We start from the raw sequence: 68132 nt of genomic DNA, 5'->3' as shown, positions 1-68132 counted from the left end.
CCTTGCCCTCCCCTAGACTCCCTGTCACAACTCGATAAAAACAGTGTCCTAGAAGACCTATCTGGATATGAGCCACAGTTGAGATGCACAGAAAACTCAGGAAATCCCTGGGCCTTTGAACCTCCATGTGTGGACCTCCAGCCAAGACTCTCTGAAAGCAGTTCTGCATATGTCCCCTCAGGACATAAGACTCCATTGAGGGGCATGCAGAGTAGAGAAGATTTGGGGGTTTCTGCAGACCCAGTTTCATCTCCCAGGCTTCCCTCAGCCTCTCTGATGGAATCTTTAGTAATGAGCTTCCAGGAAGTCCTGTTGGAGTCCAAAGCTTTGCAGGAGACCAAGGGGCAAAAAGAGAATCTCTGGGTGTCTGATACCCTAGACCCTACCCATACAACATCTCCAACCCCCTTTATAGAACTATACAAAATCAATACTGTGAATGGCCTCCCTAGGTCAGAAGCTACATGGAAGGACATGGAGCATTCCAGAAATTCCTGGGATTCTGAGCCCCCATCTCTTGCCTCTGGCCCACTCTCAACTCTTGTACTAAAGCCCCTCAGAGATAGCTCCGTGGAAATCCTATTTGGTTCTGAAGTTAGATGTGGGGACACACAAAGAGAAAATAACTCTTGGGCCTCTGAGCTTCCAGCTTGCAGCATACCCCAAGATCTGCATGGAGCCAGTCCCCTAGGAGTTCTGTCTGACTCTGAACCTATTAGGGAGAACATGGAGCAGAAAGAAAACTGTTATGTTTCTGTAGTTTGGGGCCCCAACCTACCCACAAACTCTCTTTCCAAGTCCCCCAAAAATGAGCCTTTTAGAGACCAATGCAAATATAAGCTTGTGAGGGAAGAAATAAAAGAGATAGAGAACTGTGGGGTCACTCAGCTCCCAGCCCTCAGCTCTCTCTCTGCTCCTCTACAAGAACCACATACTGACCTTGAATTTATGTGCAGAAATGTGCAACCGAGGGAGGCTCCCCAGGGTCCCAGCCCACCAGTAGTGGATCCCCTGCATCCAATATCCTGGCCTCCCAACCTAGCTGAAGCTCAAAAGATTGAGCCCATCCAGCCTAGCCTACAGAAAGGAGAGATGTTCTCAGGAGCTAAGGCAGAGGCACCATCCTCCCAAGATAAGGCTATCCCAGAAATGCTCACCGACCCTGGGATCCATGCCTGGCAATGGAGTAGAGAGTTAGAACTCAGGCTGAAGAAACTGCAGCAGAGCCCATCTTTCAGCTCCCCTGTCCCGAGTTCCGTAACTCTAGACTCCTCTTCCTGCTCACCACAGCAAACTAATTCCCCAAATCTACACACCCACTCTTTAAGTTGTAATCCCTCTAAAGTTCAGAGCACACTGTCTCAGTCTGTCCAGTCCTCCCACTGTCACCACACCCACTCCTCTTTCCTGCCTCAGCCAGGAAAGAAAACTTCTGGCAGAGTAGAAAAGTCTCAGAAAAAGGAGAGAATAAAAGATAAGCTGGTAGCCCAAGTCTCACCCCAGGGGCCACATAGTCAAATGCAGGCTGGTGAGAACTGTCTAGGTGTGGGAAAGCTATCAAACCCTGGGGTTCCAGCCTCAGGCAAAAGACAAGCCAAAGCTGCAGCCCTATCTTCAGCCAAAAAGAAAGAGAGTCTCAGAAAATTCAAATCAGGAGAATGTGAAAGAGGGAATGCAAGACTGGGTTCATCCACACTCACAGGGAAGAGCCACCCTGCCCAGGCCTGCAGACTAGCAGAGGCCCTTGTAAGCAGATTTCCCCGAAGGTCTCAGAGCAGGGGCCAGAGCTTTCAATGCACTGCTCTCCCTCACCAGCTTCTGCCCAAGGCTACAGGTCCCCAGGATCAGCGAAGTTCAGGGCGAGTAGCTGGTGACATTCAGAACCCTCATCACTGTGAACACTGTCCTTGGGTGCACATGGAGAAGAATCTTCCATCCCCCACACCCCAGGTTCCCCGAACCAGGGGTCTTCTAAGAGTCTTAGACAAATTTCTGGGTATCCATGGAACCCTGCCCACTAAATCCTGTCAATAGAGAAAAAACTGGTAGTACTGCCTCCCAGTACCTCATAACCTATAGCCAACCTATAGTTGGAGGGTGAGGAGAAAATCTAATAAACTAGCTGACCTAGACAAATCCTACTCATGTCTTCTTTGGAGTCAAGGTTACTGGAATATCAATTCCTTACTAGCTTCCGCTGCTGCCATATTCCCTCAGGATCAGTTCCCAGAAGTGAAGAACTCAGCATTCTGCAGACTCTTTTCCAGATTTCACAGATGACCACATCTGTTATACACACATCTCTACCGAGTGAGGATATAGGGCCAGGAAAATACAGCACAATGCTGCCCTTTAAGAAAAATACTTCACAACAAGTGAACATAAAATATATCCATTTACATGAGCACTAGCCTGAGTCTAGGAAGTTGTTCTTGGTCCTGGGTATGGTTCCCTTCTTCATCCACTTGACCCACAATTTATCCAATGATAAATTTATCATTTCTTCTCAGCCCTGCTCCTTTCTCCCTGTGTCAGCTCATCCATCCCCAAGGCCACCAAAAAAAAAAAAAAAAAAGCGTTTTCACATTTAATAACCATCAGGATTTTTCTTCTATAGTTACTAACTTGTTCACAGCCCTCTCCTATTTTCCTATTGCACAGTTTGAATACTGCATTGTCTTTATTCTGTTGCTCTAATAATCACCAAAAAATAAGAAATTTTGTCAGAATTCTGATGTGTCTCACAGGGCTAAAATCAAGGAGTTAGCTAGGTATGGTGGAGCATGCCTGTAATCCCAGTGGCTCAGGAAACTGAGGCAGGAGGATCACAAGTTAAAAGCCAGACTCAGCAACTTAATGACTCTATTTAGTGAGACTAAAAAAAAATTTTAAAAGAGGGGGTGGGGAGGCTAGGGATGTGGCTTATTGGTTAATCACCCTTGGGTTCAATCCCTGGTTCAAAAAAGGGGCAGGGCCCATGGGGGTGGGGGATGGGTGGTCAGCAGGGCTGCATTTCTTTCTGTAGGATGTAGCTAGGATTCATTCCTTCACTTTCCCAGGCTCTAGAGGCCTGACTACTGCCCCTCCCCCCCGCATCCTTCCTCTATCTTCAAAGGTAATAGAGGAAAGTCATTGCATTATTTTGGCCTCTTTTGTCTTCCACTTCCATTTTAAAGACCCCTGTGATTAGAGAGTCCAGGATACTCTTCCTACCTTTATATGTAAGGTAATATATTCACAGATTCTAGGGATTGGGATGTGGACATCTTGGGAAGCCATTATCTTACCTACCAGAGTTATTAACTCAACCTGTTCATGTATGATACAAATATTTTTCCCTATCTGTAGCTTCCCATCACCTAATTTTGATTATACTGACTTTTTCTATACCAAAGTTTAAAAGTCTTATGTAGCCAGGCATGGTGGCTCATCCCAGCAGCTCGGGAGGCTGAGGCAGAAGTATCACAAATTCAAAGGCAGACTCAGCAACCTAGCGAGGCTCTAAGCAACTTACACAGTCTCAAAAAAGAAAAAGGGCTAGGGATGTAGCTCAATGTTGAGTGCCCCTGGGTTCAATCCCTGATACCAAAAATAATTTCTATGTAGTTAAATCTACCAACACTGTCCTTTACAGCCTTTCTAAAACACTTTCTTCTGAAACTTTCATAGTTTAATTTCAATTGTTGATGGACTTTATTGTCTTTATTTTTATGTGGTGCTGAGGATGGAACACGGTGCCTCACACATGCTAGGTGAGCACACTACCACTGAGCCCCAGCCCCACTTTCAGAATAGTTTTGTAATATTTATGTTAGATTGTTAATCATAATTTTTAGTGTGGTATAAAGTGAAAACCTAACTTTCCCCATAATGATGTCCAATTTTACCAATAACAATTTTTAATTTTTATTTTTGGTAACAGAGACTGAACCCAGAGACACTCAACCACTGAGCCACATCCAAACTCTTTTTATTTTTTAATTCTAAAACAAGGTCTCAAAAAGTTGCTGAGGATGGGTTTGAACTTGTGATCCTCCTGCCTTAGCACCCTAAGCCTCTGGGATTACAGGTGTGCACCACTGTGCCCAGCCTCCAATAACATTTTTTTAAAGCACAATGACTTGAGCCCATTCCACTAAGTGTGCCATATTATAAAATAATGATGATTTTTAAGTATCTGAGCTTCAGATACAGAGTCAATGGCTTACTAATATGATCATATTCAACTTGTCTAATTTTTTCTCCTCCAATGTACACAGTTCTATTGAAAGAACCAGAGCCAGAAACTTGTCATTCTTAACTCCTCTGTTGCCCTTCTCCCTGATCCATCAACAAATTATATCATAAAATGCATTTCAAATCCATCTTCACCTCATTTCCACCACTCTTAGTCCAGTTGTCATTTCTCACCAAATTAGTTGTCATATTACTTTTACTCCATCCTCCACATGGGCTATAGTTCAACTGACTCCATTTTTTTCAAGTAGATGCCGTAAGCTTGACCAAAGTAACATACAGATGCAACTTTTAGACTGGGTATATTGGTCAAACTAGTTGTCACATTTGGTTACTTGGGAAAATCTCAATATAGTATGGGTTTTAGACTGATTCCCAACCACCGCCAGAAAATTTATGAGGGAAAGGTGGTACTTACTGACTTAAAAAAGTTACCAAGTAGTATGATCTCACTTTAGCTTTAAAAATGCATAGACACATATTTACACACACATACAAAAAGATTTAAGAGTTAAGATCGTAATACCTCTGGCTATTAGAAATAGTGATTTTTTTTTTTTTTTTTTTTTGGCCAGGCATGGAGGCACATGCCTGAAATTCCAGCAGCTGAGGCAGCAGAATCACAAATTCAAAGCCAGCCTCAGCAATTTAGCAAGGCCCTTAAGCGGCTTCACAAAACTATATTTCAAAATAAAAAATTAAAAGAACTGAGGACATGACTCAATGGTTAAGCATCCCCAGGATCAATCTCTGGTACCCCCCAAAACAAAATTATCATCTGGGTACAATGGCACATGCCTGTAATCCCAGCTACTCAGGAGACTGAGGCAGAAAAATTGCAAGTTCAAGGCCAGCCTTAGCAATACAGCAAGACCCTGTCTCAAAATTTAAAAACAAAACAAAACAAAACAAAAGGGCTGGGGTATAACACTGGTAGAACAACCCCTGTGTACTTCAATCAGTTCCACCCCTGCCAATACAAAGTGGAACTGTCTATACAAAACAATGAGCATGCAGATATTGTACTGTATATCTGGAAACAGGTTTTTTACAATAAAAGGAGAAGGGCAAATTAATATCACAATCTGATAATCACTTCCCTGCCTAGATTTATCATACCTTTAGGTTCCTGATCTCTTCAAATTCATTCCAGTATTCCCTTGCTATTCTATCCTGCTACTTAAGCATGTCCTGCTTTCTACCCTATGCCTTTTGCTCTAAATACTCTCCCTTTCTCTTCTCCTTACCACTAGTTTACCACCATCAAGGACTAGCTCATACTACCTCCAGAGCCTGCTTATTATTTTGTCATGGTATAGTTTCCCTTGCTTACAACCTTATTAACGGCACACTTTTCTGAGAGTATAGCTTTATTTATTTTGTTTTAAAGATAATTTGTTTTAAAGATTATTTTTTTTTTTAGTTGATGATAGACCTTTATTTATTTATATGCAGTGCTGAGAATCGAACCCAGTGCCTCACACATGCCAGGCAAATACACTACCACTGAGCCCCAGCCCAAGCCCCAAGAGTATGGCTTTAAAGAAACTGAAGCTATGTAAGATAAAAAGTCCAAACTCCCAAACCAGTGCTCTTTACATTCTACAATATTCACTCCAATTTGTATATTTTATTTGAATATTTAACAGCACTCAGAAGCTACATGATGTTGCTCTGCTTCCTCATTAAAATCCCTGTTCTATTTCATATTGTCCAAACCTATCTATAGTCTGAGTCTTGCTGGCAAAGGGCAGAGTTGAAGAACATTCCCCTCCACTACTATGGTCTCAAAACAATGTAATTTTGAATTTCCACTTGACATGGCAACAGTTAATGTCAATGCTTCTCTAAAGAGGCTTATGAAAAGTTCAAATTCTATATTCTTAAGTTTTTTAAAGGTTTCAGAAGGGGTAGGAAAGGCTTACAAACCACTTAACATTTGTCACAGTTCAGCTGAACTAATGTTTGGCAGGTCTGTGTTCTTTATGGGCACTGAGTATATAGGGGATCATCAGAGCAATTTATATCTTAGACCCAAATACATCGTAAAATGTTAGTTTTATAGTTCCACCTTTGCCTCTATAGTATATTGTTGGTTCTGTGATCTACTTGATGCCATAATCTTGGTCAAAACAATCCTCTACTCATAGCACTTATCCTATGGAAAGAAGTGCTTAGGGGCTGGGGTTGTGGCTCAAGTGATATCGAGTGCTTGCCTAGCACACGTGAGGCACTGGGTTCGATCCTCAGCACCACACTAAGATAAAGATATTGTATCCACCTAAAATTAAAAAATAAATATTTTTTTAAAAAAGTGCTTAGCTAATTAAGATCAAATTCCAGTTTTCTTGCCAGGCATGGTAGTACTGCCTCTAATCTCAGCTACTCAGAAGGTTGAGGCAGAAGGATCACCAAGTTCAAGGCCAGCCTAGGAAACTCATCTTTTGTCCCAAAGGGCTGGGGATATAGCTAAGTGGTAGAATGCTTGACTAACATTCATAAATGTTAAATCAATCCCCAGTACCAGTAATTATAATTTCTTTCTTTTTTTTGGGGGGGGGGTCATGCTGGGGATTGAACCCAGGATGCTCCTCGTGCATTCAAGGCAAGCATTCTACCAAATGAGCTATATCCCCAGCCCTCCAATTTTTTTGAGAACACAGAGGTAAGAAGTGGGGCTGGAATGGACTGCCTACACAATTTGCTTCTTGAAATTTCAAGTATGCAGGCTTCTGTAGGTGCAAGTTGACCAAACAGCCATTCATATTACTTTCTACAGTTTTGGAAGCATTTTCAATTCCTGTACCAGCTTGAGACCCCAAAATAAGCACTTCAATCTACAACTACACTGCTTCAAACATGAGTGCTAGAATTAGCAGCAGGTCTCCTGAGTACAAGTCTTCTCTTGTTTTTTTCTAAAGAATCTACAGAGGGGGCTAAGGTTATAGAACTTAGTAGTAGAGTTCAATCCCCAGCACCACCACCACAAAAAAAAAAAAAAAAAAAAAAAAGGAAAAGGAAAAGCAGAGGGTGCACAGAGAATATTCACTGATGTTGTTCAGTGATAGAGTACTGGTCTAATCCCAGTACCACAAACAAAAAAAACCTTTCCCAAAATAGCCTTGTCTTTGGCCCTCATTGAGGTCAGGCTGCCAACTCTCAGAGATGACAGTGTCAAAAGTCAGAGCAGAAAAAAAGACTGTTGAGAGGACCAGTAAGCTAAGGAGGACTAGTAACATTTAGTGAAGAAATCATCAAAGAAAATAAGGAATAGTCAATTCAAATTCCACCAGTGCAAAAATATCTACTCACAGCAAAAGTTCCAGAGATGTCCCAATTTAAAAATGATTTGTATGTAAAACCAGATAGAGGCTGGGTGCACACCTGTTAATCCCAGCAACTCCAAAGGCTGAGACAGGAGGATTCAAAGATTGCTTCAGCAACTGAGTGAGGCCCTAAGCAACTTAGTGAGACCTTGTCTCAAAATAAATAATATATATATATATAAATAAATAATTTATATATAAATAAAATATATTTATAAATAAAAGGCTGGGGGTATAGCTCAGTAGTAGAGAGTGAGTTCAATCCCCAGTACCACCAAAAAAAAAAAAAAAAAGTGGGGGAAAAGCAGAGGGGGCACAGAGAATATTCAAAAGCAGACATAAGATTACTATACTTGGGGCTGGGGATGTGGCTTAAGCGGTAGCGCGCTCACCTAGCATGCGTGCGGCCCAGGTTCGATCCTCAGCACCACATACAAAGATGTTGTGTCCGCCAAAAACTAAAAAATAAATATTAAAATTCTCTCTCTCCTCTCTCACTCTCTTTAAAAAAAAAAAAAAATTACTATACTTTTGCAACCCTAAGATTTTTAGAGAGTACTTTCAAATCTAGTTCTTGGTCAAGATAAGGTGGCTCTGGGCTGGGGTTGTAGCACAGTGGTGGAGTGCTTGCCTAGCATGTATGAAGCAGTAGATTCAATTCTCAGTGCCACATAAAAAATATTGGGTCCATCTACAACTAAAACTATTTAAAAAAAAAATAATAAGATAAGGGGGCTCTACAGGCCTAGCCTTACCATCCACACCAAATATTTAGGTAGAAAGATGCCACATTCTCCACAGATGCAGCTCCATCAGGCTGCTCCTGTTCCACGGCAAATCTATCCAGTGATAACTGCAGATACACAGTGAGCCAGCAGGAGATATCATACCAATGTTCATCAGTCAGAAAAGGGTGTGATCTTACCTCCAGGACTTCATTGGAATTGTGCCTTGTCAATGAGGGGTAGCCCAAGGCCCTTCCCAGAAAAAGAAGCAGGCACAAGGGCCAGGACTCAAGCTCCATTTTGACCCAACGTTTATTGTCCTTTTACAACATGTCAATTTTTGGTTTAAAAACTGCTTGTGATTAGTTTTCCAACAATAACTCAAAAGCATGTAAAATAAAATCAACCTACTCTCTATATAAACACCCAGCAACTGTGGCCCCTCACCCACCTACCCAGGTTGGCTACGGGAAGGGAGGGCTCCGGCAGCATTGAGTGACGTGCAGATGCTTTACTGTAGGAGTCAGTGGTAACACCTTGGTTCACACCCCACACAGATCCCCTGCACTGCCCCAAACTACAAGAGAAATGGTGTAGGCCCAAAGGCCCTTCTCCGTTGGTAATTCACTCTCCACCTCCCAAAAGAAAATCACTTTTATTTTATCACTTTTGTTTTGTATTTTTTGCAACAAAAAACCCCCTGTCCAGAGTCTGACTGGTAGCTCAACTGTTCAGACTGAGAAATGGAGCAGGCCCTGGGCGCACCCCTGGTCCCTCCTGGGCAAGCGCCCCCACCCCCAGGGAACAAGGTCCAACCAGGCCAGCTCGCAGCACGCTGGCCACCATCACTTAGCCGTACAGGTCATCATCATTATCTTCCGTGTACACACTGCCACCTGCGCCACCTCCACTGCCCTGACTAGGGCCAGCTCCACCCTGGTTCCCTGAAGGGAATCTGTATATTAAGAGAAAAGATAAAAAAAGAGGGTAAGGATAGGACCTGTGTAGGCTTTTCACTCTACATTCTTTAGGATTCTCGCCATCTTCTTTATACAGGTCCCCAAAGCAACTTAAGAACTGCCCACGGCCCCCAACCATTACCTGAAACTGCCAAAACCTCGACTCTGCTGAAGGGTTTGAGCAAACATTTCATACTTCCGAATGTCATTATCACTGACAGAACGACGGGCAAAGCGCATGGCTTCCTCAAAGTGATCTCTGCGGATCTCTGGCACTGGATCATCTTCTTCTACTTCCTATAAAAAAAATTGGTAAATACAGACCACCCTGGCTAGTTAAGACCCAGATTTGACTCTGTCCCTGGTCTCCCCACCCTTCTATTACTGCAGTAGCTTATTTGTCTCCTGGTCCTCAATCTAATCTGCCTAAGATACCAGACCAAACTTTCTAAAATTGAGTCACTGCTCTGCTCTAGAGAAGCCATTAGTCACATTAGTTTTAAAACTCGTCAATGGATTCTGGAAAAGGGAAAAGTGCAAGGATAGAAATCACATCAGTGTTTGTCAGGGTCTAATAAAGGGAGAAGATGCTGACTAAATGGTCTGAGGAAACTTTAACAGTGATAGTAGTTATAGAACTTAAATACACATCTGTCAAAAAGCATGGAAATTGTATCTAAAAAGGATGCAGTGCATATTACTGCATAAATATTATACCTCAATAAATCTAAAGTTCAAAAAGAAAATATCAAATGCTCTCAGGATTTACCACATTATTACTCCCTATGTAATGGCCTTACTTCCAGTAACACATGTGCTTAATTAAATAAACCTGGTTTTCCCAATTCCTGCAACCCTACTACTAGAGCGAGTTAATTGGGTTGTTTATCCCTTTATCCAAACTCTCTCAAACCCTATCTCTTCCACTGAGAGGCCACCCCCCATTGCTCTGGCTTACAAGTCTGCTTCCAATCATTAATACATCATTACTTTATAAGATTTCATTGAAGAAAGGAGAGATGTCACAGATCTCTTCCCAAAAGGTAAAAAAAAAAGCCACTTACTCATTTCTTTATTAAGTTACAAACATGGAACCATGATAAAGTGAGAAATAAGTCATCTTTATAGAGCTTACATTCAAAAATATTTTGGTAGGTTCCATGTCCTCTTTCCCCACTACCAGGGATAGAGCTATAGTTAAGTTTGAAATCTTGTTCCATTTGTTTGCTGCACAGTTATACTTTGATTTTCTTCGAGGAGGAAGGAAATACTGTGGTTTACCCCAGCATTCTCTCTTTAATGCCCTGACTCAATATTTTTTTCAGGCGGATAACCTTTCAAATATCTCGTATTCTCAACTCCAGGGCCCAGGGCACAGCAAAGACTGTTCCCTGGCTTCCCACACTGGCACCACTGATACAGACTCACCATGGCAGATGGGTTTGTCTGCCTCTCCCGTTCTCGCCTAATCTCACTCTCAATGGATTCACGAATGGCCAGCTTACAAGCACGTTGGCAAATCTCCGTCAGGTCTGCTCCAGAGAAGCCATTAGTCATCTTTGCCAGGAACTCCAAATCCACATCCTGAAAGCAGCAGCACAGCTACTTTAGAATTTAGCCTTTCATCTCCTGGGACATACTGATCTTCAGGCTCCCTAAGCACTTCCAACTTCAGTGTGCCCCATCTTCTGCCTCACCCATTTTTTAAAAATTATTTGGTACTGGGGATTGAACCATAGACACTTTACCACTGAGCTTCATCACCAGTCCTTTACTTAAAACAAAAACAAAACAAAAAAGGGGGGGCGTGCCAGGGATTGAACACAGGAACACTTAGGAATACTTAATCACTGAGCCACATCCCCAGCCCTTTTTTATTTTTTTCTTTTGAGAAAGGGTATCACTAAGTTGCAGGAGCTGGCCTCAAATTTGAAATTCCTCCTCCCTCAGCCTCCAGAGTTCCTGGGATTAAAGGAGTAAGCCACTACTATATCCAGCTCCTATTAGACCAGTCCTAACCCCAGAAATCCCCAATGGAACCCTGTCCAGAAACCAAAAAGCACTCCACACCAGCCTCACAAGGCCCTATGGCCCACAACCTTGCCTTGGCAACTGGGGACTTGCGCAGATTGGCCTTGAGGATGGCAACACGGGACTTCTCATCAGGCAGTGGGATGTAAATAAGCTGATCAAGGCGGCCAGGTCTTAGGATGGCAGGATCAATAATGTCAGGCCGATTGGTAGCGCCAATGATGAAAACATTCTTTTTTGTGGACATGCCATCCATTTCTGTCAGGATCTGGTTAATTACTCGGTCAGCAGCCCCACCACCATCTCCAATGTTACCACCACGAGCTTTGGCAATTGAATCCAGCTCATCAAAAAACAGCACACAAGGAGCAGCTTGGCGTGCCTGTGGAAGGAACAAAAACTTAGCATTAACACAACTGAGTCTCTCAGACCTAAGAAGGAAAAAAGTAATTTCCAATGTCCCAGACGAGGTGACAATAGTAAGATGATTTTTAAAAAATATTTATTTTTTAGTTATAGCTGGACACAATACCTTTCTATCCATCTATTTATTTATTTATATGTGGTTCTGAGAATCGAACCCAGGGCCTCACACGCACTAGGCGTACGCCACAACCCCAGCCCAGTAAGACTATTTTGACTCTCCCAAAGAATCAGTTTCTATTCTACCTTGCCCCCAAGCAAGTGAACAGATAGCCCAGCCTCTTATACCTTACCTTGTCAAAGATTTCCCTGACATTGGCCTCAGATTCTCCAAACCACATGGTGAGCAGTTCAGGACCCTTGATGGAGATGAAGTTGGCTTGGCATTCATTAGCAATAGCTTTAGCCAGCAAGGTTTTCCCACAGCCTGGAGGTCCATAGAATAGAACTCCCTTGGATGGTGTCATACCAAACTTAAGAAATTTGTCTGGGTGTTCTACAGGATACTAGAAGACAAAGGAAAGAAGATTCAAGGCTACCTCCATTTTTCCCCCCAGGGCCAAGGACCGAATTCAGGGCATTGTGCATGCCAGGCAAGCAATCCCCAATCCCATACCTTCATATTTTGAAAGAAACATAACCAAACAGAATCAATCCCTCTACCACTTTATGGTGCATTCTATGGGCTAAGAACCTGGCTACCTAGGAGCAGGTTTCTGAGTTGTGGTGTCACAACTCTAGCAGAGAATGTGCTGACACCCTGAGACCACTCAGGTCAATTACAACATACTGTGTCAGGGACTCTCCTAGACCAAGTTACCCTACCTGGACTAGCTCCTGAAGCTCACGTTTGACATCCTCCAGGCCCCCAATGTCTTCCCAGGTTACCTGTGGCACTTCTACCACAGTTTCCCGCAGTGCTGATGGGTTGCTCTGACTCAAGGCCCACTAAAAAGAAAAAAATAAATAAAAAGGGGGATGAGACTTCCCACGGGAGGGAAAGTGTATGTGTGTGTGTGTGTATCTCAGGTGGGGGTATAGTCCTTACCCGGAAATCATCCATAGTCACTGCCAGGGAGTTCATGACTTCAGCATCAATGGTCTCATCCTCTAAGTCAATTAGATCCATCTTCTTGCGGATGGCCTGCAGGGCAGCCTCTGAGCACAGAGCTGCTAAGTCAGCACCCACATGTCCATGAGTCTCATTGGCTACCTGCAGAAAGATATCTACTGATATCTACTGGGTCTCTAAGACCCAGCTGCCTTAGGAAACTTGAGGGATAAAGGAATCATGATCTCTTCCATATGCTTGAACACATACACTAGCAGACCCTCCACCAGTTGAGGTTTCAGTACTCAAGCCTGAATTTGGGCAGTGGAAATAAAGTTACCCCAACAATTCTAATTTACTCTATTGCATTATCACTAAAACACATCACTGTTTTCCTGGATTCAGTTTCAGATCATTTTCTTTCCCCTCCCTAGGAATCAAAACCAATCTCCTCCCATCTTAAGCTCATCTCTAATAATCAGTTCCTTGCAACTTCTTAGAAACAAAGATATCCTAATTCCTGGTCAGCCCTCATCAAGACTCCACCTGTTCCAGGTCTACGTCATCTGCCAGCTTCATGTTCTTGGTATGGATCTGAAGAATTTCCAAACGTCCTGTAGCATCAGGGATTCCAATATCTACTTCCCTGTCAAAGCGACCTGTGGGACAGTGCAGGGATCATTTCTGGGTCCAGAGGGAAGAAGGAACAGGCCTAAGGCAATCATCCACCTCACCCTCAGGCTTTCCTAGAATTAGCACTGAAGGTTTCATGACCTGGGAAACCTGGTTTGTCAGTCAAGACAAACAGGATGGTTGGTCATTTCAGATAAAAATAGGGAAAGGAAAAGAATCCCTGGGGCTCTATCATTGCAAAGAGCTTTAAGAAATCCTCAGGATTTGTTAACTTAGATAAGGACAGAGGTGGGATCATGGAGATTACATTCAGTAGAACTATAATCTCCCTATGAGCAAGGGTAGGGTTGAAAGAAATCTGGGGTCCTTACCAAATCGCCGTAGGGCTGGATCAATGCTATTGGGTCTGTTGGTTGCTGCCATAACTATTACATGTGCTCTCTGCTTTAGCCCATCCATAAGGGTCAATAACTGTGATACGATACGCCGCTCCACCTCCCCATGAGTCTGTCAAGACAAGATTATCTGGTAAGAAGCGAAATCAGGACCTTCCAGCCACCCACTATCCTTCAGGTAAGCTCCTACTTTCTCTCGTTTGGGAGCAATGGCATCTAGCTCATCGATGAATATGATAGCAGGAGCATTCTTTTCAGCCTCCTCAAAGGCTTTACGAAGGTTGCTCTCAGACTCACCAGCCAACTTGCTCATAATCTCAGGACCTGAAAGGATTTAGAAAGAAAATTTTAACAAAACTATACTAAATGAGAAATCAGTTCTCATTTTCCCAGCCTATAGAAACATCACGGGTAAGAAAGTGGTAACCTCTACAGCCAATATCCCAAGACAATCAGGGGCAGGCTGGAGAGAAGCCGAAGGACTCAGTACACTTTCCTCACAGAAGAGCCAAAAGTGTGAAGATGACAGCAGATGCTCTGGGACCACTGGTCAAAAGGAGGCAGTATACCAGTTGGACCTCTACCAGCTAAATACCATTCTCAGAGAGCCAAGTGATGTCAGCTCATCTTCCCCAAACCCTCTCAAATAATTGTGTGCCTTTTGATTTCTCATTTCAGTTTGCTCCTCCTAAATGTCTTTAGTCTGTTCACAATCTTTCTCAAGGGGGAAAAGGATAAGGAGCAACAGTATCTTTCACTTGTAGCTTATCTATCCAGTAATATACCCTACCAGAAGATGCCAAAGTATGTACAACTGCATGGATGCAAATGGACACTCGTCCATGAGCTCTTCAGCTCAAAGTTGGGTCTAGCCAGAGTCAAGATGAACCAAGACTTTTACCATTGATCAGGAAGAAAAAAGCTCCAGTCTCATTTGCCACAGCTCGGGCAATCAAGGTCTTCCCAGTCCCAGGAGGTCCATAGAGGAGAATTCCCCGAGGAGGCTAAGAACCAATACAGAGTGTGATTAGGTTCAGACTTTCATCTTCTCCCAACGCTACCCATCTTAAAATGGCTCAACTAGGACTCTAGAGAGGGTGAGAATCAGGGTTTAACCCTAACACCAATAAGAATAAGCCCTTGAGGAGGCTGGGTGTGGTGGTGCATGCCTGTAATAACAGTGGCTTAGGAGGCTGAGGTATGAGGATTGCCAAGTTCAAATCCAGCCTCAGCTACTTAGTGAGTCCCTAAGCAACAAACCAAGACCCTGTCTCAAAATAAAAAACAAGGGCTGGAGATGTGGCTCAAGCGGTAGTGCGCTCGCCTGGCATGAGTGCAGCCGGGGTTCGAACCTCAGCACCACATACAAACAAAGATGTTGTATCCGCCGAAAACTAAAACAAAAATAGATACTAAAAGTTCTCTCTCTTTAAAAATAAATAAATAACAAAAAAGGGGCTGGGGATATAGGGAAGCTGGCAGAGTGCTTGTCTTGCATGCACAAGGCTATGGTTCAATTTCCAGCACCACAAAAAAAAAGGGCTGGGGATGTGGCTCAGCGGTTAAGTGTCATTCCCCCGCCCTCCCCCGAGTTCAATCTCTGGCACCTCCCAAAAATAAACCTTTCATGGATATGGATGCAGCTCAGTAGTAGAATGCTTGCTTAGCACATGTAAGACCCTGGGTTCAATCCCTAGTATTACCAAAAAAAAAAGAAAGTAAATGACAGTAAATGCTGCTTAGGCAATTTACTTCAGGCCATACTCAGTCCTGCCAACACCAGAGAAAATATTGCTAAAAAGATGGCAACATTTATGAATGCAATTTCCACAGGAGACTAATAGCACAAAAACCACCCTAAGAGACTCTATTATAAGGGAGTTTAAAGATCCTGGGACTAGAATAAATTCAATCTTAAAGACAAAATGCCAAGGACCAGCTAAACCATTTAAAAAAAAACATATTTTTATTTCTTTTATTATTTCTATATTCTTCATTGTCAAAAGTTCATTCACTCTATAATCACAGTTTTCCAGAATTTATTATGATATCGGAATGCTTTTCCTTAGGGTCAACAACGGATATTCCTCTTTGAAACTATCTTTTCTGTGGCTCCACATACAGGCAGGATATTGAAACTACTCACATAGAAGATGAAATTACTTGTATAATGCTTACACGGCAAAGTACTAATTTCATCTTCAGTGTGTCCCACGATACAGAAAAGGTCAGAAAGCTACACTCTTAGATGAGTAGTACTGGACCACTAGCACTCTGCAAATTTCCTTAAAGTCTGCTTCTATTAAATGACAAAGTTCTTGAAATAAGGGCAAATTATGGTGAGAATTGTTTTTGGAGGCTCCATGAGGTTAAGAACTGCTTTTATATTTTTAAAGGTACACATACATGCTCAGTATAAAAGATTTGTGAGCCACGCACGGTGGCACACGCCTGTAATCCCAGTGACTCAGGGGGCTGAGGCAGGAGATTGAGAGTTCAAAGCCAGCCTCAGCAACAGCGAGATGCTGAGAACCCAGTAAGACCCTATCTGTAAATAAAATACAAAAAAGGGCTGGGGATATGCCTCAGTGGTTGAGTGTCCCCGAGTTCAATCCCCAGTACCAAAAGAAAAAAAAAAAATACATGTGAGCCAGACCCAGTGGTACACACCTGTAATCCCAATAGCTGGGGAAGCTGAGGGCAGAATTTTAAGTTCAAAGCCAGCCCCAGCAACTTAGTTGAGACCCTTTCTCTAAATAAAATATAAAAAGGGGCTGGAGTTGTAACTCAGTGGTGGAGCGCTTGGCTAGCATGTGTGAAGCACTAGGTTCAATTCTCAGTTCTGCATATAAATAAATGAATAAAATAAAGGTGCATTAACATCTAAAAAAATATTTTAAAGAGGGGGGCCTAGGGCTGTGGTTCAGTGGTTAAATGCCCTGGGTTCAATTCCCAGTTTAAAAAAAAACATAATTAGTTTGTCTTTTCTTTTTTTGGTACTGGGGATTGAACCCAGGGGCGCTCTACCACTGAACAACATCCTAGCACTTTTATTATTTCCTTTTTTTCCCCAACATTTTTTATACCTTTATAAAATCCAGTGACTCGCACATACTAGGCAAGCGCCTGACCACTGAGCCACAACCAGAGGCCCCTTTTAGACAGTCTCACTGAATTACTTAGGGCCTCACTAATTTGCTGAGGCTAGCCTCAAACTTGCAATCCTCCTACCTTAGCCTCCCAAATTGCTGGGATTACAGATGTGTGCCACCACATCCAGCTAGCCTGCTATTCTTGACCATCAGTAGCTTTAATAAATTTAGAGCTTTCTACAAAACCAACTAAGATAACAATGCCCCTCTAATCCAAGCCATAAGTGAAAACAGTCCGAGGATTAGACATTGGGTAGACATTAATTACCATCCTAGACTAGAACCCACAAAGCCCAGGAAGCTCACCTTCACGCCAATTGCCTTAAAGAGTGCAGGGTGTCTCAGAGGAAGCTCCACCATCTCCTTTATCTGAGCTAGTTGCTTCCTACAGCCACCAATGTCATCATAGCCTACTTCATTCAAGGACTCTTCCTCATCCTGAACATGGGAGAGACAAAGAAAGGAGAAGGCAGGAATATTTTATCAGCTAAAATTAAGAGTTTCTCCAAATAATTCCATTAACTGGTGTGGAAAAATCTGCTGTATGAATATGACAAGATTCTTGTCTAAAGGGATCTTGCATTAAAGAACTACTTCAAAAATTCCAAGGCACAGTCCTTTCCTCTCCCACAGCCCTTACTCTTTCTGGAAAGGACTCTCTAAAACCTAAAACTAGAAACTCTGGGAATGGGGCACAAGCCTGGATGCCATCCATTAGCTTCATTTCAAAAATTATTCCAGGGCTGCTGACAGTTCAGTTGCAGAGCACTTGACTAGAGTACACAAAGCCCTGGGTTTGATCCTCAGTGCCACAAGAAAAAAAGAAAAAAATATTCCAATCTGTTATAACTTTTAGGTTCAATCTAAAATTCCTGGTATTGGGTTCTCCAAAAAACACATGGGCCCAGAAATGTACATCGGGGAGGTTTCCTCACTTCCAGAAGCAGCTAAGACCACAAAGCACCCAGTCTCAACAGTTGCAACATGACTCCCACACTATATACAACGAAACTGGGTACTAGGGCCAGGGAGCAAACTCACCTCTCGTTTGATAGGCTCTCCTTCACAGTGGATCACTGTGTCTGGAGCAACAATGCAATAAGGGCTGGGATCTGTCTCCACTACTTTGAACTCCACAGCACGCATCCCACCACGGACAAGGAAAATGTCCCCTAAAAGAGCAAGCAGTAAAAGTGCAGTTAGAGGTCAACTACCAGACCAAATGAGAATTCCTTAAGGTCTAAAATGGCAAATCACTACATATTGCCCTATTCTGCCCCACTCCACCTCTCCTTGTCTCAGTAAAGCCCATGAAATATAATTTCCAGGGTAGAGACAGACCAAGCTTTCACTACTATTACCATCAATGGTAGAGTTGTGCACTTTTTAACTATAACACAGCTAAAATGAACCACCTTCTCACTTCAGAGACACGAGAGGACAAGAGGACAGCTTACTCTTTGGGAACACAGAGGCAGAGAAGACACACGGTAAGATATATGTTACACACATATATGTGAAAATGAGAAAAAGATATTCCAATACTCTAAAGTATTCCCACAAACATTCTTAAAACTCAGTTCCTAGAATTATCTCTCACCTTTCCGGATGGGCCGATAAGCTTCCAGGAAGTACGGCTTAAGGTATACCTCAAAGAGATTGCCAGTGATGCCTTCCACTGTGTCATCGATGGGTAGCACATGGATACGTTTGCCGTACTTCACATCAGGGCATGGCTGGATGCTGAGGATGACAAGCAGACTCCACATTACCAACCACACTGCAGCCCCAAGCACTGGGCGTCCGAAAGGGCCTGGCACAGACAGCTGATGGCAAGCGAAAAAGAAAAGGCAGGGATGGCTTTAGGTGAAGAGAGGAAGGAGAGCAGGATTGGAGTGAAGGCAAAGGAACAGCAAAGCAGAACTAAGACAGGTCACACTCAGGGTAGGGTAGCAAAAGCTACTAAAAGAGGCTACTAGGGCAGCCCACTCCTAATCAGTGAGCCAAAATTAAGAACATTTGGAAGTCCCACCAAAAAAGACACATATAACCCTACTACTGGAGTCTTCAGTGAATGACATCCAAGGATGATTCCTTCTAGCTAATACTAGTGACTTAATAATACAAGAGAGGCCTTAGTCAGACAAGTGTCATGGTCAGGGAAATAGAAGTGAAAAAATAATCTCAGCCACATGGTCAGAAAATCTTCAGAAAGTGATAAGCATCCTCAGGAAGAAGAGTCCATGAAAAATAATCAGAAGCCTTAGATGATCTTAGCCAAGTGACTGGTAGTTGGGGAAGCCTCTCATTTACATTTATATAGGAACAAGCAAAATCACTCACACTGAAGCTATCCTGGGTCTGGCTCCAACCATACCACTCTCCTAGATTAACTTACATCCTTAAAAGAACCATTAGAAGCCCACCTTCCATACGCTTCCCACCTCATTCTAGCCCCATCACAAACCATTCATTGAACACAGTAGTAAATAAGGAGGCTATTTGGCAGCTATATACCCTCATCCTAAGATATGATGGCTTATACCTCTAATAAGAAAAAACAAAGGCATCAAGAGTCATAGAAACATCAACTTGTCTCATGGGCTATGCAGAGGTAGATTTTGAAGTCCAGGAAGACAGAACTAAAACCCAAAGAGAACCCTGAAGCATAGGTCCTCCGGTGGCCAGGTGGCTTCCTGTATCAGCAGCTGCCAAGGAAATCATACTGACTGTAACATAGGGGAATACTGCCTTTAATGCAGGATGTCTCTGACCTCCCATCCCTGAGGGGCCAAGAACCCCACACACACACCTGATGACATCCCCTAGGCGAACACGAAGGTTATTCCGAACAACTCTATTCATTCGAATCTTCTCATCAGAACATGTGTCATCAGAAAGCACAATGCACACAGCTTCCCGCCTCTTCTTTCCTTTCAGCAACACTGTGTCACCTCGGAACAACTGCAGTTCATCCATCTTGGGCTAAGGAAAGAAGGTTAAGGCCTTTGGGTCACTGGGCAAAATGGGGTAAGCAGCAGCCCTGGAGACTGGGATTCCCAGTAAACCCCACTCTATCTGCTGCCACTGTAAGAAAAATGAGAAAAGAAACCTGGGGAAATCCCTCCAGTGGAATAAAGAAAGACTGGAGTGTCTACCCAACTTACCTGGGACAAGGATACCACACTGTTGTCCTCATTGATGGCTTCATCAACAATCAACCGATTGGGACGGTTCTTCTGTTTGAGAATGGCTGTTGATAAGTCATCACCCTTTGAACTAGAAGGAGGAAACAAAGTCAGTTCCAATAGATACCCCATATCTAGAGGCCCCAACAATCTCCAAAAAACATACACTTAGGAAACAAAGTGGATAGGTGAAGGTATTCCTATAGAGAGCTCAGATGAAAGAAATTCAATCAAGAAAACAAGGAGCAGTATCCAGTTATATTACATTCCTCATTCTATTAACTCTAATAATTAAGAGAAATGAAAATAAGTCTTAAAACTGTATAAAGCATCAGTTCAGAGCAGGAGCGATGCAGTCAGACCTATCTGAATCCCAACACTGCCAATGTTTAATTGCAACACTGGGCAAGTTAGTTAATCTCTCTGGACTTTGATGTCCTCATCTGTAAAATGGGGACTGCAGTAGTACCTATTTCAAGAGATTTACCTTTTTAAAAGAATTTTTAAATAAATAAATAAATAATAAAAAGATTTACCATTTTAAGTGAGATAATGAGTGTAAATACTCAACACAATGCCTGTAACAAGGTTCTAATGGTCATCATGATTAGCACTCCAAAGCAAAACACAAGCTCTTTTTTATGCTAACCTTCCCCAAGGAATAAAATGAGCTAGACAACTTCCCTTAGGGGCCTGGGGACACCAAGTCTCACCAAGCAAGCTGGGGAACAATGAAGCAGAATTATTAGCACTACTCTCCTCACAAGATAGACCTGTTCAATGCCAGAGCTTTCCCAAGTACCACAAGAATACCAAGCACAGGCAGGTGTAGTGGCTGCACGCCTATAATCCCAAAGACTTGGAAGGCGGAGGCAAGAGGATCCTTGGTCTGTTCTAAGTCAGCCCAGCCTACTTAGCAAGGCCCTCTCAAAATAAATAAATAAATATTTTTTTAAAAAGCAGATAGAGATGTAGCTGCGTGACAAAGTGCCCCTAGGTTCAATCATAGTATCAACACACACACACACACACACACACACACACACACACGGAAGAAAAAGAAAACCAAGCACACAAAAACTATCATATTCAGAAAAAACATTTAACAGTCTAGAACCTTCAGAAAGAGGTTCAAAATTGGGCAGGGGTTCTACATGTCTCAGCTACTTGAGAGACTGAGGAATAGGATCTCAAGTTGGGAGATCAGCCTGGTCAAAATAAAAAGTATTTTAAAAGGTCTAGGAATGTACTCAGAGAAGAGTGCTTGCCTGGCATATGTGAGGCCCTGGTTCAATCCCCAGGAAAGAGGCAGGCAGGCAATTAGTCAGAATCAAGTCTAAAGGAACTTCACAGTAATTTCTGCAAAGGCACACAACTTCATAGAGTTTGTTCATCAAGTCAAAACCAAGAAATGCTAAAACATGGGACAAATTCAAATTAAGGTTGCCAGAGTCTAAACTCAATTTCTTTCACTTCCTAGAAGCTAGGACCATTCACCAAATAGTGAATGAAAACAATTTTTTAGCTAGCTCTCTCCATCACATACTAGATTCAATGGGCTCTCCCTTTGAAGAGTTACCTCTTCTCACTAAGGTTGGGCAAATGTGTTAACCAAAGAAAAAATAGAACTATTTCTTCATTCAACAATTGACTACTGTAATCCAGGTACTGTTCTAGGAGCTAGGAATATTGCTAACAAAATAGTATTGCCATTAGATATACTTTCACAATTTGGAAAATAGATAAGATGCATGGGCTCTAGAATATCAAATAAATCCATTCATTTTACAAAGTGGTAAGCTCTCTGCTAATCTTCACTCTGGTTTGTTGTTTTTGTTTTGGGTTTTTTGTTGTTGTTGTTGTTTGGTACCTGGGATTGAACCCAGGAACATTCGGCCACTGAGCCACATCCCCAGCCCTTTTTAATATTTTATTTAGAAACAGGGACTCACTGAAATTTTAGGGCCTAAGTTGCTGAGGCTGGTTCTGAATTCACGATCCTCCTGCCTCAGCCTCTGGAGTCACTAGGATTACAAGCATGCATCATCACATCTGGCTGGTTCTATCTTTACTACTGCTTTTAAACTAATTTCCAATAGTAGTTTCCTCATCTGTAACTTTACTCCCCCGTCCTAAAAGTGTGCCATTCTGTGCACAGTGCTGCAGAGCAGGTAGACTCTTTCAAAAATTATCAACACTCTAGCATGGGCAATGTGACTGCCCAGGGCAACCTATGTAAACTTACCAGTTCTCCTGCCTACCCCCAACCCATCAAAATACCATCCTATACTCCCCCCCAAGGACTGCCCATCTTCCTGTTTGATTTACAAGACTGGGGCTGGAAAAAAATAAAATGCCAGTTGCTTCAAGTCATCACAGTTTGTATATTAACCTCAAAACTGCATTCTAGAAAAACCTCCCATATGCCTACCATTACTGACCCTACCTCTAAAGAGTGATATGCCCTTCACTTAAGGTAAAAACCTCTAAGACAGGCACAGTGGCACACACCTGTAATCCCAGCAACTCAGGAGGCTGAGGCAGGAGGATCAAAAGTTCGAAATCAGCCTCAGCAACTCGGCAAGACCTTGTCTCAAAATAAAAAGGACTGGAGAGCCGGGTGTGGTGGCACACACCTGTAATTCCAGCAAAGGAGAAGGCTGAGGCAGAAGGGTCACAAGTTGGAGGCCAGCCTCAGAACCTTAGCGAAGCCCTAAGCAACTTAGCAAGACCCTGTCTCAAGGAGAGAAAAAAGTGGGAGGGCAGGGGAGACAGGGATGTGCTCAGTGGTTAAACCACCTCTTGGTCCAATCCCTGGTACCAAAACCAAACAAAAGACCTCTAATTCCTTGTCTGTGGAGATCAGTAAAAGAGTGAATTCAGCCTGAACATAGGCTAACAGCAATTCTGGAGGTTCTTTGGGAACATTCCCCATTGTCCTATGCATGACTCAGGTCCTTTCCAGAACCAACAGACCACAGGAGACTTGGAGGAGATTCAGTAAATCATTAAGATGACCTAGAGGTGAGAAACTGCTAGTGATTCCAGGTTACAAGAATTTTAGATTTTTAGTTTTGAAAAGCAGAGGCTAGCTGGATATAACCTGAGAGCCAATTTTAGGTATCAACAATCACCTTTTTAATTAAGCAACTGAGTAATACTTCATCCCAATTCAGAAACTTGAGAAAAAGGAACACACCTCAAAACACTAACAGGAAGGTGATTTACATACAAGTTTTCAGTAGAACGTGGTTTTTTTGTTTTGTTTTGTTTTTTTGTAACTAAACCTCTAGATTCTAGGCAGAATAGGCTGAGGTGGCCAGGTTTTATCTGATGCTTTCCTGAGAGATGAAGGTAGGGCCAGAAACCCCCAAGGCCCAGAGAATTTCTCTAGGTGGCTGTTTCAGAAAAGGGGCGTGTGTCTTTTCCCTGAAGGGTTTGGGCAACTCCAACCTGCAAGTCACGAAAGCTTAAGTGTAGGGAAGCCCACAAAACATAAACTGAGCTTCAAACTTTAGCAAGAACCTCTCTAGAGCCTCCTCGTAGGCCTAAAGTAGGAAGATGGCCAGAGGCGAAAGGCAGGGGCTGCCCTTTCCTGAACAGGCCCTCACAACTCAGGTGGCTGAGGATGCCAACCTCGGGCCAAGTAGTCCCAGCTCCAAAAGGGCCAGTGTGAGCTTTCCTGAGCTCGCTGGGACTTCCCCCGCCCGGAACCGCAGCCTGAGTCTCAAGGCTCCAGAGGCCTTCACGTGGCCCAAAGTCCACGCCCACCGGGCCCAGTTGGGGCTGCGGGCTCGTGGGGCCTGCTCTCTTCGTGGGCCCAGGGTCGTCCAAGGGTGGTACACGGATTCGCAGACCGGTGCCTCAAGGCCCTGGGGCTCCGCGCAAGCAGCGTGAGACATAAGACCTCACTACGCCGGGGCCGCAGTTCCGAGACGGTCAATCAGGCCGGCCGGGGCCTGCATGACACAGCACGATCTCGCCCAGGCTCCGACCCGGGCCCAACACAAGCACAGTCAAGGTGGCGCGCTGGGACGCGGGCCCACGGGCCCTCGTTTGCCCGCTTCCTCTCCTTTCCTCTCCCACCTTCCCGGTCTCCACCTCTCAGACGCGCCCCCGGCCAGGCCCGACCGGGGCCTACCCAGCGCGGCGGATCCCGCGGTGCGCGCCCCCGCAGCTAGCTGGCGGGCGCGCGCACACACTCACTCGGCTCCAGAGGCCATGGCGCGCGCCTCTCCCGGTCGGCAGCTGTGGCGGCCCGCGGGTAACGGCTACAAGAGTGGCAGGCGACCGACTGGGCCGGGGCTAGGCTCTCCCAGGCTGGGGGAGGGATGGCGAGCAGCAGCTACAAACCCACAGGGGGCCTCCCTCTCGCTTCCTCCCAGCGGCACTCGGGCTGCGGGCGGGCGGGAGACGCTGGCTGATTCGCGAGGAGGCAGCGGCAGCGAAGACTCCAACGACGGCTGCAAACGCTTAGCTGAGACTGAGTCGAGAAAAGCCGAATCATCGGAAGGAAAGCCGCTCTCACTTCAGCCAATCAGCGCCTGCCCTGGGAACTCGCGCCCGCCTCTCCGCGCCTCTCCCCAGCAACCCAGAGACCACAGCCAATCAGAAAATTCGCTTATGGCCTGGGTCCCGCCTCAGGGATACAACACGCCTAGTAACGCCACGTCAATTGGTCGCAACGCTACGCTTCCTCGACGGATTGTGAGTCTAAACCAATCAGCGGAAGAAACTAGGCCAGATCGACTAGTAAAAGGAGAGCCTTTAAGCCTTTGGAGGCGGACTCTCCCACTTGGCTCCAGTTCATTGGCTTCCGAGTTTATCCCCCTGGAAGAACCTGGCACAATGGATTTAACTCTTCTATTTAGTCTAGTTCTGTTGTAGTGATAATCCACAGTTTCTCCACAAACCTAGGGATCCTTTTATTTAATCACCACACAAACACTTCTTGATTCTTTAAAACACTGGCACCAAGCCAGGTGCCATGGCGCATGCCCAGCAATTTGGAAAACTGAGGCACGAGGATAGCAAATTCAAGACCAGCCTCAGCAACTTAGTGAGATCCTAAGCCATGTGGACAGTCTCAAAGTAAAAATATAAAAATAAATAAATAAAAAAGAATGGGGATGTGATTCAGTCGTTAAGTGCAACTGAATTCAATTGCGAGCACCAAAAAACAAAATCAAAATACTGGCACCAGCAACCCCTACTCTGGCTCTTTTGACTAGCACCCCAGCTTTTCATCCGGGCTACCTCATTGTCATTGCACCCTCCCCAACAGTTAATCCCACGAGTTAAGGGAGGAGTGCTTCCCTTACCATAGAGTATTAATATTGATGCCTGGAGGAGAGCACATTCAGAGTCCAAAGAAGTCAAAAGGCAGCCACAGAACACAAAGCAGAGCCAATATCATCCAAGGCAGCAAGAAAATTACATACTGAAATTAGAAGTCCCTCGGTTACAATGACAGTTGGCCCTGACTGGCGTCAATAGGGTTCTTTGGGGCTTGCTGACTCAAATCACACTTCACCCCCATCCACACAGACAAGTTTGACTGAAATGAGTTCAATTTCTAGAATTTAGAATTAGGAAGTAGGTGAGGAGTCATTGATAGACTCAGAGATCTGGTTGTCCCTCCTCAGTATTAAGAACCTGCCCTTAACTTGAAAAGCCTGTCTAGGTCACCCTCCATACCTAACTCCTATCACCTAGCACAGGATTTGGGCTTTGGGTCTGGAAAGAACTAAGGCACTGAATGAGGATTAGTGTAGTCTTTCCATCATAGCTAGGCCTCCAGCTCATAAGACAGATGATGTTGAGAGGATGGGAGTTCATATACAAGGCCTGGATTTAATCGCTAGCACCCCCCGACACACACACACACACACACACACACACACACACACACGAACAAATAAAAGGGGGGGAGCACAGGCAGTCAATATTGGGAGAGGGTTCTTTTGACAACCAGCACTCAACTAAGCACCCAAAAGCTTTCCCATCCAAGTATATGTACTAGGCAGACAAGATATATATACATATATATATATATATGCATTTTTACTCAACACAAGAAAAGGGGAAACAGGAAAAACAGATGCTATAAGCAAAGTCAATGACTTGTTGGTAGCAGGGAATACTTCCTCCAGAAGGAAGGAGTATCCCAAACCACACAGGACTGTCACCAACTTCACCAGTACAAGAGTTACATAGGATCAGCTCCAGTCACATCACCCAAGGAGGGTAAAGCAAGGGGAGGCGGGGAGGCCCTCCTCACAGAGATGATTCACTGGGCCCTCAGCTCAGGCTCTTGGAAACATAGCAGCTACAGGTCGTGAGGCTCCTGCAGAGATGTCTGAAACTCTTCAAGGAAGGTTTCACAGTCAGGGGAATGGATCCAGCTCAAATAGATTTCTAAGTACAGGGGGAGAGACCTGGAGAGCAAGAAGAGTGATGCATAAGAATGAAAGATCAAAGGTTAGGCAACTTTCCCTCCCTTTCAGTCCTTCATCACCCCCAATACTCCCAAGGACTCCACAACTCCAACTGTCCTTCAGTCCCAAGTCAGCAACCCTCACCAGATAGCTTCCTTCTGTGGCAGTTGAGTTTGGGCCTGCAGCCTCCAACAGAAAGCAGCGGCCTCATCCTTCCTATCCAGCCTCCTTAGAGTCTGAAGCAGATGAAAGGAAGCATCTCTATTACCTGTAGCCCACCCCAGAGTAGAAAGATTTAGAATTTGATATAGGCTTAGGCATCATTTTATAAAAGAAGAAACTGAGAACTAGAGAGACTGTCTTGTTTACACTCACGTATGAAACCAAGAGTAGATCACTCACAACCATTCCTCTTCCAGGATTTGTCACCTGCCCAGTAAAAAGGGCTCAGCTGGCCGCATTCCCACATAGCCCACACCAATAGTCTTGGTCTTTGTGTCTTAAGGACACAGGAAACCAGGGAACTCTTGGGAGCCTTGTATATATACTATGTTTATATGTGCACACTTAGATATATCCTAGTTTTAAACAGCATAATCTCACTCAGCCCTCCTGTCGCAGAAAACCACTCTTACACAAATGCCCAAGTACCTCCTCTGTGGACCTCTCTGTCCCTGAACATCCATGCATAACTGATGTTATGTATAGCATACATACCTGGGCACATCTGCACACTGAGGAGGAAGTCCTGTAGGGCTTTGGTATCTTGGCCATTGGCTGCCCATTCCAGTCCACGACTGATCAGGGCAGCTGCCCGAAGCTGTTGCAGTGCCATATCTGACCTACACCCCTGCTCACAGTTGGAAGCTGCCCCTGAGGACCATACCCAAAATCAATAAGTGTCTTCCCAACCACATATCACCAAAACCCCAAGTTCCCCTCTCTCTCTTCTTTTGTTTGGAGCCCCTTTCTTAAGTCTTCTAGTCTGGTGGGCTGGGATACACGGAAAGGAAACCCATTTTCACCTCCACCCCTTCCAGGAGATAAGGAAAACTGAAATTCTAAATCACCTTGTTCTTTGTCCTCAGGTATGGCCCGGAAGAGCAACTCAAGGCACCTGATATGGAACATGGAGCAGGAGCGAAGAAGAATCAAACTCAGAAATTCAGGTGAGTGGGTAAGAACAGAATTCACCAACCCAGATCCCAATCAGAAAATCTTTCTCCCACACTTCCCCAGGACCCTAGGTGGCTTACTGGGCTCACCGGCTAAATTCACTAATTGCCTCTTTTGGGGCCCTCAGTTGTACCCAGGCCCGGCCCTGAAGCAGGTAAACAGCAGAGACCCAGAGTGGGCAGAATGGCAGTTCCTTGGTTCCTTTTCTTGCATCTTCCCATGGCTGGAGCATCTTGGGAAGCAGAGAAGATGTGCGGGTAAGCAGCTCCTCACATACAGTCAAAGCATCTTGGGCTCGACCTGCCTGGATCAGTGCTGCTGCCGCCTCCAAGAACACCTCAGGCATACAAGGTCCTGGGGGGCTGGTTGGTGGGCCGAACTAGAGTGGGAGAAGGATGCGTGTCTTGAAGAGATCTCTTCACCAGGGTCTGGTACTATAAAGACCATATAGAGCCTGGTCTTCCATAATGGACAGACAGAATAGTAGAGGGAAAAGCAGAACAATCATTCTGCTCTACTCCAAAGGAACTCTCAACCCTCCCATTTCATTATGGAGAACCTACCCGTGGATCTGAGCCATCCAGCAACAGGGCCAGCAGGTCCAAGTAATGCTCTGCAGCATCTTCTGCCCTGGAAAGTCATAACACATGAACACTACCTTATGCCCTGGCAGGGTCCTCCAAGGGCTTCAGGGAAAACGTTCTCTCCTTGCTAATGAAGGGATGCTTGTAGGCCTTGAGGAATAAGAGAGAAGGTGAGGTCTAGGCCTACAACCCTGGCTCTGCATGGATCTACCTCAGTTACAGAATAGATTGGGGAGATTTCAGTGTTTCAAAGATAGAAGTTATTGTCTGGATGAAAAGCCCTCAGTTCAGGTCCAGCAGTAAGGCAGGACACTGAAGAGTAGAGACCTATGTCCTACCATTGCCTCATTCATCACCCAACTCACAGGAACAAAAAACAGAGTAATGGCTGGGCACAGTCGTGCACAACCTATAATCCTAGTGGCTCAGGAAGCTGAGGCAGGAGGACCACAAGTTCAAAGCCAGCCTCAGCAACTTAGCGAGGTCCTAAGCAACTCAGTGAGACCCTGTCTCTAAATAAAAATACCAAAAAGAGGTAGGGATGTGGAGCAGTAGTTAAGTGCACCTGGGTTCAATGCTCAGTACCAAAACAAAACAAAAAACCCTAGAGTCATACCCTGGGGAAGGCATGAAGTGGGAAGAGGAGCTCAGCTGAGCAAAAGGGAACCTCACCTCCCCATCTGTAGGCATCGGCTTGCTAACAGGTGCTTGGCTTGGCTCTGTGTGCCACAGTAAAGGGGAGAGGCTGGGTCAGGTCGTGGGAGTAGCAATTCTACCTCAATGAGAAGCTGTGGAACTTCAGAGCTATGGGTGGCACTCAAGGCCTAAATAGGAAAGAAGAAAGTATATCTATAATCTTTGGGAGTCATACTTCCTTATACTTGTATCTTGTCTAGTTACTCCAACACCAGCACCTCAGCCATTCTCCACCCCATATATTCATCTGACAGTTACTTACCTCAACCAGCAGCTCCAGACTCTCCAGCTCTGCAGCTGTATCCCCCAATTGCCGATATAATCTGGAAGCCTCCAGAAGTGGAAGACCCCAGGCTGATCCCCCTTTCAGGGCTGCAATCAAGTACAGCAAAGCTCTCTGTGGATTTCCCTAGAGGGGTAAAAGGACATAGGCCTCAGCTATCATCAAAAAGAAAATGCTGTTTATAATGCCCAAGGTTTCCCCCATTTCTCCCACCCCTCAGGGCTATCTTTACCATCTTACGAAGACAGGATCCTAATGCTGTATACACCTGAACCAAGAGAGGTCGTGGACACAGACCTGAGGCTGCTTCATGCAGGCTGCTCAATGCCCTTGGTAGGCTCCCTGAAATCAGCTCCTGGAGGCCTGAGGGCAATTAGGGTGTGAGATTAGAGAGGCCCATAAAGTAGAAAATGTGATGGGAAAGTGAGCCCAGAAAAACTCCATGGAACTGAATGGGATATGACAGGGAGAGTATAAGCCCAGAGGATACCTTAAGGGAAAGGATGAGTCAGGTTGCTAGCTGACCTTGACGGTAGGCAAATGCTGTCAAAAGGATATCCCTTAAACCCCGGGCATTCTGCAGGGTCAATGGGGCATCTGATTCCTCAGCTGGAGGGTTCCAAGTTTTTAGAAGTAGCAGCAGATCCTTAGAGGCCCCATTCTGGAGAGAAAAGGACCAAGTCTCTAAGTCTAAAACCACTCTCACTTCTCCAGTCTTGGGCTCCTTGAGTTAAAGACTCCTCCTGATTCCTGCTCCCCCAATTCTAAGAGAAAAATATCTGAGAAAGAAGGATAAAGGAAAGAATAATAATTTAGGGCAGTAGTGATCTTTTCTAGTATGCCTTCTCATTCAGGATATGCCAATGAGGTCACAGGGCCAGTTTAGTAACCATGTTTGGGTTACTACTGAGAAGACTGAGATTATGAGTTAGTTTCAGCAAGATCATGCACAAAAGCCCTAACCGTAACCAAATTCATTAAGCTGTTTTTTAAAAATGCCCCAAAGATAATCCCCCACAATGGGACAACCAGAGCAAGGTTACCCAAAGTCCCTCAGAAAACTCAGGTTTTCAGACTACAAATGTAGAAGGCTTTCCAGTAATCATGGACCTGCAGCAGTGGAGAAGGAAGGAGGGATGACACCCTCATCTTCAGATCACTTCCCCCATTACCTGGTTGCCATTCAGAGTCTGCAACAGCAAGGCCAGGTCTTCAAGATGGTCAATGCTCAGCCAAAGGGCAGCCTGCAGGCCAGCCAGGTGGTGCAGGGCACACAGTAACTCGGGCAGAAGGGAGGAAGCACGGAGGACAGACTCCCACAACTTCCTGATCCCTTGTTCTGGCCTGGGCCCCAACTGCTCCTGGGTCTCTAGCACTATAGAGTACACATACACAAAGCAAAGGTGAGACCACATACTCCATCTCCCCACACTCTCTGTCTTTCCTCTTCTGCAAAAGCCCAAGGATTAAAATAATAACACCCCAACCTGGTCTGAGGAGCCCATAGAGAATTACAGAAGGGCACCTCTCTCCATGAAGATGATGTCTTTTGTTGTTTCTCCCAACCTCTTAGACAGACTTAAATCCAGACTAAAGCTGGCAGGGGAATAGAAGGCAAACTGACCCTCACCTCTTTCTAGGCCCCGTTGTATATCCTGGGCCTGGTCTTCAGTGAAACCCTGGGCTAGGCTCACCTTCAGGATAATGAAGTTACAGGTGACAGTCAGCTCCAAGGGGAGAACAGGGACAGCTGCAGGAAGTCCTGAAGCAATAGATGGTGATCTTAGGCTCTCTCACTCACACACTCTCGTTCTCTCACATGAAAATTTTCCCAAATAAGATCCCAATCCAGAGATCATCCCACTCCAAATAAAACAGCTTCAATGAAGAACATGTCCTCTGGTCAGACAGTCCGGAAAGAGCAAATCATCTGGGAAACCACTTCTTTCCATGCTACCATTGTGTATGCATGCTTCCGAGCCCATACACAGGCAGGCACAGAAGAGAAACTCCATGTACAAAGACAATTCCACTCCAGCCCATTCTGTATATTCCCTGTCCCCTAAGTAATCACCTCAATCCCAGAAATACAGAAGATTCTTGGCTGTGGAGAAGGCAAACTGACCATCCTGGAAAAGACTCTGCTTACCATGAAGAATGTGGAGGAGCTCCCTGAGTCCCTCCAGTGTGTCTTGAGCCAACTTGTGTCGCCTCAGAGACACACCAGAGTCCTGAGCCACCTGCCAAAAGTGGGAGGGAACATTACTGAGAATGAGTCTTTTTTTCGCTCCCCTTTCAACAGTAAAGAGGGGTGCATTCTCCAGGTATTTTTTGCTCTTCGAGGGAAGTCAAGCTGTGCTCCTTCCCAAAGGCTGGGGTAAATTCACTGCAAACGCGCTTTCTGGGATCCTGGTGCAGCAAAGCGAGGGTCCCAGTAACCACGTTACCTTGGCCTGTCGAACGAGCCGGTCGTTCTTTTCCTTCCACAGGTCCAGGCAGCTGGCGCGAGCCTCTGGGGAACCCAGGAAAGACTGGTGGGCCATGGTCGAGGAGGGTGAACCCCTACACCTGCGGAGGGTTTCTGATGGGTGAGGGTAACCCCGCCGTAGCCCCCACATAGTCGAGAGGGGCTTGCTCACTTCCGCACCCTTTCGTGCTCCCTTCGAGATCCCTACAAAGGCTGTCCACCCTTTCCAGCACAAATCCGGAGCTCACGCGTCGCGCGGCTCCCACCCTCGCCTCTGTTGGCCCGCCCAGCAAAACTCTCTGCTGTGATTGGTCCTCTTCAAGAGTTGTTTCCGCGGGAAACTTGGGTAAGAAAAGTGTCCCGACCGACCAGAACAGTCAGAAACGGTGTGGCATGTCTGAGCTGGGAAGTCGCGTGGCAGGCCCTTCCGCCTGCTAGGCCCTCGCGGGGCCCACTGCCTTCACAAACGGTGGCAGGAAGCGTTCTCAGAACTAGTCTGTAACTCAGCCTTTCCACGCAGCCACACCCCCAGGCCTGCCCGGATTTCCCCTCTCCGGCGTGTTGGCCCGCGCAGTGTATGCTGGGGTACGTAGTACGAGGAGGAAAGCCCCGCCCTCCGTAATAGTCCCATAACTGGGCAAAAAAGAATGAAATTCAACCCTCCATGTGTAAAATCAACTCAAAATGGGTCACAAATACAAGAACCAAAAATCCAAAACCTTATGAAAGAAAACAAGATAATCCGTTTGTGGTCTTGAATTTGACAACTCAAATATATATTTTTAAATATTTATTTTTTAAGGGCTGGGGATATGGCTCAAGCGGTAGCGCGCTCGCCTGGCATGCGTGCGGCCCGGTTGGATCCTCAGCACCACATACAAAGATGTTGTGTCCGCCGAAAATTAAAAAATAAAATATCAAAATTCTCCCTCAAAAAAAAATATTTAACTTTTAGTTGTAGTTGGACACAATACTTTCATTTTATTTACTTATTTTTATGAGGTGCTGAGGACAGAACCCAGGGCTAGACGAGCACTCTACCGCTGAGCCACAACCCCAACCCCCCAAATATATTCTTAAATACCATATACGTATTCTTAAGTACATTACAAGCATGAACATTCTTAAGTACACTTAAGTACTTAAGTATATTCTTAAGAACAAAAGCATGACCAACCACAACAAAAAAAATGACTTCACTAAAATAAAAACCTTAGTCAGTGCAGCAGCACAGGCCTCAAATCCCAGCTCTTCTGGAGGCTGAGACAGGAGAACCCAAGTTCAAGGCCAGTGAGGCCCTGCCTCAAAAAATAAAAAGGGATGGGGATGGAGCTCAGAGGTAGAGTGGCCCTGGGTTCAATCCGCAGTACGAGAAAGAAAGGGAGCCAGGGAAGGCAAGGGAATTTGGGTAGATAATGGAAATATTCTAAAACTAAATTGTTGCACATGGTAATAATTTTTTATATATGACATCAAAATCTCAAGCAAAAAAAGAATAGGATTTGGATTTCTTTCAAATTTAAAAATGTTTGTGCCTCAAAGGATATTAAGAAAATGAAGGCAGGTGCAGTCACACACACTTGTAGTCCCAGCTGATCCAGAGGCTGAGGTGGAAGGATTTACTTTAGCCCAGGAATCAAGACTAGTCTGGGAATACAGTCAGACCCCATCTCAATCGACAACAATGGGCTGGAAATGTAGCTTAGTGATAGAGTGCTTGCCTGGCATATGTGAAGCTCTGGGTTCAATACTCAGCACCAAAAAAAAAAAAAGAGAAAGAAAATGAAGAGAAAACTGTTGGGTCTTCCTCCAGTTTCCAGGTTTTCCTCTCCCTAAGGCAAGTCATAAAAACCAATCTTTCTCTGCCTTTTACCAAGAAATTCTCTGACTTACCTCTTCTGAAAATAAGTCATAAGACCCATCTTATTCCAGAGGGGTCTTTTCCCATACTCTGGAGGAAGAAATACTGCACCTTGCTGGGCTTCCCCATCCAGTCTATTAGCAATAAGGCCTATGCAATAAACACCAAAAAGGTCAGGCTGGAAAGCTTCCTTATATCTGAACACATGGTGGTTCCTGGAGGTAGTATATCTAGATAGGAGGTTGGAGCTTTGCACCCTTTCCCACCGTATGTATATCTTCTTCTATATCCTTAATAGTAAACTGGTGTTATGGTTTGGATCCACAATAGCTTTTAAAGGTTCATGTGTTGAAGGTTTGGTCCCTAGTACAGCAATGTTGGGGGGAGGGGGTGGCAGACGCACACTTTGGGAAGTGATTGGATCAGGAGGGCCATAAACTCATCAATAGATTAATCTGGGCTGGGGTTGTGGCTTAGTGGTAGAATGCTTGCCTAGCATGTGTGAGGTTGATCCAATTCTCAGCACCACATATAAATAAATAAAATAAAGGCATTGTGTCCAACTACACCTAAAAATATATTTTTTTTTAAAAAAAAAAGGGTATTGTGTCCACCTACAACTAAAAAAATATTTTTAAAAAATTGGTTTTAAGGGGCTGGAAATGGAACTCAGTGGTAGACCGCTTGCCTCGCACATGTGAGGCCCTGGGTTCAATCCCCAGCACCACTTAAAAACAAATAAATAAAAATAAAGATATTGTATCCATCTACAGCTAAAAATAAATAAATAAATAAGTTAATCTACTGATATTCACAAGTGAATGGATTAATGGTAGGTAGTGAAAACTATAGGAGGGAGGACCTAATTGAAAGGAGTAGGTCACTTTGGGGACATGCCCTTGGTGGCTATCTTTTGTCCCTGCTCCTTACCCCCCTCTCTCTCTCCACTCTACTCTCTCCCCACACTCTGCTTTCAGGCCCCCATGAGGTGGGCATTGCTTCTCCACCACAATCTCTCTACATACTCAGGCCCATTAGAATGAAACAAGTTGACCATGAACTGAAACCATGACCCAAAATAAATCTTTCCTTTTTTTTCCCTCAGGTACAAAATAGGACAAAAAGTTGACACCACTGATAAACATAAGTAAATGTTTCCTTGAGTTTTGTGAGCCTCTCAAGCAAATTAATCAACCCAGGAGGGGGTTGTGGAAACCCAACCTATACTGAAAAAAATCCCAATTTTTTTCGATCAGAAGCACAGGTGAAACAGCCTGGGTCTTGCAATTTACTTTTGAAGTGGTGAGGGAAGTGGAAGAAGTATTGGGAACTGAATCTTCATTCTGAGGGAACTAATCTTATTTCCTTATAGATAGTGTCAGAACTGAATTGAAGTAGAGGCTTCTCATCTGGTGTCCACTGCAGAAGTGCTTGCTTGTTGGAAGGAAGAAATACCCATGCCTTGTGAAGTTACAAAAGTCTTCTGTGTTGGTTGTGGTTAGAAAAAAGGGGAAGTCAATATTTTGTTTTTTCCTCACTTTTACAACAACCCATAGAATGGAGAAAATATTTGCAAATCACAGAGATCTGGCAAAGAACTGGTATCTAAAATATATACAGAATGCTTACAATCCAATAGTTAAAAAAACACAAATAACCCGATTTAAAAATAGGCAAAGGATCTGAATGGATAATTCTCCAATGAGTACAAGGAAAGATGTTCAACATCACAGACCTTCAAAGAAATGCAAACCCAAAGCACAATATTATTTCACATACAGTAAAATGATTGGATCAAAAATAGATAATAACAAGTGTTGACATCACTGTGGAGAAATCACAACTCATACACATTGCTGGAAAGAATATAAAATGGTATAGCAACTTTGGAAAACAGAATGGCAGTTCTTTAAAAGATCAGAATTACCAAATGGCCCAGTATTTCTACAATATACCATTGGATATATACTCAAGAGAAATTAAAACATATGCCCAAACAAAAACATACATGAAGCCAGGGGTGGTAGCACACGCCTTTAATCTCAGAGGCTGAGGCAGGAGGATCAAGAGATCAAAACCAGCCTAGCAAAAGTAAGGCACTAAGCAACTCAATGAGACCTTGTATCTAAATAAAATATAAAATATGGCTGGGGATGTGGCTCAGTGGTTGAGTGCCCCTGAGTTCAATCCCCAGTACCAAAAAAAAAAAAAAAATACAAGGGAGCCTGGCATGTTTACAGGCACACGCCTGTAATCCCATCAGTTTAGGAGGCCAAGGCAGGAGGATCACTAGTTCAAAGTCAGCCTCAGCAATTTAGTGAAGCCCTAAGTAACTCAGTGAGACTTTTATCTCAAAATAAAAATAAAAAAGGATAGGGATGTGGCTCAGTGGTTGAGTGACCCAGGTACATAAAACAGAAAACAAAAACCTTATACATGAATGTTCATAGCAGCATTATTTACAATAACTAAAGGTAAAAATCCAAATGTTAATCAACATATGAAGAAGTAAAATGTGGTCTATCCGTGCAATGGAATTACTTGGCTATGAAAAGGAATGAAGTACCAATATATAATGCCATGTGGATGAACTTTGAAAATATTAAGCCAAATGAAAGACAGACCTCAAATGTGGTGGTGCAGGCCTATAATCCCAGCAACTCAGGAGGCTGAGGGAGAAGAGTCACAAGTTCAGTTCGAGGCCAGCCTCAGCAACTTAGCCAGCCCTAAGCAACTAAGTGAGAAGCTGTCTCAAAATAAAAAATAAAAAGAATTTAAAAAGGGTAATGGTAAAGTGTCCTCAGGTTCAATCTCCAGTACAATAACAAAAAAAAAAAAGGAGAAAGAAGCAGGAGGAGGAGCAAAGAAGCAAAGAAGTCAGACAGAAAAGGGCACATACTGAATGATCCCATTTATACAAAATATCCATAATAGGTAAATATGAAACATAAAGCAGATTCCTGAGGCCAGGGATTTGGGGAGAAGAAGGAAAGTGATTGTTTAATGGGTACAGGGTTTCTTTTTAGGGTAATGAAAATTCTAGAATTGATAGTGCTGATGATTGCACATTATGAATGTACTTTTTAAAATGGCTAAAATATGGTAGGCTTGGTAACACCGCTTGTAATCCCAGGAACTCTGGAGGCTGAGGCAGGAAGATCGGAAGTTCCAGGCCAGCCTCAGCAATTCAGCAAGGACTTAAGCAACTTAGTGAGACCCTGACTCAAAAAAATTAAAATGGCAGGGGATGTAACTCAGTGGTAAGGTGCACCTGGGTTCAATCCCCAGAAACCCCCCGCCAAACAAAAGATTAAAATGTTGGATTTTATCTGAACTTAAAAAGAAAAAGAATCGAGAAGCTGAGGCCAAGTTCAAAGCCAGCCTTAGCAACTTAGTAAGGCCCTAAGCAACTTAGTGAGACCCTGTCTCAAAATAAAAAATAAGGGTTGGGGTTGTAGCTTAGTGATAAAATGTCTGTCTAGCATGTATGAGGCACTGGGTTCGATCCTCAGCACCACATAAAAATAATATAAAGGCATTGCGTTCATCTATAACTGAAAAAGAATATTTTAAAAATAATAATAATAAAAAAGGCTAGGGATGTGCCTCCGATTCAATCCATGGTACCAAAAAAGAAGAGAAAAAAAACAACACATACTGATATATAAACCTTGGAAACATGATGAAGAGGTCAATCACAAAAGACCACAGATTATATGATCTCATTTCTTTCTTCTTCTTCTCATTTTCTTTTTGCTATACTGGAGATTGAACCCAAGGGTGCTCTACCATTGAACTACACCCCTATCCCTTTTTATTTTTTATTTTGAGACAGGGTCTTGCTCAGTCTCCCAGATTGTCCTCAAATGTGGGTTCCTCTAGCCTCAGCTTCCCAAATAGCTGGCATTAAAGGCATGTGCCATCATGTTTGGCAAGAAAGAACTTCTAGTAGTATATTTAATGGTAATCAATTTTCTAACACATCTTTCTCTGAAAGAATCTTAAAGATTTATCAGGAGAAAGTGATTAGACAGTGGTTGATAGATTAGATTATCCTTAGGCTGTAGGTAAGGAAGGCTCTGCAAAATAAATAAATAATAAAATAAAATTTGCGGGGAGGTGAAGGTACAGACAAAGGTACTAGAGTACTAAAGAACTAAAGTACTAAAGGTGCTTCCCTAGGTACTACAGATGGAAAGGGTATTTTCCTTTCTCACAAAGGAATTGTTCCACCAAACTACCTCAGAAGTTGCCACCAGGTTGGGGGAGGGTTTTCTTTTCTTTTTCCCCTCATTTCTTTTATAGGCTAGCTGGGGCCATAACCTCCATCTTGCATTATTTGTTTTTAATATTTTTTAGTTGTCAATGGACCTTTATTTTATTTATTTATATGCAGTGCTGAGAATCGAACCCAGTGCCTCACATATACTAGCGCTCTACCACTGAGCCACAACTCCAGCCCCTCTCCATCCTACATTATTAAACTTGTTTATAACCAGTGTAACCAAGGATATATCCTTTAATTGCCTCACAGAATACATACTTTTCATCTTTGCATTTGACCTCTGTACCCTAGTCTGTTAGCCATTAATACTTTGAACTCTTCCCTTAGCTACCTACCACAGCAGTGTATTTCTTCCTCACAACCAATGTTCCTTACCTTTTCTTCCTCATGCCAACTAAAGGTAAGTACTCTCCCATTTTTTAAAGATCATTTCTTCTTTTCCTTTTAAACAATAGCTTTATTTTATTTATTTACTTTTACGTGATGCTGAGGATCAAACTCAGCGCCTTGCATGTGCAAGGCAAGCACTCTACCACTGAGCCACAACCCCAGCCCCAAGATCGTCTCTTCTTTCAGCAATCCCACTTCTCATGACTTGGACATGTTCAAACCTCCAACCTTGGTCCTAACCCTTCTCTCTAGAGGTTCTTTTCAACTTTTTTAAAAAGATAAATAATCCACTTTATTTATTTTATATTTACTTTTGTGGTACTGAGGAGTGAACCCAGGGGGTATAACCACTTAGCTACATTCCCAGCCCTTTTTGAGACAGGGTCTCACTAAATTGCTGAGGCTGGCCTTGAACTTACAATCCTCATTTCCAGCATCCTCAATCACTAGGATTAAAGGCATATGTCACCACACCTACCTGGCTTCCAAACTTTTTTTTTCCCCCCAGTACTTGGGATTGAACTCAGGGGCTCTTGGCCACTGAGCCACATTCCCAGCCCTATTTTGTATTTTATTTAGGGACAGGGTCTCACTGAGTTGCTTAGTGCCTTGCTTTTGCTGGGGCTGGCTCTGAACTCACAATCCTCCTACCTCAGCCTCTTGAGCCGCTGGAATTACAGGTATTTGTGCCTGGCCAAACTCTTTTGATGGATCTCTCCAGAGGATCTCATGCCAGCACTTCAAACGTGACACCTGAGAATGAGGGTGAAATGGACAGAGGATACAGGAGACATACAAGAGAAGCACTAGGATTCCTATGGTTCTGAGGGTGTAAAAATGAATAAATTAATAAATACAATTTGGCTTCAAGTCCAGGAATAATCAATGAGACAAGGTGAAGTGTTCTATAAGATGGGCAAGAAGGCCTGTACTCTGGAGGAAGCAAGAGAATCACAAGTTTGAGGCCAGCCTCAGCAACATAGTAAGACACTGTCTAAAAATAAAAAAAGGGTTAGAGATGTAGAAAGTGGTTGAGTGCTTGTCTAGCACATGCCAGGTCCTAGGTTCAATTTCCATTATCATCTCCCAACACCCCCCAAAGTAAAAAGATGGGCAAGTGGATCTGATAAAAGAACCAAGAACAGTGGCACATGCATGTAATCTTAGCAACTGGGGAGGTTAACAAGGAGGATTGCAAATTCAAGGCCAGTCATAGCAACTCAGAGAGGGTGTCTCAAAATAAAAAATAAAAAAGGCTAGGGATGTGGCACAGTGGTAAAGCACCCCTGGGTTCAATCCCCAGTATCATAAGTAAATAAATAGGTAGCACAGGTTGGGAAACTAGGGAGGCTTCCACAAAATTGAAGAGCAAAGTGTGTTAGAGTGAAAGGACACATCAGGGAAGATGATTTGGGGCTTCAGTGAAATTCTGTGTACTCTATGATACCTGGGTTTATCTTCTCAGTCTTCTCTGCAATCAGCCAAAGTGTAAGAACTCAAAAAATGTGTTGACTGTATAGCAAAAGAAAATCATAGGTGGGATAATAGGACTGATTTAGGAAAAAATGGGGGCAGTAAATTCAGACAACTCCAACCTCTTGCAAAAGGTTCTCTGGTATAGCCAAGCATGTCTAAGATGACTGATCCAATCTGCCTGAGAGAGGAGACTGACCCTCCCTTCAACAGATGTATGACAGTAGGGACTCCCCTACATCTCAGACAAACATATTTACATTTTTTTATTCCACTTTGGAGACCCACCATAGCTAACACCCTTATCCATCAGATGCAACCAAATCAGGAGTTAGGGATCAGACTCCACTGTGATTTTGAATTCTAAAATAATGAAGTCCCAGAGCCAGCAGTGCCTGGCTGTATGGTGGAAAGAGATGTGGCTGAGCCTGTCTTGTAGTTTAGCTAGCACCTGTACAGGCCAAGTTATATTATTCTCCAGTTCTCTCTGTAGTCAGATATAAGCATTCATAGCCTAGGCTACCTCTGCTGAGCCAGAACTAGTTTTCTGAACCAGGAGCTCACAGCACCATCCACTCGCATCACCAATGCTATGCCCAGGAGAAGTCCCACGCTGCTCACGATGAAGCCTATGGCCTCAAAAATGAACCTGCAAAGAAAGGTGGAGTGCCTCAGGAGCAAAGAATAGGTTTAGTGCTTTTTCCCTACAGAGGCAAAACCTTGTTCATCCTGGATGTTCTTAATTTGCTCTAAATTTCTCCCACCCACCATCTTCCCTTTTAAGTAAATCCACTCACTTGGGGGCAAACACCTTCCAGACCATGAGATGCCTGCGGAGGATGGAGGCAGCCAAGGTACAAGCCAGAATCTAAGGAGAGAGAGGAGAGTCCCAGTTACTTGGGAAAGGGAGGAAGAAGCAAGGCAAAAGGAAAACTGCTATAGGCCACTGTGAAAAAATGAAAGAAAAAGGAAAGCAGCATGTGTTTCTAGGGGGGAAAAAAAAAACCTTGGGACATGAGCTAAGAAACCTAATTCTTGCCCTGGCCCAACTACTAACTCAGTGACTTTGGGAAAGTCACCATCCATCTTTGATGCTAACAATTAGGTTTTGATTCCCAGGGTAGAGAAAGATGTCAGTACATCTTCTGCATCCAGAGAGAAGGAGGAGGCTCCATGATCATAGTTTAAGAATCCTAGCCATTACTTAAGTCTTTCCAGTATGTCCATAATTCCCAAATGCAACTAGCAAGGTGCAGATCTAGGTTGTAGAGCATATGATCCAGGACTAGATAAAGAAACACAGGTTTAAGTCTCAAAATTGTCATTTGAGGTCACCAGGCTTAGGCAACCTCTTCATTTATCTATACTTCAGTTGAGACATTCCCAAGGTTTTTCTGTTTGTTTTTGAGACAGAGTCTCATTATGTTGTCCAAGCTAGACTCAAAGTTGGGATCCTTCTGCCTCTCCCTCCTGAGTAGCTGGGATTATATGCATGAACCACTGTACCCTGCTTTTCCAGGATTTTTTAAAGTATGAAAGAATGTGAAACACACACATGAGAAAAGATTACTAGCTCCCTGATTTCTCTATACGTACCTGAACACCAAGGACAAAGAGGTACTTGAGGCCCAGCTGCAGAAGTGCTGCATTGAAGTGGTGAGGTGCATCCCGGAGCCTCATCTCCATCAGTGGCTCCTCCACCTCCTCCTCAGGCCTGACTCTGGCCTCAGCTTCACTCCCTGGGAGTTGCCGCCTCTTCCTTGGCCCTTGACTCTCACATAGGAAAGGCCACAACAGAAGTAGTGGGCAACCTACTGCCTCAAGGAAAGGGCAGGGCTGACATCAATGGAAGACATTGAGATTGGTCCACCCTAGTCCCCAACCACCCTAGTTGGCTCAGACCCCAATTAGCCTAGGCCAAGGGATGCCAAGGATCTAACAAAACCACATCTTCTTTCTAAATTCAGGATTTTCCTTTTTTTCCACAAAGCCAGAGAAAACAATGAAAGTAAGGGAGAGGAAGCAAGCAGGTACCTGAAAAGAGGAGGTGGGAGGCAAAGGTGTTGGCTCCTACTAGCAAAGCAGGCAGCCAAGTAGAGGAGCCATGACCTTCTGGGAATCCCACAAAAGCTGCATGCCAATGGATGGCTGGAAAGACAGGCTGGTGGCCTGTAGAGTAGAAGGTCTGTGTGGCCATGAGGGCCCATGCTGACACTGCCTGCCATGGCACAGTAAAAGGACCTGGAGGAAAAAGTATACCTCTTTATGATTACATCTCATCCCCTAATCCATAGCCTACCACCCCACCATCATATACAGCAGCTAATTCAGTGGTAATTTTCATACACATATGCCCACCACCCCAACCTCTCTATAAGACAACACTCTCATTATTCTTTTCTTTGGCACTGGAGATTGAACCCAGAGGTACTCCATCACTGAGCTATATCCCCATTTATTTTTTTTTTTTTTTTTAATTTTGAGATAGGATCTCACTAAGTTGCCAAGGCTTGCCTCAAACTTGCAATCTTCCTGCTTCAGCATTTTGAGTCACTGGGATTACAGGAGTGAGTCACCATGCCTGGACACTCTCATTATTCTAATTCCCTCTGTTGCACAAACTCCAGGCATCCTAATCTGAATCCCACTGTGCTCAATCTATTTCTTTGTCTCACATATACACAGCTCACTATCATAATGTATTCATAATTTGCCACTTCTATCACTGGAGAATAAGGAAATGTGTTCATAAGGATGCAGCATTTCCATGAGTCCTGGAGGACTCCTTACCTATCACTCCTCCTACCCCCACCTCCAGGAACTCATTAAAGCCAATAGGAGGAATCAGCTTGGCTACAGCAGGTAAGAGAAAGGACATTAGTAAGACTTTCCCGATTGTGTGAGGCATGAGACCCTATGTCAAGGTGAGGAATATAAGGAACAACACCTCCTTGAAAACAAGAGGGGCTGGACTCGTATCATTACTATCCTTAGATGAATCAGGGCTGAGATATATATTTACCAGGGGTGGTGATGGGTATCCCAGCAGCAAGCAGATGCAGGAGAAGGAAGCTCTGCAGAAACAGAAGCAGGAACACAAGGCTGATGCGCTCTGCATGCAATAGCAGAAGTGGAAAGGCCAAAAAGGTGAGAGCCGTGACCATAGCAGCTGAGTAGATGCTCCCCAACTGATAGGCAGCCACAGTCAAGGGACCCTGAGATTTGGTCCTCTCTAGCCGGCCCCGGAACTCCTCCTGCATGTGTCGGTAAATTTGAGGGACCACATAATCCAAGTCAGCTTGAGAAGTAGGGGGCCCCGAGAAGGGAGTGAGGACAATCCTGGTCCTTGGGGCACTTGCCCCAGCCTTTACCAGCACTGTCACAGGCCTCCAGAGAAGCAGCATGAGTCCTGAAGCAGCCAGCGCCACCACTGCCCGAGGAAGCACAACTGATGCCCCAGCAACCAGGGCTCGGAGACGCGGGGGTGCTTCATCGGCCCCCGATGCCAATGCCCAGTAGGCAGCAGTGCCCAGTGCCATTACAGGCAGCCCCCAGCGCACAAAGAGCACAGGGGGCTCAGGGCTCTTGAGATTACCATAGCGGCCAAGCCATAGTCGCACAGCAACTAATAGGGTCACCAGTGCCCCAACACAAGCTCCGTACCACAAATTTTTGGCTCGACCTCCCACCATGGATGCCAGAGGACTCAGCCAGGGAGAGGAGTGGCAAGCAGGTGTCTCTTCAGGGCAGCGATGAAAAAGCCCAGCTAGCCTTGTACATAAAAGCAACCCAACTCCAAGCTTCAGGGCATATGCACCACTGTGCCGTGGGGGGCCTGTTGGGGAAGAAGAGCCAAGGCGGGGTATTGTGAGCAGTTTAGGTGGCAGCAGCTGACCCTCCCAGTGAAGCTGGGCAACCAGGAGCAAAATGAGTGAGCCCAAAAGGAAGGGGGTAGCCCTGGCCTCAGCTACAACAAAACTATCAGAGAAGAAGGCAGCCAAGCGAATGAGCAGGAGTAAAAAGACAGGCCCAGGGATGGGAAGCAGAGTTGTTATGGGCCTCTTAGACCCCCAGCCAGCCCAAGCTTTCCAGAGAAAAGGGAGAAGTGAGCTTGTTGCAGCCATGGTCCCTAGAACCACTGGATCCAGCTTCAGCCCAGTAGTTGACAGGAGTCCTGCATATAGTATGGCTCCACCCAGGCCCCAGGCCCCAGGTATAAGCAGCAGAGGGCGAAAGTGGAAGCTTGGGGATGTTGCCCACTGGGATGCGAGCAGACAGAGAAAGCAGGCAGCAGCCAAGAGAGCAGCACCCCCTGCCATGCGGACCAGAGAGAAACGGGCCCAAGACTCAATGCATATAGCCCGAGCTCCCCGCAGGAACTGCTGCAGCTCAGCAATCACAGTCTGCAATGCAGCCTCAGCCCCTTGGGAGTTCTGAAGAAGCCACTGGTAGTCAGCAGAGGCCTTGGAGAAGAGATTCTGTAGCTGATGAAGCTCCTTAACTTGGAGGTCCTGAGTAGCAGCTGAGTAGGTGTGAAGAAATCGGGATACCTAACAGAAAAGGTCAGAGACCAAGGGGAACAGGTCAGAAATATAATTTGGGGCAGAGGCAAGGATAAGTATTACAAAAGGGGGCATTTGGAATCAGGGACCCAAACTCTGTTTAGCATAGAAGGAAGGAATAATGGGAAGAGGACATGGCTATAAAGGTGGGAAGACTAAACAAAGGACAATGTAGTAGTCATTATGCTTCTCTTATGCCCACCCTAATTTTATCACTCAGAAGCCCAGCCCTCTTACCCACCTGCTGGGCATTAAGATGGAGAGCTGAGGCTTGGGCTAGAGCAGAGAGGTGGGGCTGGGAGTCCTTGCCCGCTGAGAACAGCTCAGCTATCACCTCCCCAATGTTTCCAAATGGTATGGGCAGGCCTAGTAGCAGGGCCAGTGTGGGCACAAGGCTGACTTGAGGAATCACTTCTGGCTCCTAGAGGAAATGGACAGGGGTTAATGAGTTCATCAGAAAGCTGAGGTAAGGGGCTGGGCTGGGGCTCAGCAGTAAAGTGCTTGCCTTGCACGTGTGAAGCACTGGGTTTGATCCTCAGCACCACATAAAAATAAATAAACAAAATAAAGGTATGTGTCCATCTACAACTCCCCCCCCACAACATATATATGTGTGTGTGTGTGTGTGTGTGTGTGTGTGTGTGTATATATATATATATATATATATATATATATATATATATATATTTAAAGAAAGCTGAGTGTTTGGGATGAAGGAAATAAGTGGAGCCATGGGTTGGTGATCCCAGGATCATGGATTTGGGAGCCTAAAATAAAGTGACCTGTAAGAGTACTAAGATCAGAGCTGGGGTTGTGGCTCAGCGGTAGCGAGCTCGCCTAACATATGTGAGGCCCTGGGTTTCATTCTCAGCACCACATAAAAATAAGCAAACAAAATAAAGGTATTGTGTCCAACTACAACTAAAAAATAAATGTAAAAAAATTAGTTAAAAAAAAATACTGTGATCATAGGGCTGGGCACGGTGGCACACGCCTATAATCCCAGCAGCTCAGGAGCATGAGGCAGGAGGATAGTGAGTTAAAAGCCAGCCAGCCTCAACAAAAAAGAAGCGAGGTGCTGCAACTCAGTGAGAACCTGTCTCTAAAAAAAATACAAAATAGGGCTGGGGGTGTGGTTCATTGGTCAAGTGCTGCAGAGTTCAATCCCCAGTATTAAATAAAAAATAAATAAAAAGAATACTGTGATCATGCCGGGCATGGTGGCGCATACCTGTAATCCCCATGGCTCAGAAGGCTGAGGCAGGAGGATCACGAGTTCAACACCAGCCTCAGCAACTTAGCAAGGCCTTAAGCAACTCAGTGAGACCCTGTTTCTAAATAAAATACAAAAAGGGCTGAGGAATATGGCTCAGTGGTTGAGTACCCCTGGGTTCAATTCTCAGTACCAAAATAAATAAATAAATAAAAATACTGTGATTATGGTAAGGAATGAATACTGGTAAACTAGAAAAGGCACAGTCCAAGCCTCACCTCTGGTGGGGTGCTGGGAAACAGGGCTGTGGGGCTGTATAGAAAGAGTGCAGCTGAGACTTCCAGCTCACTGTCCCCTCCATGGTCTCCATTCATGGTCATCCCGTGGTCCCCAGCCACCACCAGCAGTGTGTCATTCTCCAAACGGTCCACAAGTCCCCTGTGAACCAAGAAATGTGTCAGGGGATAGAGATGGATCAAGATCTTTCTCAAGGACCCATTCACCCCAAGCTATGACTTTCATAAGTAGGATCTAAACCTTTGGCAAAGAGACACCTCTTCAATCTATTATCCAAATCCACCCATTGAGTTATTCAAGATGAATGAGATCCCTAACTTTAGAAAAAGACCTGGAAAATACAGAGATCAGCCAGGAAAGAGGCTCCCAATAAGGACTTTTTCTCCTGGAACCGTACATTCTAAGCTTCTCAGGCACAAACCCACTCCCCCAGTCATTACCCCACACTCACTGGATCACCTGGTCCATCTGGCTAAGTTTCTTGGCCATTTCAGGGTGGTGAGGGCCATGCTTGTGGCCACAATGATCCACACCCAGGAAGTGAGCAATCAGCACGTCCCATTCACCACTGTCCACTGTGAAGGGGAGAACACTGAGCACAGGGTACCAAGGCCCACTCCTCAACCCCAGCAAGGCTTTAACACTCCTCTATGTCTGGGAACAAACACCCAGGCCATTTTACCCATGGGAGGTTCAGAATCTGTAGACTAAAACAGCTGTCCCCAGTACCCAGTCTTAGGGACTAAGTGTTCTGGCCCATTGCTCACTGGTGGGATACAGGTGTTCCAGGATGCCATTGTCCACTGTGTGTAGGTCTCTGACATTGAAGGAAGAGAAGAAGAAAGCTTTTGAAAAAGCTCCAGGGAAAAGATCTTTCCAGGTATCATCTCCCATGAAGACTACACGCCTTCCTGCAGGGACATGTGGAGGGGAGGGTGGTCAGAAGCTGAGTAGGAGTCAGGGCAGGGGAGAAACAGAAGAGGAGACCTTTTAAGACCCATTAGAAATCCCAACCATGTATCTTAAGGCACAGCTATTCTATCCAGCAACCCTTATGTTTCAGGGCCCAAAATTCCCATCAGGAAATTTTCCCTGATGACCATACTTCACCTAGACTTCTCACTCCCATTCCTCCAAAATGATTTGCTAATTGTCAGCACCTGAGTATCTCTGCTGACCTGTTTTTCCTGGGTGTATTCTGCTTTTTCCAAGTCAGTGAGTGAACAGGGACTGGATCTGCCTATACTCTTCTTCACACTTGTGAGTCAAGATTCATCTTCTCTTCATTTCTCCCTTGCCCCTTTACTGAGAGTTCCCCAAGATCAAAATCAACATTCCACATAGATTTAAACTTTCACCAAAGACAAAGTCCTTTGTCCCCCAAACTGAGCTTTCTACACACAAGGTCCCAATGTCATTCTCCCCCTTCCTAGACCCCTATGCCACAATCAAGTGGGCAGCTGGGCACCCAAAATTCTGGCTCCAGAACTTCTAAATAAGATATCTGCCCAAGTATTCTTGGTTTCCAAAGGAGCCCATACTGACCTGCATTGGTGAATTGTTTAATAAGATTGTCTTCCATTATGGCATGACTGGCAAAGTTATTGCCAGCATCAATAAAAGTAGGTAATGAGCCGGTGGTGAGGGCCTTGAGGCGCTGCATGGTGGTCGTAGGAGGATCAACCTGAGATCGGTAGAGCCGGGCATGGTGGGGCTGAATCTCCAGGATCCTTTGCAAGGAGCGTAGTTTGCCCAGGAAGGGCAGTGAGACAGGAGGCTCCCCAGGCACTTGTGAGTACTGGGGCTGGGCAAAGTCAAATCGCAGGGCATCTATCAGCACCAACACAACCCGGGAGAACCGGGAAGCCATCCAGCAGGCCCCAGGCTTCCCTTGGTTTCCCCACGGCAGGAACCCAGGACCTGGGGGCTCTTGGCAGCTGCTATGGTTAGTGAGCTCCAAACGGGTGAGAAGGAAGCCACTGGTGAAGAGGGCAATGCCAGCATAGAAGAGGAAGCAGACCCAGGCCAGGAAGAACAACACGGAGATCTTCTGCATCCTGCTAGAGACAGGAAAGGGAATTCATTATTGTGGGGTGAGGTAGGGATATACTGGTCTCTCGATACAATGCCCAGCTAGAACCCCTTACTCTTAGAAGCAGTCCTGGACACAAACAGCCACATAAACAACCTATTACAATGTTCCCCTCCACGAGTTATGCCAGTATTTCTGAGGAGAGGTCCCTAAGCTATGAGCAGCAACCTGGAGCCTCTGTTAAAAATACTATTTCCAGAGTCCACCCTATATCTACTCAGGATCTTTGCTGGTACCTCATAAGAATTTGCATACAACCAGGAAATCCTAATGTTGAAATATCAGAGTCCACGAGTAGAACTTACTCCCAGTGGCGGTCCACACTTGACCCAGGGGAACCGGGGCTCACGCGATGGCGCCGCCTGGCGGGGACGGAGGGAACGAGGAGAAGTCACACTCCGCTTCCCGGCAGTCTAGATAGCCAAGAGGACCCAAAGCAAGACCTCTTCTGCGTAGCAGGGCAGAGGCACCGGTCTAAATCCCATTGGGCCTCGCCGGGACCCAGACGTCCACGCGGCTCTGCCTCCTCTGATCGCTACCCGGCCTCCCCCTGGGCACTCTGGCCCTGGTATTGGACAGCCGTGACAGCGAGCTGGGACAGAAGTGGGGGCTCCCTTACTTTGGGTTGACGGCATTGAGGTTTTGGGGAGACCCTGACTCACCTGCATCAGCGCCCGGAAGTACAGCTGCAGCGTCTGTAGCCCGCACAGAGGTGCACGCGTCAGACAGAGCGGCCCACGGAGAGCCTCATCGCCACCTGCCGGCGCCTGGGTGAAAGTTCGGCAAGAATGGTAGGGCTTTCAAGAGTTTGTCAGACTTAGTAATTGAGAATGGGGCAAGCAAGGGACTAAGCTAGAAGAGTTCAGGGAGCCACTGTCCATTCTTCGTTATGACTAAGAGCTTGGCTACTGGAATAAAACTTATCTAACTCTAATTCTACAACTCATTGTGATTACTGTGCATTAGCTATGTAAAATACGAATAAATTTTACATTTTTCCCTTTTTTTTAGTTGACTCCAACTGATAGGTTTCATCATTCCTGCTCTCAAAGTCTCTTACTGAATCTTACAATAAATTAATAAAAAAGCAAATAATCCAGTTTAAAAACGAGCAAAAGATCTGAATAGATATTCCTCTAAAAGATAACACATGGAAAGATAGTTGCTTAACATCATTAACCTTGGGCTGGGGATGTAATTCAATGTTAGAGCACTTGCCTAGAATGCAGGAGGCCCTGGGTTCAATCCCTAGTTTAAAAAAAAAAAAAAAAAAAAAAAAAAAAAAAAAAAAACATTGACTATCAAGAAAATACTGGAGGGCTGGGGTTGTAGCTCAGTAGTAGAGCACTTGCCATGGACACATGCGGACCTGGGTTTAATCCTCAGCACCAAATAAAAATAAACAAAAATAAAGCTATTGTGTCCATCAACAACTAAAAAATATTTTCAAAAAATACTGGAGATATCACTTCAAATCCACCAGGATGGATATAGTCAAAAGGCCAAGGCTAAGGGTGTAGCTAAAGGATAGAGCACTTGGGGCTGGAGATGTGGCTCAAGCGGTAGCGCTCTCGCCTGGCATGCGTGCGGCCCGGGTTCGATCCTCAGCATCACATACAAACAAAGATGTTGTGTCCGCCAAATACTAAAAAATAAATATTAAAATTCTCTCTTCCTTTCTCTCTTTAAAAAAAAAAAAAAAGGATAGAGCACTTGCTTAGCACACAATACCCAAGCTTCAATACCCAGCCCACATGCCCCCACACACAACTGTAAGTATTGGCAAAGATGTGGAGAAATTCATATTCATACTTGGCTGGTGGGATTGTAAAATGGTGCAGCACCTTTGGAAAACAGATCATCAGTTCCTCAAAAGGCTAAACAGTTATCATATGACCCAGCGATTTCATTCCTGGGTGTATATATATATCCAAGAGAAATGAAACATGTCTAAACAAAAAACTTGTACATATATGTTCATAATAGCATTATCCATAATTGCTAAAAGGTAGAAACCCAAATGTCCATTACTGATAAATAAACAAAACATGGTGTACTCACACAATAGAATACTGTGTGTGCGTGTGGAAGGTGAAGAAAATGTTCTAAAATTGTTGCACAAGTATGAATATACTAACATTTTTTTTAAAAAAAATGTACATTTTAAGTGGGAAATGATATTTGAATTAAATCTTAATGAAACTAATAAAACAAAACAAACACCAGGTATGGAGGTGCAGGCCTGCAATCCCAGGTAGACAGGGTGAATACTCAGGAGGATCACAAGTTCAAGGCCATAAACAACTTAGACCCTGTCTCAAAATAAAAAATAAAAAAAGGACTGGGATGTTACTCAGTAGTTAAGCGCCCCTAGGTTCAATCCCTTGTACTAAAAAACAAAACAAAACCTTTCTTTTTTTTTTTTTTTAATGTTTAACTCTTGATATGCAACTCAGCAATTCTTTTTTTTTTTTTTTTTTTTTTTGAGAGAGAGAGAGAGCAAGCACGAGAGATTTTTTTTAATATTTATTTTTTAGTTTTCGGCGGACACAACATCTTTGTTTTTGTATGTGGTGCTGAGGATCGAACCCGGGCTGCACGCATGCCAGGCGAGCGCACTACTGCTTGAGCCACATCCCCAGCCCATTCTTTTTTTTTTTTTTTTAATTTAACCTTTATTTATTTTTTATGTGGTGCTGAGGATCAAACCCAGGGCCTCACCCATGCTAGGCAAGTCTCTATCACTGAGGCACAACCCCAGTCCATGGTTTCTCATGTGCATAATAAAGCCCTACATGACCTTACAAGTCTACACACTAACCTCCTTGCCACTTTGCTTTTTTTTTTTCCTTTGGCAGTGCTGGAAATCAAACCCAAGGATCAAATATCTTGCACATGCTAGGCAAGTGCTCTACCATACCATATCCTCAGCCTTCCTTTGCTCTCATGGTTGTAAGCCAGGCATGCTCTTAGAATCTTTGCATTTGCAATCGCCTTTGTCAGCTTCACTCCAGATGCCCAGATGGCTGTTTCCCTTCCCTCCTTTATATCTAAGTTCAAATATAGCATTAGATGAGGTTTCCTGGAATCCTTTACTTAATATTACAGCCCCTCCGACACAGCACTTACGGCTTTCTATCAATGTCTGTTTGTCTTCCCTATCTGACCTCACATTCTGTGAAATCAAAGGCAGTTGTTTTTATAACTCACATCTAACACTGAGCTTGGCACATGTAGACTTCATTAAATGTTTTTGAATAAATGAATCACAACTGCCCTCAGTCCTTGAAGACCTTTGAAGCACTTAGCAGTACTACCCTGCCAGAGTAATTTTCCTGTGTAAAATCCCTAAACACCTGCCTCAAAATACATAACCCTACATGTAGCAGAAGGGAGATTAACTCCTCAGCTGGCAGTAGGCATGTGATTTAATCCTTCCATACTATCCTAGTTTCTTTTTCTATTTTTTGCAGTACTGGGGATTGAATCCAAGGGCACTTTGCCACTGAGCTAAATCCCTAGTCCTTTTTATTCTTAATTTTGAGATAATGTCTAAATTGCCTAGTCTGGCCTTGAACTTGGGATCCTTCTGCCTCAGCTCCCAAGTTCCTGGGATCACAGGAGTGTGCCATTGCACCTGGCCCAGTTTCTCTTGAAGACAGAAAGGCAGATTTCACTTTACATGAAGTTCATTCTTGCTCATGGAAGCATGAGTTCCCAAGAGCTGACAGGACTAGAGGGTGAAAAACAACAGTGGGTTTCCCAACTTCATTACCAATCAAAGATGACAGTTTCTGGTGTACCACTAGTGAGTTTATTACATGATTAATAAGTTCAAATTAAAAAAATAAAACCCAAAATCTTGGCAGGAAGACTAAAGCCAGAAACTAATAGTGCTGCTTCCGTCCCCAGACTCCCTGGCCAAGGCCAATTCCACTAACTCAGTTTGACTCGATCAAGTTCTTCATCAAGATTTGCATCTGTACCCTGGACATCTCTGCCACTCCTGGTGGAAACCGAATTCTGGGCCCCTGGCACCGGGGCTTTGGTGAGGGCTCCATATACACCCATGGCCTGAGAAGAAGGATAGAGAAAAAGCCGTAAAGACAAATGGCAGAAGGTATAGCCAAACCTACCAATGGCTAAAAGGAAAAAGGTGTGGCTGGGACTAGTGAGCTTGGATTTCCTTTCTCCCCTCCCCTCAACCCTTAGACTTTAAGGATTTAAAGTCAGCTCTAGGAATCTCACTATCAGAGCAGGGTGACCCTCAGAACACTAGCATAGGTATCTACAGAAAGGTATCTTGAGAGTTTCCTTATCTGCAGGGGTGAGTGAAAGTGTCTCATTCTTAGAGATTCCTTCTCTATAAGGAATGAAGAGAAATCAAGGGCCAAGGCAACCTGAAGATCTCCACGATGTGTTAAGTGGTGCTGATGATAGTGAGGGTTTCAGCCCCCAGGACTGGGGTTCTGTGCCCCTGGAGTCTTCAGAGAGCTCTAACCTGAGCCACCATACTGGTAACATCGCCAGGATTGGAAGGCAGTAGGATAGTGTTGGAGTCCTTGGCCAGTTTGGAGAACGCACTGACATATTGCTCTGCCACAGTCAATGAAGCTGCTGCATCTCCATTCTGTAGCCACAGGAGAATAAAATCAGGGATCACAGATTTAGAGAAGGGGATATTGGAAGAGAAAGGAGGTGAGGTTTCAAGAAAGAGGGTATGCAAGTCATAATACAAGCGCTTATGTAATCTGGCTCAGTAGGACCCCGAATGGCAGGAACTTCTCTCAACAGTGGATGGGAGAACCCCCTCCATTGTCAATTCCTGTTCCCCACTCCTAACTGAGGATTTCTCACATGTTGTGTCAAAGCTGCAGCCAGGATGCGAATAGCTTCAGCCTTAGCCTTGGCCTTGGCCAGAACTGCACTAGCTTCTCCTGGAAGAAAAGATAGAGAGCTTAACCCGTAAAATCAGAGTACCCCAAAGTTTCTGTCCCAGTATCAACTCTCAAAGACCCATGCCCTCCTCCTTCCTCAGCCTCTACCCTCTGCTCACCTGCTGCCTGATTTATTTGTTCAGCCTTTTCTGCTTCAGAGGCCAGGATCTGAGCCTGTTTCTTTCCCTCTGCCACATTGATGGCCGACTCTCGGGTTCCTTCAGACTCTAGAACTGTGGCCCGTTTCCTCCGCTCTGCCTCCACCTGGAAGCCCCCAGCAACCCTTATCAACAAACCAGGGGAAACCCTTACTAAGACCTCCAACTATACTCATGTCAGTAGGGAAGATACTCTAAGTCCCTCTGGGACTGGATTACCAAAGTTCTCTTCCCTACCTGCATCTGCATGGACTCTTTCACCCGGGGTGGCACATGGATATCCTTGATCTCATAACGGAGGCAACGGATGCCCCAGCAGTCAGCAGCCTGGTTGATGGCATCCACAATGTTGGCATTTAGGGACTCCCGCTCCTAGAGGGAAAAAGATGTACGCTCCACAGCTTTAACCTACCTACCAGGGAGCTAAGATAATAAGGGCCTGGTTCTGATCTTGTTTCCCAGAAAGGACTGACAGTGCCAAGCACATGCTTCAAACCCCAACTTTGCTTCAGATCCACGTACCCGGAAGACTTTGTCCAGAGAAAGTTTGCCAAGCTCTGATCTCATGGTCGTCTGAGCTAGCTGGGTGACAGCATACTCAGGGTCCTCCACACCATAACTTGCCTAAAGGAAAATGAAAAGTGTAAAAAGCTTTGGTACAGGATTTTAGTGAGGAGGGCAATTCAGAAGGCTGGATAAAGCAGGAGGCAAATACCTTGTAAGGGTCCATGATGCGTAGGTAAAGGACTCCATCAATCTGCAGAGTTACATTGTCTGCAGGAATAGAAGCAGGAGAGAAAATGAAGGTCATAGCCCTAGGTCCCAATCAGCTGTTTCTCCTAAGCTCTGGATCTATGTAGCAACCACATCCTAATGATATCAGTGCACCCGTGTCACCCTGTACCCTCACCAAGAGTCACAGCCGACTGCTCAGGCACGTTGATGACAATTTCCTTGAGACTCTGCACATATCGGATCCGGTCTAACACAGGGATGAGGATGTTCAAGCCCTGGGAAGAGGAGTCATGGATCCTCAGAAGGATGGGGGTAATGCAGTTGGAATTTAAGCTAGGACTGGAGTAAGTAGGGAGTAAACATGTGCAGTAGCCCCTGCCAAGAGGTGCTCAGAAGCCTGGGATGTCACTGGTAAAGTAACCTAATAGCACCCGAATGCACGATTAGGCCTCTGAATGAAGAGAAAGGTAGGGAATGGGAGCCAGGAGAATAGCTATCTCTAGTCTGGACAGGTGGGGCTGAGAGGGTAGGTAGTAGCAAGAATGGACCTGAAGGATGCTAGGGTAATAGGAAAAGGTGGTAACATGGGATGCACGTCAGTAGCCTGGGCCCTGCTATGATTGGTCCCAAGAGTTCAGAGCCAAAGGTGCAGACAGGCCCCAAGGAGGTATCACTCCCACATTCAAGGGATTCGGGCATCAGGCTGCCCCGAGGTGCACAAAAGGTTCTCACTGGCTCCAAGATCCGGTGGAATCGGCCCATTCGCTCCACCACCCAGGCCTCCTGCTGCGGCACAAACAGTACTACAGTGTTTCGGGGCAATCCTGAGGAGGCGCGGCGCGGAGGACCGGCAGAAGCCTGCACAACGCTCTGAAGGAAAGACAAGAATAAACTGAGACCCCCGCCGGCCCAGCACCATGCCCCTCTGTCCCGAAGGCATCGCCCTAAACCTCGACTCACAAGGGTCCTCGGAGAATGACTCACGTGGGACCCATGACCTCTGACCCCAGTCCTCTCCCAAAATTGGAATCCCTCTCCTTTCTAGCTGAGGACCCAGGTGATCTCTGTCCCGACCCCCTAGAGAAGGTTGTCTCATTCTCACCCTCAGCAAAAGGGCTCCACTGCCCCGCGCCGCGCGCGCCAGCATTTCCCACAGCCGCGGCGACCTCCGGAACCAACGAGACGCGGAGCAGAGAGGCCGCGCCAGAAGCCCTCACCCGAGGCTTTCCTTCAGCAGTTCCACTCCCCCGGATGTACTTCCGCCGTCTCTTCCCCGACTCCACACTCACTCAATCGGAGTTCCTTGGAAGAGCGTGTTTAAGTTGTTCCCGGGAAACGCAGAGGGCCAGAGGTTGGTTTGTTCTGGTTCTGGTAGTTGGCGTCCAAAATCCGAGGCATCGTGGCCAAAATGGAGTCTATTTTCCTCTCGCAGGTGACCCAGAAACACCTACTACCGAGTTCTTTAGCCCTACCTGATACCCAATTTACCCTCTAAAGTGTATAATCACGCCCGTGTGTTACCATAGCGACTGCTGGATTGGAACTGACTCGTTGCCATGGTTGCCACAGTGACATTCTGTGGTAGGCCTGCTGTGTTGTGCCCAGCTCTCCCACTGGGGACTGACCCCATTCCCGTTGCCATGGTAATAGGGCCTAACTTTGCCGAGATTTACCCTCCCCTCTTTCCCGAGGTACCACAGCTCTTTCCACTTCTTCCCAGTAGAAGTCTGTCGGGCCTGGTCCTCCCATAGAGTCCAGCAAACAGCATCAAGCTTCAACTTCTAAAGCATGTCACCGTGCACAAATCCCTGATGCTATGGCACTCTCTTTAAGAAACCTGTATAATTGTCATCCTCATAGGGCACTGAAGTTCTGAGGAGCTAAAATCATTAACAAAACCAGTATAGAGTTCAGCTCTCCCCCAGCACCTTCATTACCTGAATAAAAAAAGCAAAATCATGCCCCAAGAATTCAGCAGGACTTAGCCCAAGACTTCATGGGCTCAGGCTTCCTCCACTTCAGAAGAAAGGGCAGGGTCACAGCATCAGTTAGGCCCTCCATCACCCTTTACATCCTCTCTCCAACAGGAAAAAAAAAAAAATAGAGCTTAGTTCAAGTTTCCAAACAAGAATTTATTATTTTTAAAATTTATTTTCCTAAAAAAAAAAAAAGTACCAGGTACAATTTTTCCTGTTTTTTTGTTTGTTTCATTTTGTTTTTGTTTTTGTTTTTTTCAAGTTTCAGCAAATGCTTGTTCCCCTCAGTCATGTCCCAGGAGTCAAGGGCTGAGGCTGGGTCTGAGTCTGGAGTGGGGAACAGGGTAGTTGGGAGCCACATAACTGAGTTTGAGGGATGCCCCTTATCCCAGCTGAGGTAGGTGGGTCAGAATCTGGCCAGGCGAGAGGAGACATCCCAGTCCTTGGCCCTGACTCTGTCCCCAGACACCTTCCTCAGTCAGGACCCAAAGTAAGGAGATACAGGCAAGAGGAAAGGGACAACTGAGTCTGGAGCCCTAGGTGAGGGGTGGTTAACCCCTGTGTGTGTGCATGCATGCACACTCTTTTTCTCACAAATATCACAAACACAAGCTTGTGCTTGCTCACACACACACACACACACACACACACTCACATAAGTTGGCTTTCAAAGATGGATTGAAGGGTAGGGGAAGGGAAGGTAACAGGGAAGGACAGGGGAAGCTGAGTCTTTGGCTAGTGACTCAGTCCCTCTGGGATAATCCCTCTGTCCTCAGCTGAGGAAGAGCAGTTTTCTCCCTGCCCCCACACTTCAGCCTCTTCAACTCCTGAGTTTGGAGCAATATTTGAGAGTGAGAAAGGAGGAAGGGTGATGCCAATTATCAGGTTTGGGAGGTTACCAAGGCAATCCAATTTGAATAAATTATAAATTAAAAATAAATAAAATAAGAAGTGGCCCCTGCCCAGGACAGGGAGGCAACACTGGCATGACTTGCCTGGGGACTTGGGACAATCTCAGGGTAGCTCTGGTTCCTCTGTACTACCTAAGCTGGCCTGGGAAACCCAAGGGAGGGAACAGGCACATGGAGTACCCGGAGTAGGGCAGGGTGTGGAAGGATCAGAAGCTTTAAATACCCAAATAATCAATTTGGGCATGAGCGTGGTGAGGACTTTAATTCAATCCTAAGGGGTTTTCGCCATTTTTCCATGTGTTTACTCTGTCCAGGATGGAACAGGATGGGCAGGCTTTTGGCCCACCTAGGTTCAGAGCACTGGCAATCAGGGAAAAGGAGAATAACGTGGATTGTGGGGGGCCTCAGTTACGGCCTGCAGTTCATAGGGGAGCCCTGTGTCCAGCTCCAGGCTCCGTCGGGAAAAAAGCAGGCGGATATCTCCATGTAGGCTTAATCGGCCTGAGCGGGAGCTCCGGAACCTAGGGAAAGACAGTGTGATCAAGGTAAGAATCCAGAACTAGAGAAGCCAGGAAAGATTCTTTTATTCATGGAAGGGATACCTGGATCCTGTCCTTACCTGAGGTGCAGCAAGTAGCAGAGGAGGCGGTGGGTGGGACTAGCATTTCCCTCCTCACCCACAGGCACCAAAAAGAGACGATGGCGCAAGAAGGTCATGTGGGCAGCAGGCATGTCCGAGAAGTCAAAGGTCACAAGGAACATCTTCACCACAGTCTGATTGGGGTTAAATAAGGTCTGGGGGCAGGATATTCAAAGTTGATATAGCCTAAGAGCTGTTTTCTTCTTCCCCCATGCCCAATCCCTCAGAGGACACTCACCACTTGAATGGTGCCCACCTTGGGCACGCTGTAACCCTTCCTCCCCAGGGGATTCAGGTCCACGACACCCTAGGAAAACCAAAGATCCATCAACCAAATTGGGGACCAGTAAAGCCCTGAATACCAGTCTCTCCAAAATCTCATTCTGGACTTGCTGCCACACTAGCCTTGACTTACTTTTAGGTGAAGAACATCTAAGGAATACCTTTCGGCCCCTGCCCCAGTCCCCAATCCCTCCTCCTTCTGAAGTGCTAACTTTGGTGTGAGGTCAAGTCATACCAGGAAGGGGGCCGGGGCATTTTGCTCAGAAACATCAAAGAAGGTGACAGTGACAGGCAGCGTGACATGCTGGGGACAGTAGGATCCACTAGCTCCAATCTCTGCTGTGAAGCCCTCAATGTGGCCAGATGGTGCAAAGCGTCCTCGCAACAATGATTCCTGGTGTTAGAGTGGGGAAAACACATTATGAGACAGATGCCATTATTTTCCTTATCCATCCAAGCCACATTCCACTATCCCACTCCTCCCAGGACCCCCCAGTCACAAAGCCCAGGGGGAGCTACCTCAAAGTTGCCCAGCAGGGTACGGCTGACAGCAGGGGTAGGAACAGGGGAGGCACTGAGGGGGCTCAGCAGGCCTGGTCCCTTCCGGAGGCTTCGAAGGGAGCTCCTGGTAGGGGAGGGGACACAATGGGTTGGCTTGAGGAATTCTGGGATTCCTGCTCATATCCTTTGGCTCCACCCTTTGCCACTATCAAGTTGTTCCTGCTCTGGGGTCCCCTACTCTAGTGTTAGAAAGAAGATTACAGACTTTTGTGCCAACTCTCACAGATAGGGTAGAGGGAGAAGCTGGTCACTTACAGCTTCAGGCGACGGGCACCTTTCAGCCTCCGCCCCACGGGACTGCAGTCTCTTGAGTCCTATTGAGAGAAAACATTGAGAAAAGTGGTGGAGAGGAGCTCATCACAAGCTCTCAGAGGAACATCTCCACAGGCCTCCACCATTAATCACACAAATATCCTCTTAGGAGTAGATGAGCTCCTCTACGGGCTTACCAAAACAGGCTCCTTGGGCCCGGGCAGCAGGTGGCTCCAGAAGGGTGTGGCTTTGGCATCAGAACAGTTGGCAGCAGGAGGGTGGCCCAGGGTTCCCCGGCGCCTCCGAGGGGCTGGCCCCTCATCCTCAGAGCTGACATCCAGGGCTTCTCCAGCAGGAAGCAGCCTTCGCTTGGTAGGGCAGGGGCCTGGAGGTCCAGGGCCAGGGGGTGTGTGCTCGGGACTGTGCCCATTGGCAGTGCCAGGGGACTCCCTAGGCCAGGGGCTTCCCCCATTGCCCACCCCAGCCACTGGGCTCTTACCCCCTATTTGTGCAAGACTGTGCAAATCAGTGTCAAGTGTGTGCAGCTGGCCTGAAGGGGCTGGCCCTGGAGACTCCCCCAGGGACCCCTGTCCCCCTGGATCTGGGGAAGCCCAGTCTCTGGTGTGCAAAGTATTGCAGGAAGCATTTGATGGGAGCCAGGGGGGTCTTCGGGCCCCTGAAGTCCAAGGTGAGGTGGCATTACCTCCCTGTTCCACAACACAGAGGCCATGATGGGAGAAATGCTGGCTGGCCACACCCAGTCCCAGACCCAGTCCCTCTGGGGCCAATAGCCCCACAGTAGATGGTTCTTCAGGGGGTAATCCCTCTCTGGCCCCCAGCCCAGGGCCTCTCTTCAGCTCCCGGGGACCCTCAGTAGGTGGGGCCGGCCGCTTCAGAGCCCTGTGAGGCTCAGAGGCACCAGCTGGAGGGGAAAAGATGGATACCTGGTAGACCCCAGGGGATGCTGCCCCCCCTGCTGGGCTGTAGCCCATGAGCAGGCCACCCTGGAGGGTCCCCTGTCTGACTGGAGGCTGTGAAGGGCCAGCCTCTGGCTCTGAGGATGGAGACGGCTCCGCCTGCACGTGGCGCATGAAGCCCCCCTTGGGTCAGGGGGGCCCCCCCACACGGCCTTTATGCTGGGCCTGGGTTGGGGGGCCTGGGGACATCTGTGCAAGAGAAGAGAAGAAAAGATCAGGGAATTAATGAGTCTTCTCCTTCCAGCGGAGTTTCAGACCTTCCCTTAACCTGAAGAGGTGACCTTGAGAAATTCCTGGGGATGAAGGTATCCAAATCCCCAGATGGATTAATGGAATACAGAGGCCACTTTTAGAACTTCTGAGAGGATGACATTATTTAGCTCAAGTTTCTTATTGCATCTGCTCCCCATTCCCACTTTCTGGCACTTACCCCGATGAAGGGGCCTCAAGCCTAGATGTGTGTCCCCTCTTCCAGACTGATGCCTTGTTCCCCTAGCTTGCAGTCTGGTCCATGCCTGCTGCACTGGCAAGGTGACTGCCACCATTCCGGGCAGCTCCTGGGTTCAGCTGGACCCTGATGAAAGAACAGACATAAACCAGGATCTGTAGAGTCAGTAGTAAGGGCCCTCCCTGATTGTGGGCTAATATACTCCAGGATACCATTCTCCCACACCATGAGCACTTCAGAAGTAAGCTCCAGATCCAGCACCCAGGCTGTAGAGCTGAGCTACCTGAGGAGTCACAGAAAGGTAGGTCTTGGTTCAATGTAAAAAGGAAGCTAAGAAATGAGGCAAAATGAACTATTTGTCAGGGCCACCATCTTGGGGACTCCTGCCCTGAATTGGAGGGGGGATGAAATACCCCCAAGATCCAAGAGATCATGTCAGCTAGGGGGTGGGCAGGGAAATAATTCAGCTCTCTTACTCAAGGCTGTGGAATTGCACAACTCTTTCCCATATGTCTATATCAAAAAGGAAAAGTGGCACCCCACAGTGCTAAGGGCAGAGTTCTTATAGACTGTCACACCCCATTACACTCTCCTCAGAGGCACAAACCTCAGGTCAGCTCAAAGCCAGCCCTATAGCCTTGAACTCCCAATCTCCCCCAGCAATCTCTTTTTAACAAGAGACAACAAATCCAATCAAAAACAAGTGGCAGGGGAGGAAGGGACACCAGAAGACACTTCCCAGGGCCTGCCCCTCCCCCTAGGCTCTGTGAACTAGAGATAAGGCAGCAGCAGGCAGTCAGCTGGAAGCAACTTAGAAGTATCTCCATGCCCCTCCCCCAGGGTTCACATACCCAAAAACACCTATACCCAAACCACTGCTTTTCTGCCAGGGCACATGATTGTCTTCATGGACTAGTGTACACTCAGGTGCCTATACTAGGGTAAAAAAACTGTCAAGCTGAAAGCCCCCAGGGTCAGCTTTCTCCCTTGGGCAGTAGCTTTTGCTGCCTGCCATCTACAATGCCCTTTCTCCTTCAAGGTGGGCCCTTTGTATGCCTATCCTAGCCATATTCTTTCTCCTTCAAATGCCAACCCTTCCAAAAAAATCAGCTCTGGGACTGGGCATGTAGCTCAGAGATATAGCACTTGCCTACTATGCATGAGGCCTTGGCTTCAGTTTCCAGCACTCTAAAATAAATAAAGTACAACAGAAAGTCTATTCTTTACCCCAGACCATAATCTTCCTCATCTGAGACCTCACCTATAGGAGTATCACTACCTCATGTAAATATGAGCATCTTCTAGACTAGCCACAGGATTCCTGAAGACATGTCTGTGCCCCACTATCTTACTCATCTCCAAACACAGACAAAAGCACATGACAGAACTCAAAAAGTGGAATGCTAGCCCCAGAGATTTGGGCAGCAATCCTGACAGTGCAGGGGGAAAACTTCCTGATGAGAGAAGCAGAGAGATTAATTGTACAGGAAGAATCAGCAACAACAGAAGTGGGGGGTGGGAGGTGGGAGATGGGAGGTGGGGAGAGAAGGGATATTTGCACTCAGGGATTGAAAACCTTTCCTTTTCAAATTATTCTCATCATTGCATCCTACACTTTCCCATCTCATCAAGTCCTCATTAGAATTGAAATACCTAAGAAAATTCTGGTCCCTTGTGGTGGGTGGTATGGCTGGAAAGGGTGGAACACCAGTGGCAATGTTGTCAGAGGATACAATGTGCACTCTCATCTCTACCCATCCATTTCTTCATCCAAGCCATACAGGTTCAGAAAGGGCCTTTTCCTTAGCACCCTCACATCCCATGTCACCCAGTTGCCTGCCTGAGCCCTTGCCCTGGGGAAGCCAGGTGATGACATGATGCCCTACTTGACCCTAGCATGCCTGACATCTGCTCATTACTCCAGAGCCCTTGCAGTTCCTGCCCCATCAATGAGAAGCTGGAAGATTCACTCTCCTGCCACCCAGCCAGTCTGGCTCTAGACCATTGCTTCAAGCTGACTCATGGGGCAGGACTGCAGGGGGGCAGGGCAGGGTAGGCCAAACCTCACCCTCCATCATGGGGTAGGCAGCAGCTGGCATCAAACAGCTGGGCCAGGCTGTGGCTAGCAAGGACTACAGCTCCCAACATGCCAAGGGAGCAAAACAGAAAAAAAACAAGTCCCAGAATACCATGGGATCTGTACCCTCAAACACCTGCTAGGCCAGGGAGGTGACAGAGGTGGGTATTGATATGGGTAGAGCTCCTAGATTAATTCTCCCCTTCCTTCCCTTCAGTGTTAAAGATACCCACTTCTGCTCTGATTAACGAGGGTGACAGGAAGGAAAATTCCTACCTATGTGCTTTCCACCCTCATCCTGTGCAAAGAGAACTACTGCTGGTTATTTTATATTTTGTCTCTACAAGCTTGGGAGGTTGTTCTTACAGACCACCACTGTGGGTAGAAAGGTCAACCTCTGCTTTCTCACCAACCCCCTGGCCCCAGCCTAGAGCCCTTAACCCTTAGAGGAGAGGGAGCAGATCTCAGTAACCCCTCCAAACTAAGCCAAGCAGACTCACTTCAGCTTCTAGACTCCTTTTTCTGGACGATTCCCCTCCCCTTGCTTAGTCTCCCAGGTCCTTTCCTCCCCATACCCTGGGACAGGCCCCATAACCTACTGTGGCTTCGGAGATTTGCTCTTTCCCCTTAGCACACACTCACCCCGCTCCCAAATGGGCTCCGCCGCGGTGGCCGCTGCTCCGGGCCCTTCCGTCCTGTCCCGGTCCCACCCCTCGATCCTCGGTCCTCCCTGCCACGGGCCCCCAACCCAGACAAAGGGTAGCTCAGGCTGAGCCCTGCTCTGCGAGGCTCTTCCTTATCAGCTTCGTGTGCAATACTAGCAGACCCTCGCGCTCGCAGCCCCCCAGCCGCTGTTGCGCCCCTCCCCGCGCCGATCCCTCCCCGGGGCCACCCCGGCTCCGCGCCGCCGACTCCGCTGCCCCTCTGACTCACAGGCCATTTCCTACCAGCTGATGGGGCCGCCCGCCCCGCCCAGCGCCCCACCACCCCCGCCGCTGCCGCCACGCCCCCTAGGACCACGCCCCCTGAGCAGCAACCATGCTCATTGGCTTATAGGAGGCCAGCCTCCCTGCGACCCTCAGTGTAAGTCACGCCCTCTACTGTAGGTGCACGCCTATTGGTCCACAAGGGGGCAGGCCTACCCAAGGTCGCCCCGCCCATCTCCTTAACTCCTCAGCTGCCAAAGCAACTCCTGTCCTGCCATTTAACCCTTTCAAAGGTGCAGGCCTCACACTTCTCAACCCTCCTCCCCCATCCTTCCTGATTAACAGACTGATTAACAGAAAGTCCCAGCGCTTTCACATACGCAACCCCCCAAATCAGCCTGCTCTTCTTACACCAGACCCTACCCCCAAATATACCCATTCCCATTCTACTCTCCCACATTCCAAACGAGAGCTCAAAGCCATAGGACTGCTAGAGCCCAGGAAGTTTCATGCCACAGCAGAAGATCTAATTTAATACCCTATCTTCACCGTGCTGAGAAATGGTATTCAACCTTTTCCTACAGCTAATTTATGTTCCTTTGCCTTTGTTAGAGGGGTCCAAGGACTCCTGATTTAAGGGTAAATTTTAATTTCAGGAACTTAGGTATTATTCTTCATGTCTCTGAACTCCTAATCCGAGATCAGGCTGCCCCATCCCAGTTGCCAGCACTTTTTACTCACAAGTCCATATTCAAAGAGCAGAGCACATTAGGAAGCAGGATAGGAGGGTTTCTGCCCAGAGCTAGGGAAATGAGCCCAACTCTTGTGATGGAGCTTATCCTCATGACTCACAGCTCCCTCGAAACTCCCAATCCTCCCCTTGAGTCACTGGGCCTCAGGCCCTATCCCAGATCTAGCTAAGTAAAGTGGCAGCAGAAAAAGCATCTCTAACCCTGTCCTCCTATTCTTTAAATGACCAGGATGGAAACCTCTGCAAGAATTGGGTGTTCAAAGACTTTTTAGAGGACCTTTTCTAGAAGCAACCTAAGAAAATGGATAGCTCTGTCTAGCTCACCCTCTGAACTTATCAGGAAGTCATACAGGTTATCAGAAATCAGTCAGGATTCTTCTGTCATCCACAGAAGTAGGAGGCAAACATAAAAGCCAAAAGAAGTAAAGTCCATTATTCTACAGTTGAGAGGCAACGAAAAGCCTTAGGTTCTTGTTTCTACTTTATTGTGAGCTACCCAAGACCATCAGGTTGTCAGACAGTAAAAAGAAGCTGTCCTTCCCTATTTGCTCTTTTTGCTTTAGACTTAGGGGGGCAAGCAAGTGACAGTTCTTTTAGGCTCCCTTCTCCTTACCTCAGATGAGGGGAAAGCCCTAAAAAAGAACCCAATTCCCCTAGACTGACTTCCTTGCTGGCTGGTTCCCTAATATTAAGGAATAGGATTAAAGAAATTCTTAACACCCTGACCAAAATTGCAGAGTAAAACCTTACTGGGAAGACAGGTAGAGATACAGAACAGTGTAGTAAAGGAACAATCCCTTAGCAACCCCATCTTGTTCTACCTCATTGCCACTACCATTTGGCCTGGCCTTATATACCCTACAAAGGCCAGGGAACAGTAACTCATGGAGAAGTATCAAAAATGTTCTAGGCCTCTGAATGCTCTGGGAAACATGGCATGGTAGAATCAAGAGGTCTTATGTCCTAAAATTTACCTTGCCTTTTTTTCCCCTTTTAATTAGCAGTTATCACAAACTGACCTATGTCCTTTCTCACAAACATATACCGATTTTTCTTTTCCTTTATTAGATGGAAGCTCCACAAGAATAGCAAGCTTATCTGTCTTTTGTCCATGGTCATATTCTCAGGGTCAACATCTCGGGGCCTGAGACTTAATAGGTATTCAATAAACATTGGCAAAGAAAAACAATGTGTGCAGGGCTGGTGAATAATAATCAGATATGGATTCTAACTCCTTTTCTTTCACTATGAGACCTGGGAAATCAGTCTCTTTGGCCATAAATTTCCAACTCTGTAAAATGAGGGATTTGTTTAAACAATGACCACTGAAGGCCTTTACAACTCTGGCCTTATAATTCTAATGACTGTTGTTCACTCATGTCCACTTCAGATGATGAACCCAATTATCTGAATGCCCTGCAGCTTTCACCAAAGCAGAAAGGCTGTATACTCCAGCCTCAGCAGCAAACTGATGCCCTTTCTCTTCACGCCCCACCCACTCACACAAAATGCCCCAGTCCTGAGGAAGCTGGAGTGAGTCTACCCTAGGCCCGCCCTCTCTGAGAGATTGTCTGGGAAGCAGTGTTGCCATAGCAATCAGTTCCTCTTCAAAAGGCTTCAGTTTGCCCTCCTTTCCCCACCCTACCCACAGCTTTGTCTGGCCTCAGCAGCCCCCCGCCCCAGCCAGTCTCTCAGCTACTGGGTGGTTGTATGGAAGACTGGCTTAGGGCCCCTTTCAGCAATACTGTCACACTCATTCAGTCACGGTGTGGAAAGCAGCCCTTTCCCACCCTCTCCCAGCCAGCAGAAGCAAAAAGACCTCTGGCATTATTTCAAGTCCCCATAAGGAAGCAGAGGAGCTCCCCCAACCCCCCAACAAGAGGACTAGGTCCTACTTCTGACAATTTCCAATCCAAGAGTATGGGGAGCCACTCCCTTTTCCTCCCCTAGCTGAGGCTGGAACCTCACATCCCTTCCAAGGTTAGGCTTACAATAGCAGCCTACCCCTGAAAAGACAAATCAAAGATCCTCAGTACTCCTTACTTCTTCCCTCCCTCCCAGAGAAGCCCAGAATTCCTGAGGGCCCTAGGATTCTCCACCCAGAGGAAGGACAAGGATGGGGAAAATCAGTTACTGACAAGCAGTAAAATGTGGCTACCAGTCACTGTAAATCAGTTGGCAGAGACCTTGGTGGTAGTAGTGAGATGGGATCTGAACCTTATTGCTGGTTACTGTGGTCTCTGGTCATGGAGTACAAAGTCCCAGGCAGGGCAAAGATCCTAGACGGGCAAGGACCAGGCCAGGCCCCAGGGTGAGGAAGGAAGTGGGAAATGAGCACACCCAAGAGCTTAAGGGCAGGGCAAAGTGGGGGAGGGGGGATAGAGACCAAGGCATGCTTCTGGGAGGAACAGGAACTAGGGTTGGGGGTTGACAGAAACCCCATGGGGGAAGGGTCTCCGGGGGACATCAGCTAGGGGAAGAAATCCCTGTCTCAGCCCCACAGATCCAAGATAGACTAAGAAGACAGTCACATAAGACCTGGTGGCAGCCGGATCTGGCTGCTTCTCTAGTGCCCAGGCCATAAGATAGGAATTGAGCAGCCAGGAGCACTACAAACTAGTTTCTTCAACCCCAATTAAATCCATCACCCTCACCCCTAGAACACAAAACACCAGTGTCTTCCTGTAGTCTCTACAATGCCTTAGACTGTTACTTTCTAAAAATACCAGTGGTTCTCCTGTCGTGATCTCGACTGGGCCTACAACCCTTCTCCTCACACAGTGCTCCCAGTCGCATCCCCTCTTCCTCCACGTAGCCCCCTCAGACCCTTCCACACTCTGGACCACCAGTCCTTCTCCATCACCAGTCCTCTTCCCCTAAAGGTCTTCCAAATCCCCTCCCCCTCATGTATCCCCACTAACCCTCCACATCAGACAGCGACCCCGCCCCCTAACGTTGTGCTTCCCACCTCCACAAAGCACTCTCGCCCTTCCCCCACATGGGTCCCTGGATAATGCCTCCTTGCCTTAACTGCTCCCCTAACTCCGCGTCCAACCCCCATAGCAATCTCCAGATTCTCTTCATCCCTAACGGTGCCCCCCCGCCCACCTCCTATCTGGCCAAGCGCACCCTCGTCCTTGTCTCTTCTTTCTCGCGTACCCCGCCCCACACCTGTAGTTCCGTGGGTCCCGTTGCACTTGAGGAGGTAATAGACTGGGGCAGTAATTGAGCAGCTCTAGCTGCAGCCTCGGCCTGCAAACCTCCCCACTTTGGCCAGAGCTCCGCCCCCACAACAGGCCGGCCCACCCTCTCCCTTGTCCCAGTTCCCACCTTCCCAGGGCTTGTCCCCTTTCCTCGTTTCTTTAATCCCTCAGGCTCCTCCCCTGTAGCCCAGGCCCCGCCCTCCATGGCCCCTCCCCCTTCCCGTCTTCTTTGCATTTCCCCAGGATCCTCCGCTTTCCCCAGGCCCCACCCTGATTCCGCCTCTTTTTAGTCTCTCCGCCTTTCACCGAGACCCTCCCTCTCAGAGTAGTCCAGCCTGGCAGAATCCCCGCCAGACCCCTTCCACCACCAGCCCCCACCAATCTCTGAGGCATTCTTCACCCGCCCCTTCTTTCTCTGGCCTCACCCAGGCGCTCAGGCTCCAGCCCGGATCCGCTGCCTCTGATTGGCGGCGGAGGCCCCAATGGATGACGAAGGAGACAAAGTGATGGCTGCAGGTCGCCTGAGTTCCCACCCCAGCCACGTGCGGCTTCTGTGATGACAGGTCTAGGGGGGCGGGGCTTTGGTCAGCCGGCTGCAAGCCCTAGCTGACTCGACCCAGACGGGGGTGGGGACCCGGAACCCGGGACAAAGCGCAAGCCTGAGGGCTGCGAGACCTGCTTGGACTCTCTCGAGCTTTCTTGCTGGCGTGAGCAGCCTGCGAAATTTGAAAATTTTTGTAGGGATGTCTGGGTTAGCAAGTGCGTTTCCCCGAATGGGATAGGTCAGTGTGCATGGTAGTGTAAGAAATTTCCGGGGTCTGTGAAAATAGGGGAATCAGTGGTGGAGTTTCAGGCTTCTGAAGCCTGCGATGTGCGGGCGGATCTAGTTTCTGGCAGGGGAGCTAAGGGTCAGATCTTTATCTGTTGAGGTAAAGGAGATCTGTGGGTTTTACAAGTATAAGTATTAATACGGGGTTAGGGGGGTCTGCAATTGCTGGAGAAAGTGGGTTTTCCCCTTGTTGAGTGAAGTTTGTGACTATTACAGATGTTCTGAAGTTTAATTAGCCCTTAAGTCCTCTTCTCGCCTACCTACCCCGAGAGTTATAACAAGGTAGCGAGACGCTTCCCAGATACCGATAGATGGCAGTACAGGACTCTTGTAAAACAGCCTAGACAGCAGATTTGGGGCTTCTTGAAGGAGCCAACCCGGGAAGAGGGTCGGGATCCAACCTACTCAAAGTTCTGAGGTTCTGAAAGTCTCAGATTCTTTTGGTTCTGTGACTTTCTATGAGTATTTAACTTAAACTGCTGGTTTAAGCGTCAATAGTGTGCCAGGCACAAAAAAAGAAAGAAAAAAAGCATT

General features: G+C 46.2%; 6 protein-coding genes across 17 annotated transcripts in view; 1 reads left to right on the top strand and 5 right to left on the bottom strand.

The window, feature by feature from the left end:
* Spata31g1 (SPATA31 subfamily G member 1) overlaps positions 1-2034 on the top strand; it is a 4048-nt gene extending 2014 nt beyond the window's left edge. Inside the window, exon 2 of the mRNA XM_076841288.1 lies at positions 1-2034. This exon is cut by the window's left edge and continues 1383 nt beyond it. Within this exon, the coding sequence (XP_076697403.1) occupies positions 1-2034 (2034 nt within the window).
* A 6547-nt stretch (positions 2035-8581) lies between these two features.
* Positions 8582-24630, bottom strand: Vcp (valosin containing protein). Its single transcript, XM_076845862.1, has 17 exons — positions 24326-24630; positions 20099-20210; positions 19744-19916; positions 18532-18674; positions 17973-18103; positions 17238-17369; positions 14681-14783; positions 13970-14103; positions 13756-13891; positions 13298-13410; positions 12749-12913; positions 12526-12648; positions 11994-12206; positions 11351-11659; positions 10675-10830; positions 9389-9543; positions 8582-9242 (listed from the first exon to the last, which is right to left on the bottom strand). The coding sequence occupies exons 1-17, from the start codon at positions 24340-24342 to the stop codon at positions 9137-9139; spliced, it is 2421 nt and encodes an 806-aa protein (XP_076701977.1). The 5' UTR covers positions 24343-24630; the 3' UTR covers positions 8582-9136.
* A 1525-nt stretch (positions 24631-26155) lies between these two features.
* On the bottom strand, positions 26156-32264 carry Fancg (FA complementation group G). Of its 2 annotated transcripts, none has more exons than XM_076843323.1 (14): positions 31743-32264; positions 31445-31535; positions 30926-31057; positions 30468-30670; positions 29821-29956; positions 29528-29658; positions 29275-29421; positions 28989-29140; positions 28296-28362; positions 27822-28111; positions 27627-27673; positions 27274-27429; positions 26701-26824; positions 26156-26556 (listed from the first exon to the last, which is right to left on the bottom strand). In XM_076843323.1, the coding sequence occupies exons 1-14, from the start codon at positions 31911-31913 to the stop codon at positions 26448-26450; spliced, it is 1956 nt and encodes a 651-aa protein (XP_076699438.1). In that variant the 5' UTR covers positions 31914-32264; the 3' UTR covers positions 26156-26447. The 2 variants fall into 2 exon arrangements, 1 of the variants encoding a protein (XP_076699438.1); XR_013090255.1 differs by having other exon boundaries at positions 26467-26556; positions 26701-26792.
* Positions 32265-34887: 2623 nt separating this feature from the next.
* Positions 34888-48666, bottom strand: Pigo (phosphatidylinositol glycan anchor biosynthesis class O). 4 transcript variants are annotated; one of them, XM_076845858.1, is made up of 12 exons: positions 48598-48633; positions 48241-48297; positions 47389-47903; positions 46611-46754; positions 46295-46418; positions 45825-45984; positions 44575-44754; positions 42794-44321; positions 41806-42012; positions 41368-41585; positions 40569-40639; positions 34888-40420 (listed from the first exon to the last, which is right to left on the bottom strand). In XM_076845858.1, exons 3-12 carry the CDS (start codon positions 47897-47899, stop codon positions 40291-40293), a joined length of 3273 nt encoding a protein of 1090 aa, XP_076701973.1. In that variant the 5' UTR covers positions 47900-47903; positions 48241-48297; positions 48598-48633; the 3' UTR covers positions 34888-40290. The 4 variants fall into 4 exon arrangements, with proteins under 4 accessions (XP_076701973.1, XP_076701975.1, XP_076701974.1 ...); XM_076845860.1 differs by having other exon boundaries at positions 47389-47900; XM_076845859.1 differs by lacking the exon at positions 48241-48297 and having other exon boundaries at positions 47389-47900; positions 48598-48666.
* A 3060-nt stretch (positions 48667-51726) lies between these two features.
* Positions 51727-54958, bottom strand: Stoml2 (stomatin like 2). Of its 2 annotated transcripts, XM_076843320.1 has the most exons (10): positions 54868-54958; positions 54498-54635; positions 53941-54040; positions 53746-53804; positions 53553-53654; positions 53268-53402; positions 52992-53136; positions 52793-52872; positions 52437-52565; positions 51727-52009 (listed from the first exon to the last, which is right to left on the bottom strand). In XM_076843320.1, the coding sequence occupies exons 1-10, from the start codon at positions 54910-54912 to the stop codon at positions 51872-51874; spliced, it is 1071 nt and encodes a 356-aa protein (XP_076699435.1). In that variant the 5' UTR covers positions 54913-54958; the 3' UTR covers positions 51727-51871. The 2 variants fall into 2 exon arrangements, with proteins under 2 accessions (XP_076699435.1, XP_076699437.1); XM_076843322.1 differs by lacking the exons at positions 53941-54040; positions 54868-54958 and having other exon boundaries at positions 54498-54575.
* Positions 54959-55945: 987 nt separating this feature from the next.
* On the bottom strand, positions 55946-67244 carry Atosb (atos homolog B). Of its 7 annotated transcripts, XM_076843317.2 has the most exons (10): positions 62532-62551; positions 61466-61502; positions 59795-59938; positions 58585-59553; positions 58391-58449; positions 58094-58199; positions 57810-57968; positions 57531-57599; positions 57272-57447; positions 55946-57173 (listed from the first exon to the last, which is right to left on the bottom strand). In XM_076843317.2, the coding sequence occupies exons 4-10, from the start codon at positions 59476-59478 to the stop codon at positions 57020-57022; spliced, it is 1617 nt and encodes a 538-aa protein (XP_076699432.1). In that variant the 5' UTR covers positions 59479-59553; positions 59795-59938; positions 61466-61502; positions 62532-62551; the 3' UTR covers positions 55946-57019. The 7 variants fall into 7 exon arrangements, with proteins under 7 accessions (XP_076699432.1, XP_076699430.1, XP_076699431.1 ...); XM_076843315.2 differs by lacking the exons at positions 61466-61502; positions 62532-62551 and adding an exon at positions 67195-67244; XM_076843316.2 differs by lacking the exons at positions 61466-61502; positions 62532-62551 and adding an exon at positions 66897-66934.
* Between the last annotated feature and the right edge of the window lie 888 nt (positions 67245-68132).

The sequence above is a fragment of the Callospermophilus lateralis genome, chromosome 2 (genome assembly GCF_048772815.1).
Source record: "Callospermophilus lateralis isolate mCalLat2 chromosome 2, mCalLat2.hap1, whole genome shotgun sequence".
Classification (NCBI taxonomy): Eukaryota; Metazoa; Chordata; class Mammalia; order Rodentia; family Sciuridae; genus Callospermophilus; species Callospermophilus lateralis.
Note: the sequence above shows the minus strand (reverse complement) of the source record. Positions and strands in the feature narration are given on the sequence as shown.

Bases quoted from the DNA above. Each gene is read 5' to 3' on its own strand.
- Vcp (XM_076845862.1), bottom strand. The intron at 11,660-11,993 runs GTAAGGTATAAG...TTCCTTCCACAG, and splicing joins TCAGGGAAATCTTTGACAAG to GCACGCCAAGCTGCTCCTTG. The intron at 10,831-11,350 runs GCAAGGTTGTGG...TGCTGCTTTCAG, and splicing joins GCAAGTCCCCAGTTGCCAAG to GATGTGGATTTGGAGTTCCT.
- Fancg (XM_076843323.1), bottom strand. From the start codon at position 31,913: ATGTGGGGGCTACGGCGGGGTTACCCTCACCCATCAGAAACCCTCCGC. The intron at 31,536-31,742 runs GTAACGTGGTTA...CACTTTTGGCAG, and splicing joins GGCTCGTTCGACAGGCCAAG to GTGGCTCAGGACTCTGGTGT. The intron at 26,825-27,273 runs GTATGTATGCTA...GGTGGGCTACAG, and splicing joins CAGTGTGCAGATGTGCCCAG to GTAATAGAGATGCTTCCTTT.
- Pigo (XM_076845859.1), bottom strand. From the start codon at position 47,899: ATGCAGAAGATCTCCGTGTTGTTCTTCCTGGCCTGGGTCTGCTTCCTC. The intron at 46,419-46,610 runs GTGAGCAATGGG...TCCCCTTCACAG, and splicing joins GGAACACCTGTATCCCACCA to TGGACAGTGGTGAATGGGAC. The intron at 44,755-45,824 runs GTGAGGCTTGGA...CATTTCCTCTAG, and splicing joins TTCCCAGCACCCCACCAGAG to GAGCCAGAAGTGATTCCTCA.
- Stoml2 (XM_076843320.1), bottom strand. From the start codon at position 54,912: ATGCTGGCGCGCGCGGCGCGGGGCAGTGGAGCCCTTTTGCTGAGG. The intron at 54,041-54,497 runs GTGAGAACCTTT...TCCTCTTCCCAG, and splicing joins TCCACCGGATCTTGGAGCCA to GGCTTGAACATCCTCATCCC. The intron at 52,873-52,991 runs GTGAGCAGAGGG...CTTTTCTTCCAG, and splicing joins ACAAATAAATCAGGCAGCAG to GAGAAGCTAGTGCAGTTCTG.
- Atosb (XM_076843315.2), bottom strand. From the start codon at position 59,478: ATGCGCCACGTGCAGGCGGAGCCGTCTCCATCCTCAGAGCCAGAGGCT. The intron at 58,450-58,584 runs GTAAGCCCGTAG...TTCTCTCAATAG, and splicing joins GGCCCAAGGAGCCTGTTTTG to GACTCAAGAGACTGCAGTCC. The intron at 57,969-58,093 runs GTAGCTCCCCCT...CTCTAACACCAG, and splicing joins CCCTGCTGGGCAACTTTGAG to GAATCATTGTTGCGAGGACG.